We start from the raw sequence: 72089 nt of genomic DNA on the forward strand, positions 1-72089 counted from the left end.
AAAACGGCAGTTGAATCTTGGTGTTAAGTGAAGACAAGCCAACATATATATTCTACAAGTTGAGAACCGAGTAGTTAAAAGTTATAGTTGTTGAGTTAGACACATTGGAGACTTTAATGAGGTGCTTGTTATTAGCTTTTTTTACCATTTTTTTTTTTCTTTTGTGACCAAAGAACAGTTATTGTGCACACTGTATAATACTGTGCAACCAACAAGAGAAGAAACGGCGAAAAGCAAGGGCAAAACGACAATAAAGAAGAAGAAGTACAAGAGTTGAGAGGAGTGATGATGTTCACTACTATATGCATGCTTTAGTATCATTCTTATCTTCTTTTACCGTGATTGCTATCATTATGTTTGCTGTTAACAATATCTAAATCCAATGATTGTACTTAATGTTTGGTAACTAACTATGATCTTCGTCCCCACACATGTCCCATGATTAATTTCATATTTTACCCACAAATTTTTTTATTAATTCCCAATATTATAGCATAGGAGTGAATAATGACGGTTGAGTTCAGTTAAGTTTTAACCAAAAACCAATTAACTGAGTTTTTTAATTGTATTTATCAAATTAAACTGAATTTTATGAATAGCCGAACCGAATCAATAAATTCCGTTTGATTTATCAGCTTCGATCCCATTTTACTCGCTCCTACTATAAGTTTTAATTTAGTTTTCATACATATCTCTATCAATTCACACTGACTTGCGAACCATTACATCGACCCACATATTCAATAGCAAAAAAATTAAAATATAAAGATGGATTAGGTAGAGTAAGCACTTTGCAAAAGGAGTGAGAATCGCAGATTTATTGGGGCTTGGGAGTGTGTCAGTGTGTGCATAGGTTTAGTCAAAGTTGCAGTAGCAGCTAGCAAAGGAAAGAGGGGGAGACAGATGGTCAAAGTTTTGCCTTAAAGAATCTCCGAAATTCTTCCATAAACAGAGAAAGGGACACTCTAACAACATTAATTATAAAAGGGAAACGACAGGCTTCAGACACAAACCCAATTACTTATCCGATAATCAAGGTGACAAGTTCCTCGATTTTCTCTAGATCCCATACTTCTAAAGCTTTAATCCTTCTGTGGCTTGAGATTTTTTGGTGATTTTGGAGTTGCATAGTTTAGTAGTTACAAGTAGTTAGTTGCTTGTAAGACAGCTGGTTTCCACTCTCCACCACGCGCCACTTACTCCACTCATAGCGGCGGATTTAAGTTGTGTCCATGAACAACTATAAGATTTTAGGGTTTTTGACTCTCATACAGTCCCACTGTTAGCTAGGGTTTAGTGGGCAGTACCAAAAATCATCCCTTTTAGGCACCAAAACTAAAACATAAATTTCGGCCGTCTTTGCTCTCATAGTTGGACTCTTGCACGATATTGTGTACTTTTACTTTGCCACGCATGTTGGGTTTTTGTTTTTATTGTCAAATATACATTTATTTCTTTATTTTGTATTTATTATTCAAGTCTAATAATATATTAAATTTTATTTTTAATATATAAATATTTTTAACTTTTAGTATAATTTAATTTAATTTACACTTTAAGTTTTTTTATAATATTAAAAAATTATTATATAATTCATGTGAACATATTATATGAATACATGTATTAAAGGGTATTAAAATATTATGAAAACTTAAGTTTATATATCTATTAAATTACATAAAAAATTAAGATGTTAAATTAATTAAATAGTCAAGATTTAAGGATATAAATATATATTTATCCTTTTTTTTCTCATTCATCAATGATAAAAGTTTTTTTTTTCTATTTAATTAATTTATCATATTATTATATTTCGTACTAAGATAAATTGAGAAGGTATTGTTAAACTCACTAGGAAAAGAATTTATAATTGCTCATAAAACTAGTTCATATATAATCCAAGGTTTAGTAAATTATACAAAGATTTATATTTAATACCCTCTCAAAATTGGTAAGAAAAGTATGCTCGTGGCTTTAGCACCGAAAAAGAATATTATAAAGAATGAAAAAACTTTAAGTGAATCATATTCTTAAAGAAAAGAGCCATAATTATGAAATTTAATTTATAATTTTCTAAAATCGTATATGAAAATGATATGAATCGTTTTCAATCTATATCGTCGGTTCGCCGTCATAATATATACATACGTATTTCTTTAGCATATAAAAACAAATTCACATTCTTGAAACACGACTGCTTAGATGCAAATTCCTACGAGAGCCACGTGCCTCCACGCCTTCCTACGAGAAGTGGGCGGTGCCGGTGCCACGCCTTCGTTTTTCTTTTTTCTTTTTGGCCTTTGTTTTTTGCTTGTCCTCAATTTTCCAATCTTACACGTGAGAAGAGAAAGAGAAGGGAGGTGCGTTTTGGGCCTTTTAATACAAAAGAAAATCGAAGGAGTTGATATATTGATCCCCCATGTTACTTTCTTTGTACATTGATTCTTCATTCTATGGCTCTATTACGTCATCACTAATCGACATTCTTTTTAGCTACAAACAAATTACTTGTGTACGTGGAACCAGGTATTTTCCAATCTACTTCTAATTAAATCATTACCAAAAAAAATAGAAAACCCAGATGGGATCTTTGCTTTATTTAATTTATATATGATACTTAGGTTTGACTCTTATGGAACCATTCCTTTTGCCTCACCTATTCGGCTTTACTGTGATGATTTCCTTTTGATTGTATATCCAGCATGCATATTGCATAATCTTTCTTCTTCTCTTTTTTTCCTGTGTCTGTTTTCTAAGAACTTTCTTTTTAATTATGTGGGATGTATTCATTTATATCTTGCATTGGTTAACTTATGGATTCATAAGAACCAACGAAATGAACCTTAACTAAAAGATTAAACAAGACATTCATGTGAAGCTTATTTATTCCTTCCACTTTGAATGGTACTATTGTTAATTTCGGATCCTCATGGCATGTGAAGACATGGCCCTACTTGCATTTGCCCTTTACGGGTCAGAATTATGGACGGACGAGATTATTGTGTAAAAGAGAGGACGTTTTTCTCTTAAGACAACGTCCGACCATAAAGGACTTTTAAAAGAAAATATGAATTATAAACAACTAAAGCAATTGTATCTTATGAAAAAAAAAATACTAAAGGTATGGCCATATGAATAACTTTTTTGCGGGTCCTAGAAAGGAATAAAAGGAAAAGGAAATGGAGCCTAGCCTATGGAATCAATCATAGAAAAGCAAAGCAGAGAAACAGGGAGTTGGATATGATGGCTTTGAGCTAACTTTACGTGGGCATCCCTAGAAAGAAATGATAGAAATATAAGGTGGTAATAATGGGAGCAAGCTTTAAAATCTCTGGAAATAAACCCTACACAAAAGAAAATTAGGGCAATACTAGCTAAGATAATTGAGAGCAGTCTGCGTCATTTGGGAAGTAAAGACCCACTCCCACCTGGATTCCACCCGCTTACCCACCACTCTCGGCTTCGATCACGTAGCCCAAAATACCTCAATCATCTTTGTATACGAATGCAGCAATACCAAATTTTTAACATTGTTCATCTATTTAAAAGAAAAACTCAAAACAATTGATTCTCAAACTAAGCCGTGAATTAATGCGAATATGAATATAGATTTAGTGGCATTCATTACTCCGATAATTTAAGTATTACCCAGTTTAATAAGATAGAGTTGGAGTAGTGTACAAATTTTCCACCTCATGAAGAAGACCCTGGGGTGGTATTTGTGGAAGCCAAAGTGATTATAATTTGGAATTTAATTAATGGAAGTCATTGCTCAAATGCATGCTCTTCTTAGATTAATACTATAATCACAAACATGCATGCCACCAACTTGTGATTCCCTTTTTCCCCGTCGACACTAAAGAGACATGCCAGCAGCATATTATTGCCGCATGACCGAATGTGCACACGCAATTATATATATGTTGGTGTATGTATCATTCATTTTCTTCTTATCCATTTAATTCCTTTTATTTTAACAATAAAACCATACGTAATACGAAAGAAGGTTTAGCCATTTAGTTTAAGGCTAAATTTGCCAACGCATGGACCCTGGTGGTAAAATAGCTTATCTTTTTTATATCAAAGTGTTACTGTTCAAATTAGTGCAATGTAAACAGTAAATTCTTTCAAATAATTATTATTTCAAGGACTTCAAATCGTGACTTGTAATAGAAAAATTAGCCAGCGTGCCACTACATTAGTGTAGGATAACCTTTCTAGCTTACTTTTTATTTATTTATTTTCATCTTACTTTTTATTTCTTAGTAAACTGTTTTAGCTTATTTAAAATTTGAGAAAATAAAAAGCCTTTGAGATTATCTAATCTATTTACAAGTAAATTGTAGAAAAATATGAACCTGATAGAGCAAAATTACAGCTAATAATTTGAGAAAATAAAGATAAAGAAAGACAAAATACACAATAAAACACACAGATATACGTTGAAAACCTCTAAACAAATTAGGGTAAAAATCACGGGCAATGATAGAAGAATTTTACTATAAGAAAAAATAATAGGAGTTACAAACTCTTTATTTATAAAGGAGAAAACATTAAAATTCTCTCTTTATAATAGGAGAAAAATAATTGCTTAACTCTCTAATATTTTTCTCTTATTTTGGGATATTTTAATAAGAAGGTGAGGCCTCTATTATATAGGCTTGGAAAGTACCTCCACATTGTTAACTTAGGAGAAAATGCTCTTCAAATATCAACATAAATTATTAAAAAGAAATGCTAACACAAATATAGTCCAAGCTCGTCAAGGGGGTCAAAAAGAAAAAAGGAATAACTCATATTTGAATTCTGTTCTTTTATTTATTTTACAATAAAGTTGTTGTATTTCTTATTTCGTGACATTGAGTTATACTCTTATTTTTATAGAATTTAGTTTTTTTAATAGTAGTTAAAAGCCTATATCACATGTGACGTTAATACATATAGAAATACTTTCTAAGTTTCCTGTACTAAATTTGTGTTTTTTTATTTTGTGAGATCAAATCCTCATACTTATATTAGAATGACATCAACTCCTGTAAATTGCTGTTTAAGATTTAACTTGTAAGAATAACTAAAACTAACTTTGATAGTAAGCTATTATATTAATTGGAATGATACCTCTTGATTTTAGTTTATTTAACTTAAAATTAAAATCTGTTATACTAAATTAGTTATATTAATTAAGATATGGCATTTTAATTAATAAAAATAAGACATAAACTAATAGAAGAAGTGACCTAAGCTACTTATAAAGAAAATTCTAATTGACAAACTATAAGAGATTAATATTAATAAAAGCTTATTAATTATAGAACTATTCAATTAGGACATGAATCAAATCACATATCTATTAATTAAATATATACACAATAAATATATATTAATCCATTTACATATCAAGGAATCTAAATACCCATTATAAAATAAATTTCTAAGAAATTTCATTATTATTTAACTTTAACATTTTTATTTTTAGATAAAGTACAAGTTTTAGTCAAACTCCTAAGTTATTAAACTGATCTTTAAATTGTTTTCAAATAACTATAGTGTAAAATTCTTTAAAAACAATGATTAAGGGCATAATTATTTCAAGATTAAGATTAAAAAGTACAGATACTAAATAGCATATTTTGCATACTGAATTGCTTATACCTTTCTTCAGATAATGATTCGAGTTTCACAAAAATAAAAATATATAAATTCAATATTAGTATAAGAAAATATAAGGATTCAATTTAAAAAGAAAATAAAAGTACACGTACTCACAAAAAAGAATGCTATTCTTAGCTCATAAGAGAATCATATGGTTTATGTTGTCCAGTTATCAAAGATTGATAAGAATTAATGGTTTGGTATCAGTAATATTAGGTCATCAAAAGCCACGATACATTTTGTATCTTCACGTGAAAGAAATGCAGGAAATTAAGAAAATGACTGGAGCCAGCCAATCCAGGAATAAATCAACTCCACGTCTATCACATAGTTTCAAACCTTTCATCAATGTGAGTAGGATTCAATCCTGCGAGCAAAGCAAAATAAGGTTAAGGGAGATGTCGGCTTTCAACCTGCTACTCAACAAACCAATGGTTTGTTCGGTTCAGTTGATCAATGCAATTGATAATTGGCGCCTGATAGCTTATAATTAGTAGTTAATGGATGATAAATTAAACCGTTTGATTGAATTTTATTAGCGGTTGCCGTTTGTATGTTAAATAACTATTGAACGTATAATTTATCGTTAAATATATTTTATTTTATTATATTATATTTAATGATATAAATTAATAAAAATAATTTATAATAATTAAAAATATTTAAAAATAATTATTTAAAATAAAGAAATTTAAATAAATTCTAAAAATAAAATTTTTAATTTCAAATACTAAAATTTTAAATATTATAATTATTTAACTATTAAGAATATTTTTAAAATAATAATTATTTATTCTAAAATATAAAAATTTAATTATATAAGATCAATTTAAAATAAGTTATTGTTAATAAATTTTAATAAGAAAAAGCTATAAAATAGAGCTAATACAATGAGCAGCTGATTAGGACTAAATCAGCTATTGTTTCTTAAATCTTTACCAAACGCTTTAATATAGTTGTTCAATGAGAAACAATAATCAGCTACATCAAACCTCTGAATCAAACATCCTCCAAGTTTGCACAACCTCTTTGAATATAATATTAAAAAGTGGTTTGATTTTTTGACATAAAGTATTAATAATTTATATTCAAATTCACTAATATTTTTTTATTTAATAGTTATAATTTATTTAGTTATATTGTGTTTGGTTGAAATCTATTAAGGAATTCACTTTATTTGAGAAAAAATATATGAGAGATAAAATAGAAATAGGAAAGTTGAAACAAATATTTTGGTGTTATAAAATATATTAACTTATTAATATGAAATTTATTTAAAAATCCTACTTGTATATTTTGTTAAAATTAATTTTAGCTATAACCAATTCCACTGAAACTTGATCACATAGAGTTCTAAATCAACTTTAGCTTTATTCAAAGCGCATAAATATTAGATTTGCAAATAAGTTCTATAAAATTTTATGGATTTTAATCAAATACAATGTTACTATTAATTGGTTGTAACTCCACCACCATTCAAAATTTTACTAACTTAGTTTTCATTCAAAACTAATTATGTCAGTTTTTATAGAATTTGCACAATCCTTTTAAGTATGATAAAATTGGACCATTGGTGTTATGAAGAATATTTGCACAATCCTACTCGTTGTCATTCCTAATCGCCACCATTATCTACTGTTTTAGAATCCTACACAATTATAATAAAGATAAAAAATCTAAAATTACCATCGTCACAAACCTAAATAAACTAATCAAACTTATCAAAAAACCCCAATATTAGATTTTATTGAACTGAAATATCAAATTAATTAAGTATGGAGAAAATAAGAGGCTTTGCAAACTCCATGTCAAGAACACGGCTCCATTGCCGGTAGGAGAGAAAAATTCCTTCTCATATGATGTCAAACTAGACGATGAACCAGAAAAAATTCAAATCTCGGCTTGACCATCTTTTTCGCCAAAAACCTAGCTTTTTTCCTCCACTCCAATCAACCTTCGTCCAAAGAGAACATATAAAGAACTAATAATTGTAGAAGTTTAGACTTTGAGAGAATGACCCAAAGCAGTAACCAAATTGACAAGCGAAACACTAAACAAAGAACAAGACAAACCCATAACAAAAAATTTGCATATATATAGATACACACAGGCCACACTACACGAGAGAGAAATTAAGAATGTTTGGAATAATGGCTAAGTAGTTCTTTACTGATATTTCATTCATATTTATAGCAGATTTACAACAACTAGAGATAATATTAAGAGATTACAAACTGATTTAATGCTACAAAGTAGGACTATCTAAAATAAATATAAATTGACTACTTCCACTGAAACTCTATCATATAGTTGCATAAATGTAGGCTGGAATATCTGAATTGAAGTTGAAGTGGTCATACAGTAAATATATCAAGTTGTTTTAACTCTTCCCCTCAAACGAAGGGGAGACTCAACGACACCAAGTTTGTCTCATAAAAATTCAAAACGAGAATGTGACAACGCCTTTGTAAGACAATATACTATCTGATCATGTGAAGGTACATACCGAATTTTCAAGTCTTTTCTCAAAACCATATCTCTAACAAAATGAACATTGATCTCTATATGCTTTGTTCGAGCGTGAAACACAGGATTTGATACAAGTGCAGCTGCACTTAAATTGTCAACCCAGACAATGTGTCTAGAAGGAAGAGGAAATAAGAATTCTTTTAAAAGTGAAGTCAGTCAACACATTTCTGCTGCAAGGTTGGCTAAAGATCTGTATTCAGACTCGGTGCTTGATCTAGCTACAACATGTTGCTTTTTAGAAGACCAGAAAACCAGCGTATCACCAAAATAAACACAATAGCCTGCTACAGACCGACAATCATCGGGACAACTAGCCTAATCAACATATGAAAAACCACTTAAAAGAAGTATGTCACTATGTTTAATATGCAGACCAACAGTTGTAGTGCCACTTAGATATCGAAGAACTCTCTTCACCGCTTGCCAATGAACCATTATTGGATGTTGAAGAAATTGACTTATCTTGTTTACTGAGTAGGCTATATCTGGTCGAGTGTGTGTGAGATATTGGAGGGCTCCTATAATCTGTCTATAGGCTATAGGATTCTTCATGATTTCTCCATCTTGTTTAGACAACTTCTTTCCCATTGCTAGTGGTGTTGAGCATTCTTTGACATGTTCCATTCCAGCTTTCTTGAGTAATTCTTGAATATATCTTGATTGTGTAAGATACATCCCAGTTTCATCTCTAAAGACTTCAATTCTAAGAAAATAATGTAAAGAACCCATGTCTTTCAGTGAAAAGATTTTATTTAACTTGTGAATGAAAGTTAACACAAGTTTATTATCATTGTTTGTTATCAAGATGTCATCAACATAAATGAGAATAAATAAAAATTTAGTGTTAGACTTGAAAAAGAAGAGAGAAGTGTCACATTTGGAATTGCAGAATCCCCAACTCATTAAAGTATCTTTCAACCTATCAAACCAAGCACGGGGAGCTTGTTTAAGGCTGTAGATAGCCTTGTCAAGTTTACAAATAAAATTTGGCTTCTTTGGATCAACAAAGCCCTCAGATTGCACCATATAAATATCATCACCAAGAAAACCATTCAGAAATGCATTATTTATGTCTAGTTGTCGCACTTCCCATCCTTTAGAGACAGCTAGAGTGAGCATAAGTTTGATTATAGAAGGTTTGATAACAGGGCTGAATGTCTCAAAGAAATCAATGCCAGGTGTTTAGTGGAATTCCTTGGCCACTAACCTTGCTTTATAATGCTACATACTCCCATTTGGATTGTATTTGACCTTGAAAACCTATTTGCTTCCAACTAAGGACTGAGCTTCATATACTGGAACTAAATGTCATGTTTGGTTCAAGGTTAATGCTTGATACTCAGTTTGCATGGATTTCTTCCAATTGTTATTACTAAGAGCTACTGAAACAATTACAGGTTCCAAAAAATTCAAATTATCAATAGTCTCAACAATACTTGTATAAGGAATTTTTGGCTTGTAAATTCCGCTTTTTCCTCGCGTCACCATGGGATGGCTAACTGGTTGAGTTTCTGCTTGAATTGAGGATTGTTCTGGCTCATCATTTATGGAACTTTCAACAGTAATTTCTTGAGATAAATCTCTTGGTGAGATAGAAGTGGAGCCTTTGGAACTTGATGATACCACTGAGGAAGTTTGATGCTGGTTTGTATAAGTAGAATCTGTAGTCAGATTAGTTAAATTTGAAGGTAAGTTTCATGACAATGGTGCAGAAATAATGACAGGACTTGATGATATTTTGGTATTTAGAAAACTCAAAATGGAAGGGAAATTCTTTTTCATTGAAAATTACATGTCTAGAGATATATATTCTGCCTGTAGAACTGAGACATTTATATCCTTTAAAAGATTCGCTATAGCTAAGAAAAACACACTTTGTTAAATGAAATTGAAACTTATGAGTTTGATATGGTCTAAGATATGGAAAACAGCTACAACCAAAAATCTTTAGGAATGAATAATCTAAAATTTTGTCAAATAATTTTTGCATTGGTGAAATATTTTGAAGAACATGAGTTGGTAGTCTATTTATTAAAAAGGCAGCACTTTCAAAAGCTTCCCACCAGAATTTTAATGGCATTTTAGCTTGAGCTAAGACAGTTAACCCCATTTCAACAATATGTCTATGCTTCCTTTCAGCTCTACAATTTTGAACGGAGGTATGTGGGCAAGTGTGTTTAAAAATGATTCCAGATTGTTGAGCTATTTGAGAAAATGGTAGATACTTAGTTCCACAATCTGAGTAGAGCTGCTTTATTTTTCTGCCAAATTGATTTTCAACAAGATTTTTAAAATGACTAAAGGCTTGAACAACATCACTTTTGAATTTTAAAGGATAAATCAAAGTGAAACGACTAAAATCGTCAATAAAGTGTATGTAAAATCGATAACTACAAGATGAAAGTAATAGTGCAAGTCCCCAAAGATGGGTATGAATTAAATCTAAAATAGATTTTGCATGCGATTTAGAATTTCTAAAAGGCAAAGCATGTGATTTTCCAAGTTGACAAGCATCACAAAAATTCATTTCATTAATTTTTGAATTGATATTACATAATTTCAAAACTTGAAATAATACTTTTGCAGATGGATGGCCTAATTTCTTATACCACTCATCCTCTTTGGAAGAATTAAAAGAACTAACAGACTCTGAATTTGATAAATCTGTTGAAAGTGAAATGACTCTGACTTTGATTTTGTGATGTTAGGGTTAATTGGATTGGAAACAGCTTCAAACTTGTACAGACCATCTTCAAGCTTCTCTTATAGAATCACTAGTCCCGTTAGCTTGTCCTTCATAAAATAACTAAAATAATTAAACTCAACATTTACCTTATTGTCAGTCACCAATTGAGAGATACTTAGCAAATTCTTTGTGGTACTCGGAATATATAACATATTTTTAAGCAATAAATTCTTTCATTGAGTAAGAAATCTTGAATTACTTACATAGCTAATATCAAGTTTACTTCCATTGCCTATGACAAGACAATTCTTACTAGTATAACTTTGTTTCTGCTGTAAACAATCCAAATTATTGGTGACGTGATGGCTGGCTCCTAAATCTGCTTACCAAGAAGGATCATCAATGGTTTCAGGTGAAGCCATAAATGCATTGGGTGCCTAATTTCTATTTTGGTTGATCTGATATGATGTGTTGCCTGTGAAATTTTGATCAAATCTATTCCAACAAACTGCAGCGGTGTGGCCTACTTTGTTGCAAAGTTGGCATACAGGTCTGTTGCCATTATTTCGTCCTTCCTTTCCTCTAACTCTTCCTCTAGTGCCTCTGCTGTAGTTATTTGTGGGTCGTTTTTGTCCTCTTCCATAATTTCAATTGGTGAACTTGGGTTCAGATTTGTTTATTGCCATATGAGCTGCAGCTTGGCTCAGATTGATACCTCATGTTTGATACCTGTTGAGTTGTTCTAACCTACTCTTAAATGTCAACAAAGTACTCTGCAATTCAATCCATGATATTGAGTCTTTGTCGCTGAGTTGAACCACTATTAGTGTGTATTCTGCATCAAGACCATTTAAAATTTGAGTAATTAGATCAGGTAAAGATATTGGACTACCTACTAATGTCAGCTTGTCAGAAAATGACTTCATTGTAGTCAAGTATTCCTCCATCTTCATTCCTCCTTTCCTTGTTTTCTGCAATTCACCTCTATAGCAGATGACTCTGGATTTTGTGTGTGCACCTGAAAGCTCTTTTACTGCATCCATAACTCCTTGGAAGTTGATTTCTTCATTATTTGTGAAGCTATATCTGGATTCATGGTGCTATTTAGCCATCCTAATAGCAATTGATCATGTGAGACCCGTTCTTTATATTTTGAATTGGGTATTTTTACTGTACTATCCAGTGTGGTTCTTTGCATAAATTCAGGAGGACATGGTTTGGTACCAAGAATATAGCCATCCAATTTGTGGCATTTGATGACTGGCATGATCATTGTCTCCCACAAGAAATAATTTGTTCGATCAAGTTTGATCGCGTTGTATTGAGTGAGTGAAACTTTATTTTGCAGGTTGGATGAAGGGAATGGTTCACCAGAACTTGGAGTATTTGGAGGAGTGGCCATGTTTGGCTTGTTTTTAGCGTTGGCTAAGATTTGGCTCTGATACCAAGAGAGAAATTAAGAAAATTTGGAATAATGGCTCAGTAGTTCTTTATTGATATTTCATTCATATTTATATCATATTTACAACAACCAGAGATAATATTAAGAGATTACAAACTGATTTAATGCTACAAAGTAGGACTATCTAAACTGAATATAAATTGACTACTTTCACTGAAACTCTCTCATATAGTTGTATAAATGTAGGCTGGAATATCTGAACTAAAGTTGAAGTAGTCACACAGTAAATATCAAGTTGTTTTAACTACAAATAAAAAAAAAACAAAAAAAAAACATACACCATAGAGTAAGTTTCAGATGACAAAAGCAAAACTATCCCAATATGAAAACCTAGAGGATGGATACTACCAATGATAAAAGAATACTCTAGAGAAACTTGAGAATAGTTTTTGCTATAGTTTTTAGGTTAATAAGTGATAATTGTAAATAAAATATATATTCTTTATGTAAAAAAGTTCAAACAGTTAAAAAAATTTACGCAGGTGGCTCGAGTAACAACTAATTTAGTTGTAATGTTTTGCTATTAAGATATGAAGCACTTTTATAGCATGCATCCACACATGCACTCGGAGATTATTTGTAGAAAAAGTTAAAAATTCAATCAAATTAACCTACACAAGTTCAGGGGCGAAATCGACCATTTCTCCAGTCATATTGTATGAAAAATGACTGTCAATATGTAAAATATTTCGGCTAGGAAGCTCCCAGAAAAATCACTTTGTGCTTTTACACGACGGAGAAAATTCCAATTTTTCTTTTCTAATTCTCTCATGCTCTTGCGCCTTCTATAGCGAAAGTTCATACGAGGCACGCCGACTCATCACTATTCCCACGCTGCCTAGAGCGTGAAATACACGAAATGATCCCAATGGCTGTATGTAAACAAGTGCACGGTTACTAGCGCGAGGAGACATTTATTTAGGGCGTGTGAAATTTTCTATCTTTTTCCTGCGCTGTGCTGTCCCTCTGCGCAGGTAAGCACGTCATTTTCACGTGCTCTGCTTTCTCAATTCCTTGATTTTATTTTGTATAAAACGGAATATAAATGAAATGGCAAAAAAACGCCGTCTAATGCCGGCATATAGGAAGATGATGATAAAGGACACGCCGTGATTGTGTCTACATAAAACGATGGCCGTTAAAACAACCGCTATGGAATAAAAGGATTTGACCAAAAAATATATGGACGGTTAAGATGCCGAATCATGGACATCAAAATCAAGCCCCTGCATTTCCACCACGTCATCCACCAAAACACTCTTTAAGGCCACGCTCGTCGAGAGTAGCACCAGTTGGCATATTTAGAAAAATGAATTAATTAGATTTATAAGATTTTTATGATGTAATCGTGCTCGGTGCTTTAAAAATTTGAATATTTTTTTTCAATATTAAATTTATTAATATTTTAAGAAACTATTTTCAAATTCCTTAATTTTCAACTACATTATAAAATGGTTTAATCTAATTGAAGAGTCGATAAATGAGATCCGTTGAGAGTTGATAAAAGCTTTGGCAAATATTGGATATAATTGGATAATTAAAAATATTTAGTTCAGTTAATAGTTATTTTTTATTAAATAATTATATATAAATATTTAAAAAATAATAGTTAATAGCTGATTTTTTAGTCTGAGCTGCTGATTGTATTATCTCTATTTTTAAGGGTCTTTTTATCAATTAATAGCTAGTTTGATTTTATTTATTTATTTGGACTCTATTTTTCTAATCAAAATAGATAAAAATTGCTTCTAAATTGATTTTATAAGATTAAATTTTATACTTTATAATAAATTTATTATTTTAAAATTATTTTTAGTAATTAAATAATTATAATTATGATATTTAAAACTAAAATTTTTTATTAGTAGAATGAATATTTAGTTTTTATTTTAAACTTTATAAATATTTTTAATAATAAATATAATTAAATTATACTTTTTAAATTATTATAAATTATTTTTGTTAGTTTGTATATTAATTATAATATAATAAAAAATTATATTTAACAATAAATTATATTTTTAATAATCATTAATATACTACCAACAACCGTTAATAAAATTTTACTAAACAATTTAATTTATTAGCCACGACCTACCATTTAGATTAATCAATTGAACCAAACAAACTCTAAATATTTTTTTAGCTTAAATCAATTAAAAAAATTTTAAAGTTGGTCAATATTTTAAAATAAGAAAATTAAAGTAACGTCCTAGTAAAATTTGAAGAAATCTTAGTAAACTCAAACAGTTGGGTTTAATATTTTATTTAAAAATTGAGATAATAAAATATTAACTTTACAGTATCTAGATTTGATCAGGTCTAATTACAAATTAAATTTTAAATTTCATACTTTTTACAATTTTATTCAATTATTTTAAAATTTTAAAACAAATACGCATTATTTAAATTTATTTTTAAAAAGTATTTTTTAACGATAATTTTTGAAGTTTCACAATAAAAAATGATATTGAAAGTCTATTATACTTATTAAAAGAATAATAGTTATGAATGAACAAAAATAGTTTATCTTAGACTTAAAAATATAATAATTAAAAATCTCATATATGTGTATTACTTGACATGTTTTACATCTAAATACAATAATTTTTTTTATTAATTTACTAATTTTAATGTTAGTAAACAGAATTGACAATTTCTTTTATTAAATAACTATTTTATTATTAAAAATAAATTAAAAGTATAGATACTTATTTTACAATTTTGAAACATTTAGATAAAATTATTAAAAAGTATAAAATTCAGAATTTAATTAGTAATTAAGTGGTTTGACTAAAATTATAATGTCTTTGACTCATTACTTCAACTATTTAAGTTTAATCTCAATAAAATTCTAAAGTTTTGCTAATCAGAATTTGCAGCAGAGGTATTGTGAAAAAGCTATTACTAGTATATACCTAATTTATGGAGAAATCTACTGAAAATTCTTATCTAAATTGTAACTAAAAAAAAATGACATATATGCATGAGTTTTTACATTTTGATACTGAAATATTGATAGGTAATTTATTATTTAAAACTAATAAATATATACTAATTATTTATTTATTTGGTGTTTAAATAATACGTACACTAAATCTAGATAATTGTTTTTTCTAAATATGTTATTTGATATATAATTGTAGATTAGAGATATAAGTACATTTATCTCGTAAAAAAAAAGAATTAAAATGTATTTCTTCCATACCTTATTAATAGTTTTTTTTAATTAAATTTTTAGTTATTCATAGTTATTGTATATTTAATATATATATATCAAGTTTTTAAGTTTTTATTATATTGAAATATATCTAATAAATAAAATTATTGTTTAGTCAATTCTTTTATTATAACTGAATTTACTAAATATTTCTTTAACCCAAATAAATACTAACAAACAACAAATAGTACTCTTTTCTTAAAACATATCAATCGACTCATCTTTTTGCATGGATAAATTTATGTTTAATTTTTTGATTCATTAAATTTTTATATTGACATATCTATCTATTTATTTTGACATATATACTTATTTTTAACATATGAAATTTAAATTTATGTCTAATTTTATAGTTCTTTCTATTAATTAATTACATTTTGAATTAAATAGTGGCTCTAATTCTAAAAAATAACATATTAATTATATTATAATATTATATTCAATTATAAATTAATTTTTTAATTATAAAATAATTTTTTAAATAAGTAAAATCAATTATTTTAATGATATTAATTTATATAATAATAAAACTAATTAATTACTATTTTTAAAATAATTTTTATATTATTGCACTAATAAAATTTTAAAATCTTAAAAATTAAAAAAAATATTTAAAAATAGTTAGTTTGCTATTATTTTTTGAAATATCATAAATTCATGTTAAATATTAAAATTTTTATTAAATTATATCTGTCAACATAACCTTATAATCAAAATAATAATAACAGTCGTGCAACGCATGAGTAAGCGACTAATATCATATAACTCTATAGCATATACTAGTAATTAATAAAACCTAAGAAATAATCCCAGTTTAGTCCCTTTTAGGAATTTAATTAACCGAATCTTATAGAAATTCGTTTGAAAGTTCTATCAAGATTTTGGTAGAATTTTTTTTAATCTCTCGGTGCAATTTTGATAGGTCGTTTTTAATTTATATAAAAATTAAAAATTATCATTATTTCTGTTTTTTTAGTAATAAAGTTTTTAATACGATACACGATAATCTAAATATTGATAGACTTACCAATTTACTTATAAATTTTGAGATTCAAATTAGAATTCAGTAAAAAATATGCAATTTCAAAATAACACAAAGTAAAAGTTAATCATAAATATTAATATTTATGTTAATAAAGATGATTATAGACATTAAACTAACAACTATAGTTTTTAAAAGCAAAACAAATCAAGTATCCATGGATCATTATTAGAAAAACTTTAGTCTCTTATATTCTTTTCTTTTTGTTCTTTAACAAAATTTTAACTTTTCTATATTATATTAATTGCGCATAAAAAATAAATTAGTATATTTTTGAAAAGAATTTTATAATCTTTTACTGTAAAAAATATCGAATTTTTTTTCATATATGAGTTTTATTAATCTATAATATATGAGTATTGAATTATCCATCTATAATAGATTAAAAATAAAATGATCTATATCTTTAGACGAACCAAAAATAAAAAATGACATGTCAAATTGATAAAAAAAAATTTATTTCTTATATTATGCTAGCGGAATTGAGTGGGGTGTGCATCCTATTATGTCTATTTCTTATTATCTTATATTGTATTTTATTGAAATCTATAGCGTTTATGAAATTTATTTACAAATCTAAAATTTATATATTTTGAATAAAGTGATAGCTAATTTAGAATTTCACATATTTAAATTTATATGAAATTAGTTATAATTAAATTAAATTATATCAAAATAAATAAAATTTATAAATAAATTATATATTATTTTATCAATATATTCTATAATACTAAAATATCTTATTTAATTTTATTATTTATATTTAATTTTATTTCTTGTATAAAATAAAATATATTTTTTAACGAAACATAACATTAATTTGTTGATGATGTAATTGATTCTTATTTTCTTTGCTTGGGACTGCCCCCTCTTCTTACCAAGAAAAAAGAAAAGAAAAGAAAGTATAAATAAGTAGACATGCATTCCAAGAAAGTAAAACGGATTCATATAAATTTACATAAAACGTTTTGTTTATAATTTAGATAAAAAATTTAACATGCAAAATTTATAAAATTTTACAGAAAAAAATATATATTAAAACTGTTATTAAATAAATACATAAGTTTTAAAGTATTTTTTATATTATTAATTATGACAATTTAAAATTCAACTACAATTGTATATCTCTAACTTAAATTGGAATCAAATTATATATAATATAATATATATATATATATATATATATATATATTCAAATTACTATATCTCAATATTTATTATTTTTATTCACCAAGACTAATTAAAAGTAGTAAACAACTCAATTCTATTTGTGAAAGTGTAATGATTTATAGAATTAAATAATTAAATAATTTCTATTATTATTATTATTATTATTATTATTATTATTATTATTATTATTATTAATTGTCTATCCATGCGTTAAACAATGTTTATTATTATTTTGATAATAAATATAATTTAATTAATTATTTAATATTTAATATCGAATAATTTTAAAAATAATAGCAAATTATATTTTTAAATTCTCTTAAATTTTTAAAATCTTATTTATATTATTATATTAATAAAATATTTATTAATATTATCTTTAAATTAATTATATTGACTATTTTTAATATATTTACTTATTAACTATAATATTATATAAATTAATACTATCAATATAATTGTATTACTATTTTGTAAAATTAAAAATTAATTTATAGTGAATATAATATTTAAAAATATTATTTAATTAAAAAATTAATTAATTAATTAATATAATATTAAAATATAATTAATATGCTATCTCTTATAATAATCATTATCTAATTATAAAACTGTTTTATTAGTAATATATTATTTTTAGGATTAGAATGAGGATTTATTTAGGAATATAAGTTATTAATCAATAAATTAATAGAAAAATTATAAAATTATACATAAACTTGAATTTTAAGTGTCAAAAATATTAGATATGTCAAAATAAAAATTATACATGTATGAATAAATATTTTTAAATAAATTAACAATATAAAATAGTTATTCTAAAATTTTAAATTTAAATATAATAATTAAAAAATAGAAATTAAAATGTAATTAATAATTGGCTTTTTTTGTTATTATTATTATTTCGCTATCAAGACATATATGGAATTAAGGAATTAAGCACAGCGACCTAGTTTGAGGAACCGAAGATTCTGTTCAAATCGCCAGTTTAGATTTAGAAGTTGCTGGAATCCAATCGCCAGAGAATTCCAAAGGTGTGAAAGGATTTGATATACAAGGGTACCCCAGCTTGGTTTTCCAAGAAAAGAGTCCAAATATGTAGTTTATTGTATTAGTATTGTCTACAAATTATTATTATTATTATAAAATTATATATATATAATATATATATATATATATTAAATACTAAATAATTTTATTAATAATAATATATTAATAAAAAATTAGTAGTTGATATTTTTTCTATAATTTATTGTCTTTAATTTTTATAAAAATTTACATTTAAATTATATAAATTTCATCATAAGTATATATAAATATATTACGATGTAAAGTAATGTTATAAATTTTTATAGAATATAAATGTATATAAAAATATTATAGGATTAAAAATATATACAGGTGAATAAATAAATTAATAAAATTAAATTAAAAATATCATATATTTTTTACTTCTTGACTTCAATTTTAAGAAAAAATTGTAATGAATTAGGATTACATTAGATTAGTTACTAATTAATTATAATAAAATTAAATTAGTTACATATATAATTAGAATAGAATAAAATTAATAATTACTGGTTAATTATAAAAATATTTTTATTAGAATTAAGAGATTAATCACTAATAAATTCTATTAAGATTAAAATTTAAATTAATTATATTTTTAATTAGAATTAAATAAAAAAATTATTAATTAATTATAAAAATATTTTTATAAATTCAAAAATTTACCCTTTCATGCTTTTACATATATCATAAATATATTACAGATAAGAGTAAATTTGTTTTCATTTTATCAAATAAAATAAAGCACTTGTACTTCCTTACCTTAAATATTTTATTGTAAATTATTTTACATTAAATGCAATATAATTTTATGGTATTTTATAAGTTAGCAGATTGGAACATATTCACTTTAACTTGATTTAATTGTAAAATAATTTTAATATTAATTTCACTTATTAAATAAGAAAATTAATGTATTTTATCATTATTTCTAATTAATACATTAGTTAATAAGTTAATTTTTCTGCTCTAAATAATTGTATTAATTCTAAAACTAGTGAATTAATTATATTATTTATAGTTAATTTATAAATATAATTAACACATCAATTATAATATTGAGCAAAAGAATCTAAAAAACTAAAAATTCTATTAGAAAAATTTAAAATGTTGAAGAAAATGAAGATTAAATTAGTTTTATTTCTTATCTATATTCATATTTGGACAAACAGAAAAAATGAAAAGGAAAAAGTAATTTGCTTTTTCTCGTAAATCAATAATTATAAAGGTAAAGTAGTAAATTTACCTTCTATTGTTTCGCCATTTTAGAGAAAAATGGTTTTTATAAGCCCACGGATAATATTACCATTTTTGTTTCATTTGATTTTCATCCCCTCCCTATTTCGATTCGACCCATCTGCTGCAAAAAGATGTTGGCCTCTGCCATACTAATCCACCCCACACCTCAGGCTTTAGCTGAAAATAGACTTCTTTTCTCTGGCTTCCATTAGACAGACAGACACACTCACACACTACTTTTTATAGAATGGACTTATTTGTAAATATATAAAGATAGGAAGGGCAAAAGACTCGTCTTAAATTATTAAAAACAAAAATTGTTTCTTAAAAGAGAACTTATGCACAAAATAACTAAATATATATATCAATTATTCAGTGTTAAAATCTGTCTATATGCATCAATTTTTTTTTATTTGTTGCTGTATAAACATAGGAAAAATTAGGCATTCGGCAAAGCATTTAGCAAGAGGAAGAAGCTAAGTGGACAGAAAACATGGACAAATGTCTGTTTCCATTAATTGGCGGATTAGCGGAGAAGAGTACCCACGTCTTGGATTTAGATTTGGTAGCCACAACTTATTAAAATCCTAATAAATCGCCATTAACCCATATGATATATTATTATTATTATTAACCCACCACTAACTCACAACTCATACCTCCTCTCGAACCCCCCCCCAAAAAAAATAAAATAAAATAAAATAATCAAACTTTTGAAATACCTCTACTCTGCTGGGCAATGTCACATGCAAGACAAGTGCCTTCTAAAACCAGTCAAAAGGACCCCACTAACTTACCTTACCTGGCATCAACTCTGTTTGGCCCCCACTACAAATACCATTACACATTTGCGAACACTCTCTCCTTCCTCTCCCCCTATATTTTCCTTCTTTTTAAACTGGGCACAGCAAGGATCCCTTATTTAGAGCGCCCGCCCCTCTTTTTTCTTTTTTGGTTATTTGGTTACACTGGTTTTGCGTTACTACTAGAGAGGGCTCTTTTTGGTTAAGCGCAAGTTATTCTATTTTTGACTGGGACCCCGAGACTGCAAATCCAGCAAGAATCCAACTGGGTTGCTATCAAATCTTAACTGAGCAGCAAACCGTCCCCATTTGCTCAAATCATTACTTGTTCTCTTATTTCCAGTTCTTGCTGCTGCCGCTGCTATTGTTTTTTGTTAGGGTTATTTCTCAAAAGATGGCTGAGAGTTTAGACGACGGTGAGTTTTGGCTGCCCCCTCAGTTCCTAACCGACGACGATATGTTCATGGACGATAGCAACAAGAAGAAGAGCAGTAACTGCAGTAATATCAAGACTGTTAAAGATGGGTATGGCCTTGAAACGGACTGTTTCAAGAATTTCTTTCCGTTTGAGTTTGGTACTTTTGGGATTTCTTCGGATCTCAGTTCTCCGGTTGATGAGTCGGTTATTAGCTCTACCGAAGAGAGTGATGAAGAGGATTACATCGCTGGTTTAACCTGCAAAATGGCTCGTTCGACACTCGAAACATGTGGAAACGAAACCACCAAGGTATATATTCATATTGCTAAATGGTCCTCCGGTTGTAATTTTGTGCTGTTCTATTTTAGTTTCTTTATGGGTTTTCTTGTGATTTAACAGGAGGCTCTGTTATCTGGTTCACCGCAATCAACACTATGCGGAGTTGTTGGAAATGGGTATAGAAGTAGCCAAGGTTCAAGCCGTGGAGGAAGTCCAAATGGGTGCTCTAAGGTTTCCTCACAGCCGGCCACTTGGGATTTACTGCATGCGGCGGCAGGTGAAGTGGCAAAAATCAGCATGAATCAACAAGAAGAAGGGTGTTATTATGGCTTCAACCGTGGAATCTTGGGTCCACCTCGAAAACCCTCTCAAGTCTCTGTTCCTCTCAAAAGCTCAAACCACCAGGATTTTAATCTCTACAACGGCAACCTACAGCACTCACTTTCTTACCAGAAGTTACAGGCATCTCAAGTGTGCTCTCAAATTCTCTTCTTTTTGTTGTTTTTTTTTCTTTAGAGTTAATTTTGTCAATTTATTTATTATGTGTGTTTTGTTTTCCGTTGTCTTTTTACAGTTTCAGCAGCTGAGGCAGCAACAAATGATGAAGCAACAGAGAAATAATGTTTGGGCAGCAGGGCCGCAAACAAAGGGACTTTACCAACAACAGCAACAAAAACAACCAGTAGTCCACGACAGCAGAGGAAGGAATCATGGAAAACCATTGGGTTTGTGTCCATCTGCCTGGCCTCCTCTACAGCAGGCTCAGCAACAGGACCAAGGCAATTTTGGCATGCGGGCTGTGTTTCTTGGCAATACTGGTGCGAAAAGGGAGTGTGCTGGCACTGGCGTTTTCTTGCCTCGCCGTGTTGGAGCCCCAACTGAAACTCGCAAGAAGCCAGGTATTTGATTACCCTGTCTTTCCCTTTTTAATTTTGGGAAATTTTGAGGTTTAGTTGGCAGTACTGTTGGTTTAGTTGGGAATGAAATTAAAATTTCCATTAACATCTATGGATATGGTGGGTGGGAAATTTCCATTAATTGCTCTACTGCTGAGTCTTAACACATCGTTGTCATAGCATTAACATCTAACTTAAAATTGTTCGTTGCTAACTTTTGATTTGCGGATTTCTTAACAACAGCTTGCTCGACGGTGCTGTTACCAGCTAGAGTTGTTCAAGCCTTGAACTTGAACTTGGACGACATTTCTCCTCAGCCCCAATATCAGCCTCCTCGTTTTAATGGAAGTTTCATTGCGGATAGTAGTGAGTATTGTAAATTTTTATTTTGGGCCTACATGATTTTCTTCAATTAGTTTATTAAGAAAGGAAGATGTGCAATATTGGCTAATGGTTAAATTTTGTTTCTTCTTTTTTGTTGTTCTGCAGATAATGCATTGAGGTTTCGTAATAACAATAATGTTTCCTATCAGAAGCGCAATCTCAGGCCACAGCCAGAAATGAACAATGAAGTGAGGTTACCTCAGGAATGGACTTACTGAACGACCCATCATTTTCAATGGGGTTTAATTATAGTCTTATTGTTTTGTTCTTTTGGTTAGGAGTTTTAGGAAAGTGAAAGGAGATTTCAAAGTTGAAAGAAAATAAAAAATGAATGGATAATTGTTAGTTCTCTATGTAGGATAAAGCGCTAGTATTAGTATAAAACAAATAGTTTTCCGGAGGAAATTGGGAAAGAAGGATGGTTTCTGGGTAAGAATTAGGGCAAAAATAATTTTTCAAGTTTCAGGATAACAAGTATTATACGATGCAGCAGGAGCGGTAGCAGATTTTGTTCGTTTTTGTTTGGCTCAAGGGAAAAAGAAAAGCTGGGTGGAAAGGAGATTCTCTATTTCTCTGCTTTGGTGTTTCAGATTTTAAAATAAGTGTGATTTTGCTTTTTGGAAAGAGAGTCTGATGAGAGTAGTGTGATTAGTGAAAGGAGGAGTGAGATATGGTAACTCCCTTCTTCTTGTAATGCCATCACTGTAAATGGGTATTTTGCGTCATCTATCTGTAAAATGCTTCATTGCAGGCCTGTCCACCCACTCTCCAATGGCCATCAAGTAATAAAATAATGAAATGGGTATTTGATTTTTCAATTTCAGTCTCTCCCCTGTTCTTTTCTCTCATTAATTCTTTTGCCATGTACTTGGCGTCTGCTAATGTATACATTTGTGTGTTGTCTTGGGCCTTTGTAATTAATTGTCAAAGGCATGAGTCTTTTCTCGAGCGATGTGCTTGCCCTGCTTTCTATGTGTTCTACTATTGTTTATACTTTGCTTCTATCACAGTTGTCAATTCTGTCCTTCAGAAGAAAATACGCTAATAAAAGGTGACTTAATAAAAAATAGTGTTTAAAATTTAAGTTCCAAGTATGCTAATTAATAATGAAAAAGACAGGCATAGTCAATACTTGATATGGCTTAGGAACAAAGGATCCGATCTGGCCACTCCACTGCTGGTCTTTGAGCTGTCAATGCAGTAGGGGTGTTGGCGTGGCGCGTGCTCCTTTTTTATTTTGTAGTCGTCTATCCACAAAGTGTCCTTTCTTTTGAGATATTTCATTTACACATCTCTTTTTCATTAACCCTCTAAAAAACTTTTGCTCAGTAGAGGAAGAGACGTTGCTTTCCTAGCTTCACACACTGTACGGCCGGTAAGCAATCAGCACTATTTGCCGGCTAAGGTGTGTCTCATATATATATATATTTTTTTTCTTTCTCTTAAAAGATATTTTCTCCGTAATTTGGTAAGCACTACCTGTGGATACGGGTTCGACGCGAATTAATGGTGTGCTTGGGGAATGTCATTTCGAGCCACGTCGGTTGATGTGTCCTTTGGGACGGTGTTGGTGGCGGTGGCGGGGTGGGGGTGGGGGTGGGGTGGAGGTGTTTGTTTGCTGTTAATGATTTGACTTGATCATATCATAATGTTTAAAATTGTACTTGGACTTTTGGTTTGCGCCAGCTAGTTCTCTAAATTGTCTTGAGTAATGATTTTTCTTCTTTTTACTGTTAATATATAAGTAAATTATAGAAAATACATGTTCGTATAATACCAATGAACTTATATATTTATATATAGCTCAACCGTTATTGCTACACTTATATTTTTTAAAAGTTTAATGAAAAAATTCTTAAAATGGAAAAACAACTTTATTCCTAAATAAAAGATATATTAGATCCATATAGCTTTTCACGATAGGTAAAGGGCAAATTTTTTCAAAAACAATTCTTGTTAATAAAAAGAAATTTCTAGATTTGTCTTTATTATATTTTATTCACTTATATTATGTATTTAATATTAAATAAATATTACGATTATATTATGTATTTTTTATTTTCATAGTTTGATAATATCTTTTAATTTTTTATATTGTATTTTTTATTCTTATTTTCAATATAATTTATAGGTTTAACATACATTTATACCTTTGAATTTATTCAACACTTTAATTTTAATTTAATATCCATTTAAAGTTTACTTTTTAATAGTTCTTAACACGTAAATATATTGAATAAAGACACTGTAGAAAGGTGTTATAATAATCATAAAAATATATATTTAGATATTTATTAAATTTTATTAAGAGTTAAGTTTAAATTAAATAAATGACTAAAGTTTAAAGATAAATAGGCATTTAACTTTTTTATACTTAAAATGATAGTTTGAATACGATATATTTTTTAATTATGCCGAATGAGTATTGGTGAAGTTGATTGAACCCGATACTGTGGCAACGGAGAAGGTGATTAATTTGGATGTTGACCTTTCAGAAATCAACTCATAAAAGAATTAAGTGAATAATTTTAATTTTTAATGGATTTTAGAATTATCGAAATGAGTTTATGGAGAGGACAAGAAACAGAACCATTGACTCACCAATTCAGCTACATATAATCAATATTTAATCTCCAATTGCAAAGGGGAACATAAAAAAATCGAGAAGTAAATAATGCCCTTTGCTACAAATATGAGTGAGGCAAAAATAGACTTCATTTCTTTTCTTTTTCTCCCTAAAATGAAGAAAAGAAAAAAACATGAAAAAGAAAAGTACCGTTAAAGGCGACAAAGAAAAGAATAATAACATGAGAAATTAGTCAAAAATTGGAAATGCCTGAAGATGAAGAGGATGAGCAACTCCAAGATATTTGTTATCAAAAGAAAAAAGAAATAAATATCGGAAAGCACTTCCCGACAAATCGCTATGCCAAAGGACCTAAATCGCTGTTTGTGGAAAGGATCCTAAAAATTCAACGGTTGCTCAACCAATCAACCAAAATCAACCTAATAATTGCCCTCCATGATGTATGCGAGTGAGTGAGATATATTATGCAAACAGTCATACCAACTGTAGTTGGAGAAGCCAATGAGCCCTTAGCCCAGTCATTAAAAGTGGGGCACTCTTGATTTAAAGATCACAGGTTTAAATTTATCTTTTACTTCATGTTATTTGTTTGCACATTATTTCTTGAAACATAAAGAAGAAAGCTCCTAACTTATTAAATTTATTTTTTTCTGTACACCTATTATTTTAATGAGATTTTTAATCCAACTAACCTAAATTTAATGAAAATAGAATTTCTACAATAATTGCATCTGATATCATTTCATAATATAAATTCTTAACACGACTATTATTATTATTTTAATTATAAAATTAAATTGATAAATATAATTTAATAATTTTTTAATATTTAATATTTATTTATAATATTTAAAAATGGAAAACTAACTATTTTAAAAAATTTATTTTTTAAAAATTTAAAATATTATTAGTAAAAATCTAAAAATTATTTTAAAATATTAATTAATTAATTTTAATATTATATAACATAATAATATAATTGATATTATTATTTTTAGGATTAAAAACTTATTATATAATGAAAAATTAATTTATTATTAAAAATAATATTAAAATATAATTTAAGATATTATCCTTTAAAATTAAAATTATTGTCTAACTAAAAATTAATTTATTAATTAATATAATATTAAAATATAATTAATATACTATTTTTTAGAATATGATTAGTATTATTATCTGAATGAAAAACTATTTATTACTAAATTATTTAAATATTATAAACAATGCTATTTTTTAAGATTAGAATAAGTATTTAATTAGAAATATTATTTATTAGTTAATAAATTAATAGAAAAACTATAAAATTACACATCTTATGTATCAAAATAGTATATATATCAAAATAAAAATTTCACATATCAAAAATTAAATACGAGTATAAAATATTTTAAATTTCAGAAATTAATATATATATATATATATAATAATTTCTAAAATTTAAGAGTTTTTTAGCATTTATGTTTAATTTTTACACATAAAATTTTTATTTTGATATATGTACTTACTTTTGACACATGTGATTAAGCTTATGCATAATTTTATAATTTTTTTAATTTATTGATAAATTACATTTCTAATTAAACAATAACTTAATTCTGAAAAGTAACACATTAATTATAATCTAATATTATATTAACTAATAAATAGTTTTCTAATCAAATAATGATACTAATTTTATTTTATTTTTATATTATATTAATTAATAAATTAATTTTTCAATTAGATAATATTTTAATCTATAAAATAACATCTTAAATTATATTTTTAGTATTATATTTAATAATAAATTAAATTTTTGATTATATAATAAATTTTTAATCCTAAAAATAATAATATAAAGTATATTTATATATTAATTTATATAATTTAAAAATTAATTAATTAATAATTTTTAAAATAGTTTTTATATTATTGCATTAATAAATATTTAAAATATTGAAAAGATTAAGGACATTTAAAACTAGTTAGTTTGTTATTCTTTTTTAAAATTTTGTAAGTTAATATTAAAATTTTAAAAATTTTATTAAACTAATTAACTTAATTTTATAATCAAAATAATAACAACAGTCATCCAACGCACGGATAAACAACTAGTAATAATGTAATTGCTATGCACATAGCTATTAACTTTCGAAATAAATAAAATGAAATCCTTAATAGCTAATCCTTGGTATCATCTACAAATTCCGAACAAAGTCACTTATCATATTAGTCTAATTCGGTTATTTAGAAATTATCAGTACTGTATCAAATTTGGTTCTTTTAAAATTGAAAGTATTAATACTATACTAAATCAATTTTTACGGTTAAATACAATTCAGTTCGGTGCTATTTTCGATTCTAAAAGTTAAAGAAATACACAACTTCAAATCTTATTTTTAATCAAAATATTCAGAGAAAATACAATTACCAAAAAAAAAAAAGAAATTAGCATAAAAATTGGAATTAGAATTGTAATCACATTCTCGAACAATCTATTTTGCAATTCAGTCACTTACAAATATAAACTATTAAAATAAATGCTACCGCTATCATAAAAATATTTTACAAATAGTAATATTAAAATAAAAAAATTAATATAATACATACACCATCACAAAAAAATAGCAAAGGAATCCTTCATAGACCACATTTATACTTTGTTTGCAAAAAACAATAGTTAGAGAATGAAAGGGTGGGGAAAAAAGGTGAGAAAAAAAAATAGAAAAGAAAGAGTTTTCATTACTCTTATTTGGAAATGTATGAAAGTGGAGAAAAGAAATGGAGATAAAAAAAAAAAAAAAATTATTACTTAAAATATTGTAGAAGAAAGAAGAAGTAATTTTTTTTTTTTAAATTCGAATTATTATTTTACTCTTTATATTAAACTATGATTAAGCTGAAAAGAAAAATATGTAACCAATTTATACATATAAAAATAAATAATAAAAGCGATTTTAGATTTATAAAATAATATAAATTAAACGCACAATAAGATTTTGACTATTTGAGCATATATAAAAATAATTTTATATGAATAACTAAGAAAATAAGCAGCATTACAATTTTGATAAAAATAATTCAGATTAAAGTACTAATCATGGCTAAAGTATACTTTAAACAATAAAAAATTCACTTTTCTTTTATGTTTAATTTAAAAAACTACACAATTATATCTTTATATATATATATATATATATATATATAATTAACTTAATCACTAAAATCTATCAAAATAAAAACTAAATTAACAAACTAAAAATAACAATAGTTGTAGCCTAACGATAAAAATATGTAAAAACAACAAAATAATCAAGCAGTACAATTAGCTTTTCCTATAAATAATAAATAATATTGGCCTTAAAAAATAAAAATAGAAAAAGAAAAGAAAAATAGATAAAAGAATATCATTGTTTGGGTAATTTGGTGACTTGCTAATAAAAATATGCAATTCTCCCCTCTTTCCTCTAAAAAAAATTGAATGATTGAAAAAATGGGGCCCGGGGGGGGGGGGGAATTTGGTGACTTGCTAATAAAAATATGCAATCCATGCTCTGCGGTTATGCAATAACTTGAAGAATCAGCACTAAGCTTTCACATGAGCTGATTCTGCATCTCCTCCTTTCCAAGAAAACAAGCCCATTTAGATATTTTAGCCCAAAGATTTGGGAGTAACCAGAATCTCTGCAGCCCATCTCTACCCATAGCTCAATAGAGACTGGATTTTTTCCAAAACTACAACGATAATAGTAATAAGTGACAAGTTTGAGAAATAAATGGAAAAAAGAAAAATTGAGAATAGATTTCTTTTTCTTTCTCTTTTTGTTGTTTTAAATCTTTGTTTAGTGGATTTTTTAGAATTTTTTTTGTCTAATTTAGTTTTTGTCTCATCTATATACCAAACCGATAAATGATTCACATATTTTATTAGTTTTAAATGATAGAATACCAAAATATAAAATATTCATACATATGTGTCACTCTCTTTTATTAGTTGCGTGAACACCAAATTTAGGTAGGAAAATTAATAAGGATTATTTTGATTTAATTAAATTTTCAATTAGGTAAAAAGAATATTGATATGTTTATTTAAGATAATTAGAAATATGATATTTTCTTTAAATAAAATAATATAAATATATATAAAAAATATTCTTATGGTATTGTTGGTTTGTTATTTAAGCTCTTATTCCAGTGTGTATTGCAGTTAATGCAGAAATTTTTTTAATGCGGGTTAAGGATTAAAATAAAAAATTTCTCAAACTTAAAGGTCCCTACAATTGCAGACATTAAATTTTATTTCTTTTAGGAATTCAAATATTATATTAAGGAAGATAAATATAATAAAGCGTTTGTATGCGTAGAAATTTTACAATCAAGCGTAGTCAATAAACTCCTTTATGGACGAGTTGGTTTGATATCTTATTGTTCTTTTATATATATATATATATATATAATAGATTACAAATCAAAATTTAAAATATTTCTCGAAAATGAGCTACAAAGGACACAAAATAAACCAAGTACAAAAGATGCATATCGTTATACATAACCGACAACAAAATTACTACATATGAAGAAAATAAAAAGATATAAATATTTAGTTATTCAAATTAAACTTTGGGAACCGGAGCCTTGCCGCTAACATCCGGCCGATTGGCGAGGGCAAGAGGCCGAGCCTTGACGATAAGGAAGCCGAGAGCGTGGCCAGCCACCGCAGCGATAAAGATCCCAAGATTAAAAGACATAACTGAAAGCATGACCATGTAAGCAAAACCCATTTTAACAGCATAAACACTTGCTTGAATAAAGGCACCCATCATGGGGTTGGAGCCGAAAACATTAGCTGTTGCAGGGACTGACAAAACCTCAATACCAACAGCAAGGAAAAACACAAAGAAGAGAGCCAGAAGATACATGCCAAGACTCTCTTTTGGCCATCCAGAAAATAAGACTATAGCATGTTTTCCCCAGTAGAAGCTCATGTGCATCATCATGTCCATTGATGGCGAGCTCATGTTCATGTTATCATCGCCGTACATTGATGATCCATGACCGGTGGGCATGTCTTGATCATGAGACATTTCTTGAGAGAGAGACTGATGAGGAAAACTTCATGACACTATTTGTTGGTTGTATCAAATTTAAATAAAGGGTGCCGGTCACAAGCTACAAGGACAAACAAGACCGAGGCAAGTTGATGGTTATATGTCATCTTTTTCTTGGATTTTCTTGCTGCTAATTTGTCTGGACTGCAGTGTTTAATGTTTATCTTGGTTGGTGAACGTGCAATTTTTCTTTATTCACGAAAAAGGAAAGAATTTAAACAAGGATTCAACTCTAATTAATATTCGTGTCTGTATTTGAGGGCTGACATGAACATGGTAAAGCAATGCTCACTCCTACTTCATAGTTATTTGATTATCTGTATTTTATATTTCTGAATCGTACAGAAAATAGATGAATTCTAAGTATTTTTCATGGAAAAGAACATACAAATTGCTCGTTTCAAATTCATAACTTCAACTTAAACATGGCTAATTATATAAAGAAAAATAAACCCCGTAGTGAATTGATTCTTCAATTTAGCAAATTACTGAATAAACCAAATACTAGTTACTGAAGAAAACCAACTATAATCTAAAACCTGTTTTTGGACTTCAAATTAAACCTTATGTTATAAGAACAGAACACTGGTAGTAGTGGCTGGTTCATCAAATCTTGCATTTTGCACAATTGGTTTCCCCTCTTCCATTGAATAAAAGGAATAAAGCCAATAAAAAAAATAAAAATAAAAATTTGAAAAAGAAGAAGAATCCATTTTAACACAGGTGTCTTGAGAATGGCTTTTGTTTTTTCTTTTAAAAATTTTTTTCTTAACATTTTTTTTTTAACCTTTTCAAAATCAAGTTTCCCAGATTTTATTTTTAACTCAAATCATAATTTATTAGAAAATAAATCTAAAAACAGATTAAAATCCCCTTCCTAGTTTTCAGCTAAGAAAACAAGAATTGGACTGATAAAGAGTTTATTAATTATTTTTTTAATAATATTATCAACTGCAGACACTCTTCTACAAAAAATAATTTTTCTCAGTACCTTCCAAAAAGTAAGTAAGCATTTCGACAGATGTTGGAAAAAAGGGATAAAATATTCATAATTTTATTGGTAACGGGCACATCCATTCGACGCAATAGATAATTAACATGGTTATTTAATATTAAATAATAATACCATGGGTTTTATTTAATATTTTAATTTAAAATATTAAAATTAAAAAAAGTAGAAAATTTAATGTGATTTAACCTTTTGATACAATCGGTTTTATAATTTTTTTGTGACATTTTAATATTCTGAAAATTAAATTGTTAGTAATTTATATCTAAATTTACTAACACCATTAATTTAATAATTATAGCTCATTCATTTAATATTAACTAGTCGTTTACTCGTATATTGCATGACTGTTATTATCATATAATTATAAATTTAAATTTATAAAAAATATTAAAAAAAATTTTAGTATTTAATTTTATTCATTATATGTTAAAAATAACAAAAAATTAATTTTTTTAATTCTTTTCTTAACATTTTTAATATTTAAGATTTTATAAATGTACTGATATAGAAACTATTCTAAAAATATTTATTAATTAATTCTAATATTATATAAATTAATACTATTTATATAATTTATGTCACCATTTTTAAAATTAGAATTTATAATATAATTAAAAAATTAATTTATTAGTAAATATAATATTTAAAATTATAAATTATTATCTAATTAGAAAATTAATTTATTAAGTGATATAATATTAAAATATAATGCAATATTTAGAATAATTATTATCTAATTAAGAAAATTAAATTATTATTAATATGTTATTTTTAAGATTATAATGAGTGTTTAATTAGGAATGTAATTTATTAATCAATAAAATAAAAAAATCACAAAGTTATACATAAATTTAAATTTTATAGTAAAAATTAAGTACATATATCAAAATAAAAATTCTATATGTGCCATATGTGAAAAAAAATTAAATTTCAGAAATATATATATATATATATATATATAGAGAGAGAGAGAGAGGGAGAGGGAGATTACTTGTGATTTCATAATCATTCTACTCCTTACCAAATTAGTTTTTATTTAAAACCAATTATATTATTTTTATACAATTGAGAGAGAAAAATAAAAAAAAAAATAGTCTCATAATTTAATTTTTTTTTAAAAATATAATCAGCTCTGAAGAGTTCTAATGATTTGACAAGACTAGAAAATTTTATATTCGCTGTCTACCGGATAAGACCGATTTTATAATGTCGAATTACTTTAAAATTTAATAGTCAAAATTATTAAAGGTCAATATTATTAACGATGTTAACGAATTTAGATACAAATTGCTAAATTTTTTTTTTCAGAGTAATAAAATATCTCAAAAAGTGATGAAACCGTGCGTATAAAGTTGAAATAATTTCACATTAAAATTTACTTTTCACATGTTATTTTATTTTAATTCATTTTTTTTAACATTAATTAATTATCACGTGAAAAAACAGATGCATTATGTTAAAAAAATGTCAAGTGAAGTCAAAATAATTTCAATTTCACACCAAAATAGGTAAATATTTTAAACTCCTAACCCTTTACAAGAACCAAAAAAAGAATTAAAAAACAAAAATAATTTCCCTTTTATTTGGGCTTTCATTTTCCATAACATATATGTAAGAACCAAATCATCGTATCTGTATTATGCACAAGTTTCATTATTGAAACAAACAAAAACAGAAAATGTGTCGACAGATTCCAGAAAAAATCAATCATCCTCCTCCTTAGAATTCTCTTAAACCAAAAACTTCAGCACTTTAGATTAATCGGAGGGAGATCAGGCTTCTTCTCCGACTTGTTAAAAACCTTGCTCCCGAAAAGTGAAAACCCGACCGCATGTCCACCAACAGCAGCTAGAAAAATACCACCATTGAACGACATAACAGCAAGCATCACCATATAAGAAAGCCCAGTACGCACAGCATGCATTCCAGTTCGGAAGAATCCTGCTGCCACCTTATTTGTTCCAGGCTTGATGATGCTGCAGTAGTTAAACCACTCTACAACCACCGCAAGAACAAAAACAAAGATCAAGGCTAATGCATACATGCCAGAGCTGGAACCAGGCCAACCTTTGAAAAGAACCTCAGTTGTATGACCCCAGAAGAATGTCATGTGTGTCAAAGCTTTGCGGTGGACGTGAATGCTGCTGGTGCTGGTGCTGCTGCCAGTGGTGCAGGCAGATGTAAGTGAAGATACGCTGCCGCCGTGGTGCGGCATCATTGTGTCACCTGATGCCATTGTTGTTTTAGTGAGTATGTATTGGTGTGTTTTTCTGTTTTGGGGTAGCAGGGAGGGATTATATATATAAAAGGAGAGGGATAAGAGTGAAATGGGTGTTTTCGGATTTGATTAATTGATCAGAAATATGCAATGATTCGGGAGGAAGCAATCTCTGATGATATTGTAATGCTACTGAGAATTTGGTAGGTCCATATCCAGGCGGGAATATATATTGATGTCACCTAAAGATTTAGCACCGTTTTTTCCCCTCCTTTTTCCTTTTCGTACAGCAGCAGTTCTGTTGTTTTTTCATTTATGAAAGCCTTCTGCTTAATTTTATTCTTGAATTTTGCTTCCGTGGTAAGCATGCAGCGATTCAAATTCTTTTTTTTTTTTCTTTTTTTGGACAGAGGGTCAATGTGCACCTTAAACTTATATCAAAGGGTCAAAGATATCAAACTTTAACTATTCTAGCAAATAGATCCAGGGGTGTTAACAATATTAACATTTCGAGTGGGACTCAAATTCGGCTAGTTTTTAATTGGTTTGACCTCGTATAAAAAGTATAATAATTTAATTTTAATTTTAATTTTAAATTCATTAAATATTCGAGCTAATTTGAAAATATTTTGATATATTCATAAATTTTTGGATTCAATAAAAGATAATATATATTATATATAATAATAATGACTAAGATATATATTTTCATAATAAATTTCATTTATTTTATAAAGTTAAAGAAACATTTTTCTATTTTTATTGCAAAATGTATGGTAATAGTATTTATAAAAATTTTATTGAAAAGAAACTGTTTTTATTTTATTTTAATAGATTAAAGTATTTATATCTAGTTAGAAATCTTTATTTTAAACTTATTACTCTTTGTATTTTTTCATAATTAGTTTAATATTATTTTTTTAAAATTATTTTGATTCATAGAAAAACTAAATAATCTTTTTTTTTAAATTTTAATAGTTCAAATAGTTCAATTTTTTTGAATTTGCATAAATAAGTCGAATTCGAAACAATTTTAATCACTAATATAATTTTATCAAGTTGAACTTGAATAATAATATGTTCGGATTAACTTGAGTCGACTCATTCTAACTTTTAGAAAAATCTATAACTTTTATTTTAGAATCATTTAAATTTAATTTTAAAATAAAATAAATTTACGAATTTAACATTATAAAATATATAAAAAATAATAATAATAATAATTATCTAGACTTAATATATGTTATCACCTATATATTAAATAAATAAATAATCGACTAATGTTCATTAATTTTTAAATAATAAAATATATTTTAATCATCTAATATTAAAATATAAAATATCCATACATTCACCGTACACTTTACCATTGTCTAGGTTACCATTGTCCCTGCATCATCATTGGCGATGACCAGCTATGCCCTGCTTGAGAAAGTGGAAAAAGTTAAAAATTGCAATACAAAGAAGCAAATAAAAGGTGTTTAAGTAGTAATTTTCCCCTGAACTTGTAAACCATGTCTAATTAACCCCAAATTAAAAATTATAGTCAAATTACCCGACATAACTGACGATTTGGACAATTCACCCCTTATTCAAACTTAAACAATGCATGTGGAAGTCACACACTCAATAAGAAATAAAAGATTTTTTACAAAATAAAAATATTAAGTTCAAAAATAAAACTAATTAATTTCTTTTTGTCTTTCTCAAAATCTTAAAACTCCAAATTTCATTCTCTCACTAGCTTCTTTCCACCTGATTTCATTTTTCCTAAGAATACATCACTATCATCACTAGGCTCACAACTAGCATCACTTGTCAACTAAAAAATTACACCATCGCATTTTATAGAGACACTAATGAGAAGGACTCACCACCATCGAAAACTGGATTTCTTGCGGAGAAGACTTCACAAGTGGATTTAGGTGGTGGCTACTTGTTTGCTTATTAGATTTGGAGAACATAGGTAATCGGTTTAATGGGTTTGAGGATTTTTAATATTTAAATTTAAAATTGTGTTCTGTTTGTACTTTAAATGATTGATGACTGTTGGTTTTGTTCTTCTGCCACCTAATTGGTGAAATCTTCTTAACTGTCTAGAAGTGTTAAGGATCATAGACCGCCAAAGAAGAAATCTCCCCTTTCATGTTCTTATAAACACCTTTAAAATCAAGATTTGTCTTCCTTACAAAACCTAGATCTATCCAAATCTATAATACCCATCATCATAACAACCATCATTTTCCGCCCTTTATCCTCTCAACATCCTCTTATCATTATCAAGTAAAATCCCTCTTATTCAAATTAAACAAGACATATATTTTTATACTACATATTCTTGAGACAAGCTAATAATTCTAACTCGTGCAAATGCAATTGAGAGGCGCTGCAATTAGAGAATCACAATGGAAATAAAGATTATAATAAAATCGAAATGAAATTCTAAAAGAAATAGAAACAATTCTAGTGCTCATCAAATAACAATCACCTTTTTCTTTTTCTTTTTTTTTTTTTTAATTTAGCATTTCTTTAACATTCTCTTCCAATGAAAATTATGGTGAAATCTTACATTTTACTTGAGACTTGTCTTTTTCTGTAATGAAATTTTGAACAATTAGAATATCGAAGCTGTGAATTTTTTTTATTAGTATGAAATAAAGAGTGATTGTTTGTTTAATTTCTTTTTTCTCAGAGTAACGGTAAAAGCATAAATGAGAGCAAAAAGGTGGAAGAAAATGAACGAGTTCTTTTATGGTTTTAAAGGCCGGTTTGCCCCTGAACTTGTCAGTAAAGTGCAGTCCACCCCAAAGTTAACTTTTGTGGCGTATTGATCTTGCTAATTTGGCCGATTAAATCCAAAATTTAGCAAAAATCATCATGTTCATTTTTACAAGAGATGGACATATAATATTTATTTTTTACTATATAGTTGCTGAACACACATCTAATATATAATTCGATTAATTTTTTTTTTTTTATTGTATTTAATTTTAGTTTTTTTACATATATTTTTAAGGTAATAGCAAATGATTTAAGTTGAGAAAATATAAATTTTTATTAAACAAAATCTCTGATTTTTTTTTTATTTTTTTTTTTCGTACTAAAGCATCCCAGTAGCTAGATTCAAATTTCTAAACTAAGCCATCTCAAAAAATTGGAATTAACCGAGACGAAAACTTTTAATATTACAATCCGAATTTTAAGAAACCCTAAGATTTAATTTCAGAGATTTATTGATTTCCAAATGTTTCGTCAACCCTTAGTAAATAGAGGGTTGGTTTCAGCTCAATTAATTGGGGAAAGGCCGCAAAGAAAACGTGTATTTGTTTTTCAATATTCTCTTTTTAGAAATTAATAGTGGGAGTAATATATGAATCCTATACCTGGAGTAGTAATAATAACTTCCATATTTTATCAAAGTCACGATTATTTCTTGACATAACGTCCAAACAGATCTAACTCTATTTTATATAATAAGGGAAACAAAGTTTTCCCGGCTGATCAGAAAATCTGTAAGGTCCTAGAGGAATTGTTGATCTCTCTCTTAGGTATAGTAATAGTAATCACTCCATTTTCCATATGAGCCTTCATCTTATCTGCTATTGCTTTCTCCGGCAACCTTACACGCTGAACAAACTTGCCACTGCTGTGCTCCACACGGTACCAGTTGCCATTTTTCTCTTCTTTCTCAACTTTCTTTTCCCCGCTAATGCAGAGTACGTCTCCACCTTCCTCTAGTTCCACCTTCACTTCTTCTCTCTTCAGCCCTGGAACTTCAGCTTTCACTATATGTGCTTCTGGAGTCTCCTTCCGTTCAATCTTTGATGAGCTAACACGCGCATGTCTAGTTACTCCGAGTGGGAAAGCTGTTGGGTGCCCTGCAACAACATGGTGGGGATGATGATGATGATGAGCAAGGGCTCCTCCAAATTGATAAAAATCAAAGAACGGGTCCCAATCACTGTAGCTAAATGGATCATTGAAAGGGCTATACACTTTGCTAGAAATGAAGGACATTTCGCTCTATGATTTGAATTCGTAATCGAGTGGTTATATTTATGCAATGGGGAAGTGAATTTATAGTGCAAGTGGAGCTGGATGATAGCGGCAAAAGCATTTGCAATGCGTTACAGATTATTCCAGAGAGGAATCATCTTTTGAAGAAAGATTGAAATGGTATTGGTCAGAAAGGAATTCTCTGAACTGTAAGTGTCGGGAGTTATTGGAGGAGGTATAAGGATAAAGAATTTACCTTAATTATTTATTCTGGTTCTTCTTGTGGATAGCTTGATCTTTTGCGCATGAATTGCTAGTGCTTATCAGAATCATTTGATTGGCAATGTGTTAAGAAATTTGAACACCAGAGTAGGATTATAACTATTGGGCTCCCAATTTCCCTGCTTGTGTGGATCCTATTTTTCGTATCTGTAAACTTCAGCTCTTCTGCTGAACCCATTTTGTAATGATCAGCCCATAACTATAATATGACCAGCTTGCTTTAAGATTGGCCCAAATTTCAAAACAATAAACAGCTAAGTACATAGGCTTGAAGCAATTCCTTGTTCCAAGGACCAGGATAGGCAGTCAGGAAAAAGCCCATCTTTATTTTAAAAGGCATTGCCACGCGGGGAAACAAGTAGAAGATGGTGGAAGATTACAGATGAATCAAATCATATCCGGACCTCAATTATCATTGGAGAGAAGAGCCTCGAAACTTGTCAATCACTATATAAATAGCAAACCTCCAATTCAAAAACTCAGCAGTTGGAAAAGAATTTTGCTTTCTAGTCATCTCGGTCACACATTCTCAACAGAAACACCAATTGTTCAAGCTTTCTTTCAGCAACAATGTCTTTGATCCGATCATTGTTTGGCAACCCAATGTCAACTGACATCTGGGCACCATCTGGGCCATCGAGCAATGAGATTTCATCATTGGCTAATGCACAAGTTGATTGGAAGGAGACACCAGAAGCTCATATTTTCAAGGCAGATCTTCCAGGACTGAAGAAAGAAGAAGTGAAAGTTGAGATTGAAGAAGGAAGGGTTCTTCAAATGAGTGGAGAAAGAAGTGTTGAGAAGGAAGAGAAGAACGACAAGTGGCACTTAGTAGAGAGAGGTAGAGGCAAGTTCATGAGGAGATTCCGGTTACCAGAGAATGCTAAGGTTGATGCAGTGAAGGCATCAATGGAGAATGGTGTACTTACTGTTACTATTCCAAAGGCTGAGGAGAAGAAACCTGAAGTCAAGTCCATTCAGATCAATTGATTTGAGCCTAAATAAATGTGGACAAGTTTTATCTAGTGTTCTGGTATATGTTTCCTTTCATATGTTGTGCTTGATTTGTGTTCCCTGAGAATGATGTCGTACAGTCTTATGTATATGTCGTGCTTTGAGTAACAAATTTGCTTGGACGTAATTTCTATCACTATTTCTATTTCTGTTTCTGTTTGTAGTTTCTAGCTTGCACAAGATTCCAAAAGACTCTTTTTTATCTGTTCACTTGATGCAATAGAGGTTGACAAAGAAAACAAATACGAAGTAGATTATTATCTGAAAGTGGAATAGAAAGAACAAAAGATGTCTGAGAAACTCGGAGCAATATCCAGATAGTGACTGTACTGATCAAATTATAATAATAAGAATCCTTGGCTGCAATATCCAACAACGTTGTTCTGTTTCAAAAAAAAAAAAAAAAAAAAAAAAACGACAAAACAAGAAAACAGCGTCGGGTTGTAGCAATGTAGATTTATAATTCACAATTACAAAATGGAGCAGAACCTCAATTTGGGATTCTGCTCAAGGGTCATCAATTGGCCCTTCTACAACAATAATACATATATATATTGTTAACTTGCTCCATATAATCAGAAGAAAATTGCTTTTCTCCTGTGCTTATATAATATTGTTATATTATAGTATTAAATTATTTATAATTAATAAAATCATTTATTAATTAATTTATTCATTTATTATATAATTAAGGATATATATTTGGAATACATAAGTTTCTTCTTATCTTACCTTTTTGTCCCGATTTATTAATTCTATTATCTGTTTCAAATCATAGTTCATTTGTTAATTATTACTTTAACAACTAATCGTCAACTGCACTTCTCATTGATTACAATTAAAATCTCTCTTTTTACATTGTAATTTTTTGTAGGACTCTTCTATTTGGATCAAATTGATAAGATCAAATAGAGGTATTTAATAAAAAAAAAAAGAATTGATCCGGATCAAATAGGAATATTTAAATAAAATAAATTTGTTATAAGTTTTAATTAATTAAACTAGATTAATAATTGTAAATTGATAGAAATACTTTTAATGTGTTTGGAAACAAATAAAGAGAAAATTTCTCGTTTTTGTCTACAATAATTTCTTTCCATTTTTAATCATTTAATACTTTGCCTTCCCTATATAAGAATTAATAATTCTTTTTACAAATTGATTTAGCTTCATACATTCATCAATCATCAAGATTTTGATATATTACCATATGAATAGTTCACATCCAGTAAAATTAAATCCTAAAATCTTAATGGCTCAATAATGCACAAGTTAACAAAAGAGTTAGCCATTTTATAAATCCGATAGATTAATGTCTCAACATATATATATATGTGTTGACTAATTGTATAGCTGTACATGTCGAAGGATTAATACAATAGTCTCTCTACTTCCTGTTCCTCCAACAATAAAATATTACTTAATTAATTAGCAAGAATATTCTAAAAATCTTATCATACATTGACATGAAAAGAAAAATTGCTTAATTAATTAGATTAAGTTAAAAACACTCTAAAATTCTTATCTTACGTTCACATGAACAATTATTATTCTTCGATTAGATTAAAATGAGTCGAGCCAGGATACTTCAAAATTCTTATTTCACGATTACATAAAAATCAAATGCTCCTTACTTAATTAAATTAAATTGATTTAAACAAGAACATTTTGAAATTGTTATTCCACCATCACGTAAAAGAAATATTCCTTAATTAAATTAAATTAAATTAAGTAAGGACACTTCTAGACCTTTATCCCATGATCACATAAAAAATAAATATCCCTTAATTATATCAAAATTGAGTCGAGAAAAGATACTTTAAAACTCTTATCTCACGGTCACAATTATTATTACTTAATTAATTAGATTAAATTAAGTTAAATAAGGACACTCTGAAACTTTTATTTCATGCTCACATGAAAAATGAATATTTTTTATTTAATTAGATTAGATTAGTTGAGTGAGGATACTCTCTCAAACCCTTATCTCAAGATCATGTAAAAAATTAACTTTCCTAATTAGATTAAATTGAGACAAGCAAGGACATTTTGAAATTTTTATAACACTTGACATAAAAATACTTAATTAAATTAAGTTGAGACTAGTAAGGCTATTCTAAAAATAATTTTCATAAAATTTTTATATAAAAAATAATTGTAACTAATTAGTCCTAGTGGAGCCCTATTGGCTTAGGAATTTTAGTTTTTTTGATTCCATAACTCTAATAACATGTTTAAAATAATCTTTTTTTACTTAATTGGTTTAAATTGAATTCAGTAAGAACACTCTAAAATTTTATCACAGTTTACATGAAAATAATTTCTATATTTAAATTAAATTAAATTGAGTTGAGAAAGCATTCCAAAATCTTTATCACACATTTACATGAAAATTACATACTTAATTAGATTAAATTGAGTCGAGCAAAACCACTCTAAAGTCCTAATCACATATTTACATCAAAATAATTATTTCATGCTTACTTAAATTAAGTTAAGTCGAGCAAGGTAACTCTAAAATTTTTATCACACTTTTACACGTAAAGTAATTATTCAATATTTAATTAGATTAAATTGAGTTGAGCAAAACAACTTGAAAACCCTAATTCCATATTTGCAAGAATTTTTTTTTTCATACTTAATTAGATTAAATTGAATCGAGTAAGGCGATTCCAAAATCCTAATCATATTTTTATATTTAAAATAGTTATTTCATATTTAATTAATATAATCACAATTAAAAATTCATAATTCTCATTAAATGAATATTAAAATAAGACTACATTATTATCCAATTTGATTTGGAGCAATTTGAATTGCTAAATACTTTATTATTATTTATTATTAATATTTTAAATCAATTAATGATATATTTATTAGTATTATATATTTTATTTGTCTAATATTTAAATACTAGGTTTTGTGAGGTAGGAGAAGGGAGAGAGTACTTTTTTTTTCTTTTTTACCCAATTAAAACGACATAGTCTTGCAGGTTAAGCATGTGGAGATATGAGCGTAATGTCTTAGATGTGTGTTGCGAGAAGATATTAATGTCCTAAGAAACTGACGTCGTTTTGCTTGTTGAGATTCCAGCGAGGATATGGCAAGCTGGGCAAAACGCATGGAATTTGGGCCGGAGAAGTTGCGAAATTTTCCTCAAATCCAAATCCAATTTACTGTTTATTTCACTGTTCATCCGTTTTTCTGTTTTATTATTAATACTATTGATAAAATATTTAATTATATATTACTCTCTTATTTATTATAATATTTAATTATATGTTACTCTTTAAACTCTAAAAGATATCAATTTATATATTTGCACTAAAATAAACTCTAAAAATGACAAGCGCAACTTGAGAGGCGGAGGTCTTTAAGTTCAAACCTCCACCTCTTGACTAGGTGAGATTTCATTTCTATGTCGAGTGTAAAGTGATAGTTACGATAATTCACCAACCATTGAGCCTTTTATAAATAAATAAATAAAAATTCTAAAAAGTAATAAACTATATGGTAATACAACAAACTTCAATTAAACCATCACCATCGCTGCTGCAGGAAACTCAAAACTTCAAATTTAGGATGAAATAAAAAATGGAGTTGCACCTCAATTGTGGTTCATGATTTATAAATAATGGGAAAAGAATTAGTGCATTCTTTGGTTTTTTTTATTAATTTATTTTAATTTTATTTTTCTCATTATAAAAATAAGATAAATTTATTTCATCTCCTGATAACTATTAACAAAAAACTATCTCTTTTTAAAAAAAATAAATAAATACATCATATAAAAAAATACTTAAAAGAGTATTTTGAAAATATAATCATATAGTAAAAGAAACTAAAAACAAATAATAATATAAAAGCACGCATAAAGATATTTGTGAATCAAATTGATTGGTTTAGAAGCTGTATGCTAATTTAAATCATAATAATTAGCATGTATTTATTTAAAATTGACTGTTAAAAGAAAAATTTAAAAATCAATTATAAGAATTTGAGAAAAGAAAGTGGTAAAACAAAATAGAAAAACTATTGTCAAAATTTTAGGATTATAAAAGAAAGTATATATATAATATTAAAATGATATAATTTCATATAAATCATGTTCTATATGTGAATTTTAACTTTTAACTTTATATCTAATTTGATCAAGTTTTTTTTAAGTTAAAACTTAGTTCAATCTATTTTTACTCATTTTAAACATCTCGAAACTATCTCCAATTTTAGACATTTTAAAACTATCTCAAATTCAAGATAATTTAAATTAATTTTTTTTTTTTGGTTTCTTTTTTAGATTTTTGGATTGGTTCATATATGGTTTCATTGAACAGCCGTGAGTACATATTTCTTGATCACTAAAAGGGTGAAGCTATTAAAGTTGAGACCTAGTTCAAGTGGTAAGAACGTTTGCTCTTGGAAGGGTGAAGGTGTTGAATTCAAGTCCTAAATGCCCTTTGTAAACAGTTGCAATGCATATTAAACCTTCTACGAATTAAAAAAGAAAAAAGGTGAAGCTATTAAACACATCCAAAGGGGAAAACAGTTGCAATGCTTTCGGTAGAATAGAAGGGTGAGTATAAGAAAAGAAGCTAGAGAGATCCTCTATTGTTCTTTTGCCTCTGTTTTAACAAAGTTGGGATTGAGAGATCGCCCACAATGCCTTGCACTAAAGGTGTGCAAAAGATTAATGCATGCCCAAGAATGGAATACGACAATCTTGAAAGAGGTGGAGGAGAGGTCCATTCAAAGACAAATCATAAGCAACAAATTGGCAAAAGATTCCCATAAATAATAAGTGTCCCAGAAAAACCCCACATTTCCATGTCCTCATTTTTCAAAGTAGGTAATTTCGCTTGACATTTCTTAGCCACCTTTCTTTCTTACTTTCTTCAAAACGTTAATATCATAATAATTTAGCATATCATACTTCATTCCCGAACTATACAATTCTTAAAAACCATATATTAGTATTTATTTATTAAATTTAATTAATATAAAAATAAAAAATTAAATTATTATCTACCTAAAAGTGATTAAAAATAAATAATAATGAAATTCCTTTAATAAATTAACATATTTGATATATAAAATTATTAGAAAAATATCATAAATAATATTTTAAATATTTAGTTATTAATTAAATATATCAATATGAGGCGTTCAGGTAAAATAATTCAACCGCCGTTGTCATGTGAAAATGTAGTAATGATATATAGTTATTCTTGAAGCATTGTTTATTAATAGATCAATCTTTCTGAGGGCAATGGATCTCGAATAGCCTTCTACTTCAGCCATTTATTGATCATAAAGAATGGTTTCAGAGCAAACTCCATTGGTACCTGTGTCAGGTTGTATTTAATGGATCGAGACTTCTATAGACAAAAGTATTAATATATGTTTTCTCGACACACAAAAAAGAAAAATTGATAAACTTTATTAATTGAATACTACAATATAAATCATGAAATGTAAACACAGCGGCTCCACTCCTTGAAATTTTTGTTAACGGGCGCCAAATTCGAGAAAGTTGTATCCTGTTAACGTGCATAATCCTGGCATGCCATTAATTATAGTCTTTATCCCATTGACTTCACATACCTAAACTCATTGTTTCCTAATGGAGTCATATTCATGCCTAAACTCAAAACAATTTAAAAAAATTGATCAATAATTATAATATTTATATATTTATTAATTTTAAATAATAAAATATGTATTTAATTATTTAATATAAAAATATTAAATATTTATAAATATATACTATTTTTTATTTGTTATGATATATATACTAAATTTAGATAATTTTTTTTAATTAATTTAGCTTAATTCAATTAGTTATTTTATAGAGAAAATCCTATAGCATATAACTTATCTTACATTTTTTTAAATTTTAATTTTATAACTTTATAAAAACTTCTTTATTTATATAATTTTTATTTTAAAAATAAAAAATATTAAAAATATTATTTAATTTGTATTATTATTTTAATATAACTATTAAAAATATTATTTTATACACTTTTTCAAACTATTCAAATGAGATTAATTTATTATTTTTCTTTTGTATTTATAAATTAAAATATACTATATTTTTATAGTAGCTAATGTATTCTAATAACAATAAAAAATACATTTTAAAAAATATACTATAATAAACTAAAATATAACTGTAAATAAATAAAGAAAAAAATTTAAAAAAAATCATTTAAAAATATCAAAAAAATAATAATTTTATGTTTATAGCAATTTCAATTTTTTATGATAGTAAAAAATATGAATAAGGATAAGGAATAAATATAATTCTACAATAATTTTATTAAAAAGATGATACTGCAAGATACTAAAATAATATCAAAAGCATAGTATACCACAATTTTAGAAAATTATTTAAATAAAAAAATTTAGATTTTAATTGTAAAAATAAATAAAGAAGGTTTAAGCTGTAAAAATAAAATTTTACAACCTGTGTGGCTCTATATATATAAAGATCTTATTTTTTAACCTAGTCTAGTTGAGTTTAAAGCTTTATAATAATTTTTGATATAATTCAATTATGATTAAAAAAATTAAAATTAAATTAAATTGACAAAAATTATAATATTTATTATTTAAATATGATGTGTAATTTAATATTTTAAAAGCATATCATTTTTTTAGTTAATTTGCAATAAAATAAATCGTTATTATTATTGTGTATGTAAAATATAAGTATATTTTTGAAATATAATATATTAAATATTATAATAATATAATTTAATCTAAAGAAAAAAGAAAGTATTAAATTAATGTAATTCAATAGATCTTTTAATCTCAATTCGGTTCGAGTTAAAAATATAAAATTATTTGATAATCTTTGATTTATTTCATTTGATTTTAAAACCAAACCTCAATGATATTTTCGGATATTTAAAAATTATTATTGTTTCATCATTTTATTTTATAATTTTATATTAAAAAATCTTTTTATCAAATCTTTTTTTAACAATTTTCAACTAGAATTAATTTTATACTATTTATTTTCTGATTGTTAAAGTAATATAAAAATTGTTCTTTATAGTTTATTTATTATATTATAATATTTTTAACTAATTTAAATATAAAAATAATTAATTAATATTTTTAATTATTAATATGTTTAGCATAATGAGATCCTAATAAAATTTAAATATCTTAAAAGTAATTATATTGATCAAAATATTAAAAATTCATATTATTAATTGAATTTTAAATTATTAAAATAAAATAGATGATATTCTTATTATTAATTTTATGACACTAGAGTCATAATTTTATTAAGGAATTTATAAATTAAATTATATATTTTTATCAATATAATTTTTTATCTACATTGACTTTTAAAATGTAAAAGATATTAGTACAATAAATAAAATACAATAAGCAATTTACATATTACATAAAAAATCATGGAGTAAATAGTATAAAACTAAATCTATTTAATAAAATTTTGACAAAAAATTTTAAATATAAAATTATAAAATAAAAAATAATAATATAATTTTTTAGACATTATTTTCTTCGTTCCATTATAAACTGTCCTTTTCAAATAAAAAATTTACAATTATTTGTCATTTTCTATTAATTTTATTTTTATATTGAAATATGTGTAATAAATTTTAAAATAAATACAAAAAAATAGACTAATATAAATTATGATTAGTAAATTAAAATAAATATAATAAGAAAATAAGAAAAATGTAGTTAATAGTTTATAAAATAATAAGAACACACCAACTCTTAAAAAAATAAAAATAGAAAATAAAGAAAGAAAGAGAAAGAAATGTGAAAGTGTCATTGTATACTTAGTAATAGAGAAGAGATTCTTTGACAACTGGAAGTAAAAAGACAAAAGGAGAAACAACGCAAAATTCGCGGTTTTTATTAATCCTTATCCTTCTCCCGCGAAAATTAATTAAAAAGAAAACACTGTAATCATAACAAAAAGCATAATCGGAGTCTTAAATAAAATCTTAGACTAGTCAGTGTGTGATTAAATCATTCAGCAGCACAGCCAAACAGCACCAACCGCGAGAGGAGGGAGTGACGTAACCACACAGGGACCCACATGCTTGCAGCATGGGGATTCGCTACGACCCAAAATATGAAAAATCACAAATGTGGGACCCTTTCTCAGCCACCTATACTATGCTATGCTATTACTATACCATACCATCACCTCTCCTTTTCTTTTAACCGTCTGATCGAAAGCGAAACGCTACTCTCCCCTTCTTTATTACTAAACTCCACACTGTTTCCGTTTTTTCAGCTAATCGTTTGATCGTTTCTTTTTAGGTTTCGAGATGCGTTTACCAAGAAATATTTAGTTAGATGATTAGCTAATGCCGGTTCCTTTTACATGTAAGAAATGTTAATGAATGTTGTTGTTGTTCATCATTGGTTTTTGTAGTGGTAATTCTTTACTTTGCTTCTAGTCTAAGTTGGTCTCAAGATTTCACTACTCTCCGTTTCTACGTTTCGGATCTTTCTCGAGATCGTCGTTTCTCTTGTGTTCTATGCCAGCTTCTTCAACCTGCATTTCCTCCGGTACGTTCTTTTCTTGGTTTTTTTCTTTTTTTTTTTCTTTTTTATTTTGCTGTGTTTAGATGCTGAGAAAGCAGAGGAAAATGTAAGAATAAGAAAATGATGAAGCTTTTCTTTTCTTTTTTTAAATAAACTCCTTCCGAAAATGAAAACAGATGACTTTGCGGTGTCACTAGAGTTGATTGAGAATTGTTGTATTTTTCCTATGAAAGAACGGAAGAAAGCGTAAGGTTTTGATTCTAGCGGCCAAACCGAAGCTGATGCTTGTGAAATGCTGGTTTAGATTTTAATTTTTTAAGATCTGCGCCTTTCTACATGTTATTTGTGATGGAATTTACGTAGAACGATTAGAATTATAAAATTTTATGAGGCAATCGAAGCAAGAAACATATGAATTTTGAATCAAATTTTGATGCATCATGAATTGAATTTTCCATTTTATTGTTTTGAGTTCTTATTAATGCCAGAACTCTAATTAACAATTGCGATTATCCTTTTTAAAAGAATCAAAATTATCGTTTTAACTCCAAATAACCTCTAGTTTTCTGATGAAAATTTATTGAACCTTTGATAAGGAATTGAATGGCATTAATACTTCTCTGTATTATTGAACTAATGTCAGTAGGAAGAATTAAAAATTATTTATTTTGGTGGAGCTCAGTCAGTTTCTGTTTTCTTCTCGTCCTTTATTGTTTTCTTGTGCCCTTGGCATCAAGTAGTAAAGACTGTTAAAAGGAAGCACAAGCATCTTCCTTTCACAGTTGCTAGTTATTTTCCTAACTGCTGTTGAGAACACATACACAAGCATATTCATTTCAGGGACTTGTACAAATGTGAATTGTATGAAATAATGTAGTTCTGCAAAAGTTGCTTATAGTTATCTTGCATTGTCCCTTATCAGGTAAAACTATGTTCATGAAGTGCAAATAGTTGAAATGATGTCTGGTGTACGACAAAGTAACGCATACCCAAAACCTTCTGGCAGAATGGGAGTTGGTGTAGACATGAAAAAGAGCTCCAAACAGCAGCAATACTCTAAGGCAGTGAAGGAGACGGTTCTTCCAACCCAAGCAATGCAGAGTCTAAAGCACCAAGACATGCTAAAAGCCAAAGGTTACATCAGTAAGCCCTATAGTGGTGTTCCCTGTGAATTAAAACAAAATCCAAATAATGGGACCTTGATACAACCAAAACCTTCAGGAAATTGTCAGCAGCTGGCTGTCATGGTAAAGGCATCAAAAGATGATGAGCTTGTCAAATATATGTCAAGTTTGCCTCATTATTTACAGCGCATGGAAAAAACAGAAAACATACAAGATAAGGCTTTAAATGTCGGGGTTTTGGATTGGGGACGTTTAGAGAATTGGAAATGCAGCCAAAAGGGCATCGTGTTGAGAGATGGCAATGATGCATCCTTGCCTAGCAGTAATTTGTCAACTAAAATGACTGCTAGGCCGCCTACAGTTTACAGTCCAACACATAATCAAACTCTCACTTCTGAAAGCAAACTGCGTCCTCCTCCTTGCAGAAATAATTCTTCTCATAATGATGGCATTTCTCGAAATACCAAATCATCTTTTCCGGAAGCGGGGCTCGTTCAGGATCTGGAAAATGCTTCCAGGAGCCATTTTCATGGACAGAAGAGGGCATTGTGGAACCACAAGTATTTTGATAGAAGTAGTTCACAAACAGTTTTCAGAAAGGGTGAACAGAGAGAGTTGGATCATAAGAACACTGCAAAAGTTGAAAATCAGTCATCCAACTCCAGCAATAACCGGATACTAATAGGGCCCAGCGAAAGTGTGAGTTCTTGTGATAGAGAAGCCAAGCAGAGAATTGAGGGAATGCAACGATCAGATATAAACAGAAAGGCCTCGAAAAAGAAGAGTACTCCAAGCATGGGAGCTTCGTCTTCAAAGCTGAAAAGTTGTGATATCTCACTCAGTACAAAGGACAAGAAGAATGTTAATAACAGAATGAAGAAGAGAATGGAGTTGCAAGAACCAGAAATTGATATTCCTCATCAAGCTGATCAAAGCAAAAACATTGTTCTTCTCTTACCTGTAAAAGTTGCTCAAAGTAGCCCTCTAAAGCACCCAAGAAGGTTAATAGACGAGAATGTGACCGGAGCATCTCAGAATAGCTTGTCAGAGGGGTTATCTGACAGGGAGGTTTTCTCCTCGGAACTCCATCATGAAATTCCTCACTCATGTCCACTGCCTTCTAGAGCTGAGATTAATACAGAACAACAAGAGATGGCACCTAATGCATTCAATAATCATGATGTGGAGCTGTCATCCAATGCAAGCAGCAGTGCTAATTCTTCAAATGAAAATCTACTTGAAACTTTAAGGACACTGGACCAAGAAACAGCAGAACTGGATTCTAGGAAAGGCAGACATCCATCACCAAATCGCCGATTTAGCTTCAGCTTAGGTCGGATGACCAGAAGTTTCAGCTTCAAGGAGACTTCAGGCATTCCGCAATTGACCTCCACATATGTTTCAGTGAAGTCTGGTCCTGTGATATCCAAAGCTTCTGCTGATTTGGGTAATTCAAACAGAGAGAAAGCAAGTGGTCATAACAGAGCTAGATCCAGCCCTTTGAGAAGGATCCTAGATCCACTACTGAAGTCCAAGGGCTCAAATCTGCAAAATTCTTCTGGAACTGATCAGTCATCTAGCGGAAGCCCGAATGCCCACAGCTATAAGACAATTGATGCTACTGAATCACTTCAAAATGAAAAACATGAGTTATCCAGTATACAAGCTCACCTGATGGTTACAAGGAGTAATGGATTTCCATTGTTCAGATTTGTGATCAACAATAAAAATATTATTGTTGCCGCCCCTTTGAAAAATTTAACACCAATGGCAAAGAATGATCAGGGCTGCAACTATGTACTGTATGCCATTGATGAAATGAAGAGAAAAGGTGGAAGCTGGATTACTCAAGTTGGTAAAGAGAAAAGCTGTAGCTTTGTCTATAATGTGGTTGGCCAGATGAAGGTAAATGGCTCTTCATTCTTGGATTTGTCTGGAAAGAACTCCAGTAACGAGTATGTAGTTAAAGAGTCAGTTTTATTTGGTACTGAGCGAAGACAGACAGGTCAGGGATCAGCAGGGTTGATGCCAAACACAGAGCTTGCAGCTGTTGTTATCAAGAAGCCTAGTGGAAACTTAGGCTATGATGGCTCGGGGAGTGATAAAGAAAAAAACTTGATGGAGAAGGACTTCTCATGGTGCCCGTCAGACAATGAACACTCTGATAGTTGTACAGTCATACTTCCTGGCGGTGTTCATAGTTTGCCTAGCACAGGAGTTCCTTCATCGCTAATTCATCGGTGGAGATCTGGTGGATCATGCGACTGTGGAGGCTGGGATGTTGGCTGTAAACTACGTATTTTATCCAATGAAAACCTAAACCAGAAGCTTCAAAGAGCCTCTGGTGCTTGCCCGATGTCACATGACTTTGAGCTCTTCGTTCAGGTACTGCCCATGTTTTACCTTAGAATTTTTCTTTACATTCTGTTGGTAATTTTATTTATTTAATCATCTAACGAATGTCTTCCTACTTTGTACCTACATATAGGGAGAACAGCAGCAAGATAAGCCCATGTTCAGTATGGCACCAATCGAGAAGGGGAAGTACTCCGTTGAATTCAGACCATCAATTTCCCCATTACAGGCATTATTCATTTCTGTCTCAGTTATAAGCTGCCAGAAATTATCTGGTCTCGATGAAGTGAGTACTGTGTACGATGAAAAAATTTTCCACGGGTATGAAAATGTAGGAGGAATGAAGAAGATACGCACAGCCGTTGTGGGGGAAGCACCTGTGAAATATACTCCATGTCCACCTGTTTCCCCAGTTGGAAGGGTCTAGCTTCATGCTGCTCTTTTGAATAGCCAAAGAATGCAGTAATAGTATGTGTTCACAATCCATTACTGTCGTGATGTTAATTTGCCCTCCAAAAGATGAAGTCTTAAACGGGATTCCTGATATAGAGGAGGTCATAATTTTGTATCAACGGTAACATCACCTTTGTATAAAGAAAATAACTTCACCAGATAATACACCTCTGTAATGAAAAGAAAATAGGCTGTTTGAAGGTTTAAATCTCTATGAGACAGCTTTTCCCTGAAGAAAGCTATGTGAAATGTTGAAGATGATCTTATTCCAACTCAAAACCCTCGCAATTGGTCCCAGTGACATGGTAACTCCATAAGGTTCCATTAATGTAGATAATTATATGAGTTCATTCCAAACAAACTCAAAATGTAATTGAAATGAAACTTTCAGGGAATTATTGATCTAATTACTACATAAGTTCATTTTCAACAAGTGGAATTGAAAAATATAAGAGTGCCTGAAACCATTAAGCAACAAAATAGAATACAGTCACTATATAGAAGATGCCAGTCTCACTATGTTACTTCTTGTTGCGAATGGTAGGCAAAAGTAGCAATGCCATATATCCACACGTGGTTTAATAACAGATAAAATCATCAAATTTCACTAAATTTCTTAATTTCATTATAAATTTTTTAAATTTTTATCAATTAAAAACTCAAACTTTCAAATGTATTTTAAATTTTATCATGCAATTACTAGGTGAATTAATCTTAATCTTTTATTCATTAAATGACACGATCCTAGTTTCAAAATAAAACCAATAAATTCATGAAATACAACAATAAGTTTTACTTGTCTCAGTATTACTAGATGGTTACAAATGGCCATTAACTTGCTCTTTCTCTCTTATTTTGTGTTATTCATTTAGTCATTAATAAGGATGTTTTCCAGTTTTAAATTCCATGCTGATTCATTTGATACCTTATTTCAACTTAATGTCGTTGAGAATTAGAGATTTAACTGTCATATAATTGGTCAACATAATTAAAATCTCATCCCAGTGGGTTATATGATAGAATTTAAAACAAATGTAAGCATTTATGTATCAAATTAATAAAGTCTAAAATTTATGATAGAATTGAAAATCTAGCAAAAGTTTGATGATTTTTCTTGTCATTAGTCCAAACTACCGAACTGTCTTGTTGCTTGGTAGTATTCCTTCGATGAAAGTTTAGACTACGCACTCTCTGCAAATCAAGCATGCAGTAACAAGATTTTTACTCACTTCACCCTGACCAGATCACTTCAAAAGCACAGGACTCTAAACAAGACACAAAATCCATGTCCATGTAGATAGTAATGAATTGGAACTACAATTCATTCAAAAGAAATCTAAACTAAAATGCAATTAAAATGGAAAAACAGGAGTAATACATATCATTATTAGTTTCTCATAAATCAACAGGTGAAGCATGATGAATACAGATGAACCATTGACCGTCAATCCTCTCAAAAACATTTGTTACAAACTGAGCTCCCCAACTGCTACCTTTTGTCCTAACAAATTCCACACATGTAACGTAACCTACATCCCCCTTAAAATGAACTCTGGCATTTTTCAACTCAATCTCCAATGGGAAATCATAGTTCATCCATACAAGCTCCCAGCTCTCCATAACATCATCATAACCGATAACTCCACTTGCACCTGGGTGCACACAACAAACATTATCGCCTTTTGCCCAAAGGGCCTGCATTGAAGCTAAATCACCATTCCTGAATGCATTATAAAACCGGGCATTTGCTGCCAGTACCGAAGCCTTACTATCCTCCTGGAGCAGTCGAAGGCTATCCCTGATTTTAGCAGCTTGGGCATAGTTCTCTTCTTCAATGGCAATCTGCAAGTCCCGTGTTAAGGCTTGCTCATCCAATATGATGCTTTCGCCACTCAGCATTTCCTCAGAGTCTTCACTTTTTACTTGACATGCTCTTATTGACAACAAGCGGGAAGCTTTTGCAAAGGGCACTGCTTTAAGGTAAATACATAATCAGACGAGCTAAAAACTAAATAATTGTTTTGAACAATAGCAATGCAGAAACCAAAAGATAAACCCATTCTAAACAGATACAATTGAATTATAGATTCACACCACAGAACTTACAAGTTCTTCCTACAATGTGCAACTTGAGAGCACAATAATGCGCTGCAGTAGATAGCGGAAACAATTTGTTGTCCTTAAGGGAAGGATAAGAGAGGTGGGGAAACCTCTTGCAGCTATTAATGCAAGAACAGGGTAGCCGCCTATCAATAAAATTTACCTACAACAACACTGCAAGCTAAAGCAAAGTCTGCATAAAATATAAATTCAAGAAAACAAAGTACTATTACTACACATCAGGTGATCAAGGAACTCATCCTCATTTGCATTACAACATTTCACATTTCTCACTCCTTCGATTGCATTCAGACATCAATCCGATTCATCAATGAAGCTCAATTTACAATATATAATACTATAACATGAATTCTTGTATTGAACTGTTTTTTCTCTTTTCTTTTTATTGAAATTCTGATATAAGATCTTGTTTAGTTTATACAGGAACATACAAAAAGAAAACGAATTTGGCTGCCATTTGAATGTGAGTGCATAAATAAACACTCAACCCAGAACAGAAACACAAAAGAAGAATCCCACTGAAATTTCACATAAGAAGTGCTGAATTAATGGAGAGCATAAACAAAAGATAATGAGAATTCATAACTCACTTTGTAACAAAAGGTAGATCCATGAAGCGCCATGATTGAAGAGGCTATTTTGACAGAGCCTAATGAGAAGGATAAGACTTAGGGTTAGGGTTTTTGGGCTGTCAAAGTACAATTCGATGATGCTTCTGAAACAAACAAAAAAAGGAGGCTTGTAGCTATCTGCAGTGAGATCAAGAGAAGATTTGTCTGAACTCGTTAACAGGTGATGAAGTTGCTGTCTGTTCAAGGAGAAGAGGCAAGGCCATGACAGCCCAATCCATTAGCTGTGTGGGCAAATAAGAGCCCAATCAGTTGATGGGTTAACTTTGTATGGGCTCACATTTCTTCCACCACTTATCTACCAAGCAATTAAAAATCTACTTGTATTATTCTTTTATTTGAGGAAATTATTATTATTATTATTATTATTATTATTATTAGGTTTGAGAAGTAAGCATTACATTTTATAATTTTGTGGATAACGAAAAATATTCCTACCTGACATATCTCAATTGCTTTTAGGACGAAACTCAACTAAGAATTAGGTCAATTTTAAGAAAATAAATAACAATTAGTGTCTATTATTTTGTGAATTAAGAGAATTCAATTTGTGTCCTTACGGCTTAACCACTTGACTTACTGGTTATTAAAATTCTAACCTACAAAACTTTGATAAGAACAAAATTATACAGTAATAAATTATCTCATAATAAAATAGATATTTTATAACCATTTTAAACGACATAGTTTTTATTATTTTTGACCCACTGAGCTTGGGGCTTTGGCAGTTGTGACTTCTGATACATGTCAGCTCAGTGAGAATAATCCATGAGATCAAAATTTGGGAAATAATAAATCTTTAGATGAGGAAGATATTTTATTTTTAATTATTATTTCTTTATGCTGTTGATGTAAGTGGGAGTAAAAATCAAAGGAGAGAAGAGGCTGGAGGGCCCATTATGCAGGCACTAACAAAGCCAGAAGGTGGGAAAAAGATATTCAATTTATTTATTTATTGATAGATGACTAAGAAAGCACATATCCTATGATATCATGTCCATAATTTAACTGAAAAAACACTTTCCCCTCTGTGAAATATTATAAGTTTTGTATGCATATTATATGTGCAAAGCTATATCTTACTCATTTATTTAAGAAGAAATCCACATCAATTATTTTTCTTTTTTTTTTTTTTATTAAAAAAAAAGGAAGACGAAAAATAGATATGTACGAGACAAAATAAGCATTGAATGATTGGCTTGATATTGATTTAGAAAAAGGGAAATACAAAAATTCATTTTCAAAACTGTCAACCGTTTGCTTGGGTGGGACCAACTGCCCTGTAGTTTCCTTAGTGGGAGTGGCTTAATTATATCAAAAATCAAAACTTGAGCTACAAAACATAACAGGAAGAAGCTTCAAACGCCTGTATACAAAGAGACAGAGAGCCCACATGTTTCTGTAGCTTAACGCCTTACGGTTGTTGCAGTTGGACTTGGACCAGTTCCGATGTCGAGTCAAATTTTTTGTAACAAATATTTTGAGGTCAAAATGGGTTCCTTAAATGAAATAATAATAATAATATAATTCATGTGAATGTTACCAATTCATTCATTAACCTCACATCCATCTATGGTTTTGCATGTGCTTAACCACCCTGATTTAACGGCCACATGTCCCTTTAAATTATTATTATTTTTCTTGATTGGCTCAGATTTTAAATAATAACAATAGATGTAAAATAGAAAGTGCACATGGTATTGGAGAGTTAAACGTACGAAGCAAATGTATGGTCGGTAGAACATGTTTGTCTTGGTCAGCTTTCCCATTTGACCCAAATTCCTTGCAAAAATAGTTTTGGGACCGCATGCAGATCCTCAAAACTATCATACCATAATCTTTATTTCTATCTATTAAACTTACTATATTAAATAAATTATTTAATTTTATTGGACATCATTTGTCTATTAATTTGGTGTATTAATGCAATATACACCAAGATTATGTGTATACATATTTTATCAGTTATAAAAAAAAGGGTAAATGGAGATTTAAAGTAAAAGGAATAATTGCATGACATATAAATATATTTGAATAGAGGTATTTTAGTTCATCTTTTGTTAAAGATTTAGCTTGTGTAGCAATTTATTTATTTATGTTGCCACAACTCTATATTAAAAACTTTAATTTGATTTGAATAGATTTTGAGTTTTGGCATTGGATATGTTGTTAGTTTGTATTACATCTATGATTTTGGTATATTATATATATTCTCAGTATTGTGAATATCACATGATGATCATTATGAACAAAAGGCCTTTATCTATTCATTAGCTTTATCCATGATTTAATTACTATAAGCAATCCATTTGCCAATTTAATTGGCACTGGCACCCAATTAATAAGAATAAATGGCATGTTCGCTAGTGATAATATTCTCTGTTTTCATTTTCTAGTTATTCTGTCCTTTTCTTAATGTCCCACTTTTTCATTATCCAAATGAAAAAAAACAAAAACAAAATCACAAAACATGGTTTGCTTGAAATGTTTTGCAAAATTCTTTTCTGATTTTCCTACAACAAGAACTTTTCAACTGAACTCTAAATTATATTTTTCTAATTTCCTGCAAGAAAATCTTGTTAGGAAATAGGATAAATTTTCTCCCACAATTAAACAGACCCAAGATTCTGAAATATTAATTTTTTCAAAACTTGCAAGAAAATCTAACAGGTGGTAACATTCTGGTAGGGACATATGCACGAAGACTGAGGTCGTGGGGACCTTGAAAATCCTGTGCAGGAATGGAAGATTTAGTTGAGATGAAAATGAGAATTGACAAGTCATGGCATATATATTGATAGCCCCACCAAATTGTTTTTCTATGCGTTGTGATACCAACTTGTGGTGCTCACTGAAACTGAATATTATAGAACAGCAAAAACAGAAAAGAAAAGGCAGAGAAGGTGAAGTTATGCTGATGCTTAAGCAGTTGCAAAGCTTGAAAGGTACTTATCATGTTGTATTAGAAAGCAAAAGAAATAAAGAATATTAAAGAAGAATGGATACAACAAACAAATTAGGCCACCAAACAAAGTTAGTTTCCTGAGCTGTGCTTTGGGGAGGGGGGGCCTAACACATGAGCCATTAGCCAACTCTTCTTCCTTCCAGAATATTGGGATTTTAAATGCTAAGTGATGCCAGTGCTACCTACCCATTTCTTCATCTTTTCTGTTGTTTTGTGTTTTAAACTTCTTTTTTTAAAGGGCTTTTGCCAATTTCAAGATCAGGGATGACATTGTAGATGAGATTTAACATGGATGCCACAAAAGAAATTCTTTACTTTTACTTACTTAAGAGATAGGGATGAATTTCCTCAACAAAAAAAAAAATCATAAAAAAAGAAAGAGATAGGATGGAAAAGAATCCTTAGTAAGAGAAAGTCAATTCTCCTAAGGTTTCCAAACTATGCGAGTGTTAGAGAAGCTTAGTTTTCAATATTTACATTGTTTAATTTAAATCAATTATTAGTAACTAATAGAACACTTAACTGATGCCTTTTCTTTTTATCTTGGTAACTCTATCTTTAAAAAAACTGACTCAATTGTTTCTATAAAAAAATTAAAATGGATAATAAGATTACACATCAACATAAACTTTAATCTGCTTTTGTAATATAACACTTCTTCTCTTCTTTTTTTCCATTTCATATTGCAATTAAAACTTTTTATACGTATATACAAAAAAAATGTTATTATTATTAATTTATACTTTTTAACTTACTTATAACAATCATAATTAAAATAATAATACTAAACATATATTAATATCCATCAAATATATATTAAAATAATTAAACATATAACAATCATAATTAAAATAATAATATTAAACACATATTATCATTAAAAGTATTATTAGCAAAAATTAATTATAGTTTTACCAAAAATAAATATCAATCAAATACTAGCTACCAGACTCTTAGAAATAATTGCCAACTATTAGCTTTAGTAAATATTTTAGCCAAACAAACCTTAAAACTGAAATAAAATAGTTTAAAATAAATAAAAAAAGATTCTAAACATGAAATCTCAAACTAAAAATGACTATCATGTTTAATGAATGTGATTGTTAGGACTTATTTTCAAAAGTTAGCTAAAAAAAAAGATGTTCAATCAATATACATATGTCACGTCACAACAGTCCGATAACTTAACGAGATAAGAGATAAATATAGTTTATAACAATATCTTCTAAGGATGAACCAAAAAAAAAAATTACATCTTGCAAATGATGAAAGGATTTGGGCAGAGAGGGATAGTATCACTTTAATTCAATAGTAATGAGAAAAACACTAGGTTTTTTATCTAATGGAAAAGCTTTATGGAACTAGGGTGGAGATCTCGAGTACGAACTTCGGCTTTCCCCTTTAATGATAAAAAGAAAAATTACAATGAGAAATTGTAATCAAGGTGTACTTAAGTAATTAGGGCATACTATCTGTTACAGTGATATTTGTATATGGTAAAGTTGAGGCACTTATAAGGAATATCTTGAGCCTTGCCAATGACTAAAGTGCTTTTGATTACTTTCTGTCCAATTTTGATGTTTTATTTCTAATTTATACTAATAATTAAGAAAATTTAGTTTTCTTTTTTTTTTTATTTAATATCATTATTTTTAACTACTATTTACTAAAATATTTTTAATAAACTTTTTAATACCTTACACAATAATTCAAATATTGGTAGACTTATCAACTCATTTATACTTTTTGAGATTTAATTAAGAATTTGCATTAAAACTCAACAAAATTTATATAATAATATGCTATTTCAAAATCAAGAAAGTAAAAAAATTAATTATAAATGTTGCTATTTATATTAATTAATGAAGGACATTTTAAATATTAAATCATTTAACCAATAATTAAAATAAAGAATAATATATATTTTTAAACGCATAAAAAAGAAAAATAACCTATCAAAACTAGAGTATATTTTTTCTACATGTATGTGGAGATAGTAAGGACATATTTTAATTTCCTCTATAAATAGTTAGGATTATGTGTAAAGATAGAAAGAGGATAAGGTTAGGAACTCATTTGACTTTAGCTTCTTTCTCTTTTGTCTCTCTAAGTCGTATTCTCTCAATATATGTTTTTCAAGCCTATTCCTATAATTCCTGATTCCTTGATTTATTTTTCTTTTTTTTTTTTTAAAAAAAAGTTGATATTATGAAGGCTTTCTATTGATTGTTGTGTAAAATCATAGTTTGGATAAAGTGGCGAATTGATATTATGCCCAATTGACAATGTTCTTAAGTTTGAGTAATGTTTGATTGTGACATTTATATCAACAAATCTGTAAATCACATTGCGACAAAAATTGAAATTATTGAAGTATGGAATTTTTATGTTTGTTGTTGTCATTATTCTAGCTTAATATTTTTTTTTAAAAAAGTTTTTGTTAATTGATTCAGTATAATAGGATAGACGCAATTTGAATACGAGCACTAATAACAACTGTGAGGTGAGGGAGTCGCGGAATTGAAGTATGTTGAACTTGAAGAAAGAAAAGGTGCAGAGTTGCTTTTTGCTTTATTCAATTGTATGTGTGCAAGTAGCAATCCCAATTATATAAAAGGGAATGTGGACAGGGATCATTTTGAATTTCCCTTACAGATTCGGCTCTCTATCTTTTATATTGGAATAGGCACATCATACTAAAATGCATATATAGCCATTGTTTTTATTTAACAATTAAGTAATGTTTTTATTTTTAAATTAGATTATTTACTATTTGATATTAATAATTTAATATGAACTATGAAGAATAAATACTAAAATAAAATAAAAACTCGTAGGAATGGGAGTCCCCAAGAAACCAGGGACATGGAAAAGTTAAGGAAACAGAAAAAGGATCGGGGAAATGGCCCCTTGCCCTCTCAGCATACGCGCAATACTTTAAGAGGCTGCTGATAAATAAAAGGCGAGAGAAACTGTGATAATAATAATAATAAATAATATTTTTTAGTAAGATAAGAAAAAAAATTTATTTGCTACACACTGGAAATTAAGTCAATAGAATTCGGAATATATCATATTAAATTAAATTATTATTATTGTTGAGTTATAAATAAAGAGAATTTTATCAAAATTGCAATAATAGATTCCCATGTTTTCAATATTTAATTTTAACATCATTGAGTGATAAAATAATCACCCCAAATTTATAATTTATTAAAAGTTAAAATAAAATTTTAAATTTTATTAGAGAAATATTGGTCATTTATATATTTAACAATTTGTTAGCTATTTCAATATTTAAAAGTTATATTATAAATTATTAAAAACCTAAAATTCGTACTAAGGCACTTTAATTAAATAAATACCTTAATTACTTATTAGTATAATATGACAAAATGCAAGGACATTAAAATAATTAAATTTTTTTATTTATGAAAAGACCCATTGGATATTATAGGCAACATAACAAAAAATAATATTTTTATTTATTATAAAAACGAAAATTCACCAAGTGCAAAGAGTTGTTACCACATGAGCTTAAGTTTGATAGTAGAATAATCAAATTTATTGGACATATTTAATTATACATTTCATATTTTTCATGTGCTTAACGAAACCATAATATTTTCTTTTTCAATGTTAAAATAATGCTAGTTTTTTTAACCACAATGCACTCTTCGTTTATTAATATCTGTCTTAATAAATATATATTCAACTTTGGTACTGTATATATTTGATATTATTACTTACCTTAGAGAATAACTTGTACCATAAATTAAATATTATAGGAAAATTGATCTAAATATGGGATTTAAGTTATTTAGTTGGTTCCTTTATTCCAAAAAAAAAAAAAAAAAAAGAAGTTATTTAGTTAGTTGACACGTCTTGAATCACGTTCCTAAAAGCCGCCTTTGCCGTTCGATTGATTTCCTACACTCCATTTACTTAACCTTTCAACAACTTTTTAGGCTGCCCCGTCGGCAATACGGACCATTGACCTTTGACCAATTCAAGTCCAATTTCGCGCCCAAAATGGAAATAAAATAACTAATTTTATTTTGTAACTCTCTCTGTTTTTTCTTTTTTGATAATGACTATTTGGGCTACGTACTAAATAATGAAACGAAATTTTTTCTTAAATCAATGAACCTAAGCTTATGTCTTTAATTTTGTTAATGGTAAACTAGGACCCTCACTAAAGTAGAATACACAAATCGTTTTTATTTTATTTTATTTCTTTAAGTAATGTATTATGCTTTTGTAAAATTTAATTTCATATATTATTTTGCCTTTTTGTTAAACGTTAATCACAAAATATAGTTTTATAATTGAAATATATTCTTATTTTTTATTAACAAATAAAATAGTCAATTGTATTAAGTGACAAAAAAAAAATTATAATAAAAACTTATTGTGATTTTTATAATTTCTTGTAAATAAGCTATAATATGAATTTCAATAAAATAAATAATTTTATTTTTTTAAAAAAACAAACATAATAAATTTGTTATAGTAAAATAGCATAATTTTTTGGATCGTGGAATTGATGATGATTGTTCGACAAAGATCGGCGCTTGCTTTGGATTGTGGAATTGCTGTTTTAATTGTTGAGTCTTGTGATGCTTTGAGTGTAATTAATGGTGAAGAAGTAGCTGTTGATATTGGTTTGGTGGTGTCAGATATTCGACTCTTGGCAAATATAGTTCAGGTTCACTACTTTCGGAGGCAAGCTAACATCAGCGCTCTCTCACTCGCATGTCGCTCCAATAATGTGGCTAGTGGATGATGCTATGGCCTTTTTTTTTTTTTTCTTTTCAGATTCTTTGTGATTTTTAAGGATTGTGTGTTTGTACCAAACTTGTGCTCTGTTAGACTCTTTTTTCTATTTGAGATTTTTGTTTTCTTTGAGTTTTATTTAAACAGGTTTTTTAATGAGGCAACTGTCTTAATTTTGTTTTTGTAATTCTCTATTCTTTAATGAATATATCTTTCTCTCAGAAAAACTAAAAATGTTACATCTCACATCAACAAAAATAAGCTTAAAAAGCTGTAGGGTATCCTAAATTAAATAAACATACAAGTACTGATATTAAAAAAATAAAATTAAAAAATTCATACTTCAAAAGTCTAATATCAATAAAGTAATTTACCTCCTAAAAAACATGTAAAATCTTATTTTATTTGCCAAAAACATTCAAAATATATAATGTACGTCTATTACTAGATTAAATTATGTTATGCGTGAGCCTTAATCGAAGATATTCTTCTTAACCAATTAGGGCTTAATATAATTGATGTTTATGTTTCACATAAATAGTGTACTTTTGTTTTTTGGTGCTAACTTGGTTTGGTGGCTTTTGGAGATGGAGATGTAATATAATATTTTAATAATAATTATCAGCGCATGGAAAACAAGAATTAACTATTTGAAAGTTGAATGTTAATATTGAAATTAGTTAATATTGGGTCGGACATTCTATAGATGCAATAAAAATAATTGATAATTCAGTCAGAAAATGACTATCAACAAGATCTTTAAAGGTTGATATGTTTTTCAGATTACCTGCAACTATAGTTAAAAAGTAACTATTATATTAGGATAATTTATTATAATTCCTTATATAGAAACTGAAGGTCTCCTTGTCTTATAAAGAATAGGACTTCGTAGATGTAGGACATCATAATCATATTAGGAATAGTTTGCTTGGTTGTTAACAGAGTTTTAGATTGGGTCGGATTCTTCAACTAGAGTTCGATCATAACGTTGTCTCTAAGACTCCTAGTTATAGTTAGATGTGGACTTAGTCAATCCCATCTTTCTCGAATATGATAGGTCGACATATTATGCTCAGTTATTATTAGTCCCCCCCTTGTCTGAGAGTATTTATGCTCGGTATTAGTAACTTTGGACATGTGGAGAGGGAATTAGTCCATTAAGTAGAGGATTGTTATATCCTGGATACAGGTACATCTACCATTATGTTCATGGATCTATTAACATGGGCGGTCTTATGTCATTTGAAAAATATACTTTGAGTTAAGAACAAGATTTTTTTACTAAAGCGCGATTTTTTTACTTCAACAAAATACACAATTGTTTTCTCCATTGTCAAAAAATCAATTATTTTGAATAAATTTCATCTCAAAAGACCAATGATTTATATAAATATGTTACTAATAAATATATTATTTGTTTTATCTTATATAAAAGTATGCTTTTAAAAGACATATGTATGATTTATATAAAAAGAATGTGTGAGATTTACTATTAAAATCAAATTGTAATTTTTTACTTTTTTATTTTATTCTTTATTTTATATTTGATTAACATGTATAATTTCTTTTTAAAGTTTTTATTTTGTAAGCATGAATCAGTGTTATATATTTACTAAATCTCGAGTGATATTTTGATGAACCTGTTGATAATAACCTATGATTAATGAATTTGTGCTATATATTTGATGAACATCAATTGATACTTTGATAAACATGTTGCTAGTATACGATGAACCTCTTGATTATAAACTATGAATAATGAATATATAAGCTATGAACTTGTATTGTATATTTGATAAATCTCAAGTAATATATTGATGAACATGTTGTTTATAGATAATGAATCTGTTAATTATAATTTATAAATAATGTTTTGTTTCTATGCATATCTATGGGTAGAATCTATTTTTTATTTACTTATAATTATAATATTGCATAATTTATGAGTAGAAAATCTATAGCAAAGAAAAATATTCAAAAAGAAGAATCTACAAAGGCGAAAAAAAGACCTGATCACGAATTTGATAAAAATAGTATAAAAATTGAGATATTTCTTTGAGTAATGCGAGGAAGAAGAAAGGCAATAGTAATAAACTCTTAGTTCATACATAATAAACCTTCAATTTAGACTTAATGAATCTCAGTATTTTATATAATGAATCTATTTTCTTCAACAATGAAACTGCTATCAAAATTATAAAAATAATAATAAATCTGTAGTTCAGACATAATGAAACTCATGTACTACAAAATGAACTTATTTTTTTAATAATAAAACTGTTATCAAAATTATAAAAATAACGATGAATATTCTACATAACGAACCTATTCTTTTTCAACAATGAAACGATTATCAAAATTATAAAAATAAAGATAAATCTATATTTCAAATATAATGGAACTTAGGTGCTACATAATGAAATTATTTTTTTACACAATAACAATGTTATCAAAATTATGAAAATAATGATGAACATGTCGTTCAAATATAACGAACCTATTCTTTTTCAACAATGAAACTATTATTAAATTTATAGAAATAATGATAACTTTGTAGTTTAGACATAATAGAACTCACGTACTACATAATAAACCTATTTTTTTAACAATAAAACCGTTATCAAAATTATGAAAATAATGATAAACATATTATTCAAACATAATGGACCTGAATATTCTACAAAATGAACTTATTATTTTTCAACAATGAAACTGTTATTAAAATTATGAATATAATGATCAACATGTAGTTCATACATAATGAATATTTTATTTTCAACAAAAAAAATTAAGAACATAAAAAAGAAAAGAATGAAAAATTTCGACTTGTCAGATATATTCTTAAAATTTGCATATCATTAACTTACTCGACACTAATAAAATAAATACAAATACGATTTGTTTATTAATTTTGTTAATATATCTTGATTCTAACATAATATAAAATTTAAATAGATTACAACAAATTTACGTGTCAATTTAATATACGATACGTTTCAAGCCTTATCGTAAATAGATGATACAAATCTGCTAAAATTCATCTCTAACACAGTAATATTACGTGTTAAGCGAATTAAATTCACGTATAACCTATTTTAATACTCCTATGTTTGAGGAAGGTGTAATGTGTAGGCTTTTTCTATATAATACCCAGGATAAAAAAATAATGTTTCTGATTTTACACTTTTAATAAAAGCAGGTTAAGATATGATAAAAATTATTATGTGAATAGGTAAATATTATTCGATCATACATACTATTTGAAAATCTATATATAAATTTTTCAGATATAATTTTTTTTTGATATGTGTATTTATATTTTGATGTACAAAATTTTTATTTAGATATATATATTTATTTTAATACATAAAATTTAAATTTATGTGTAATTTATAATTTTTTCTATTAATTTATTGACCAATGAGTTATATTTTTATTTAAAGAATGATTCTAATTATAAAAAATAATATATTAATTATATTTTAATATTATTAACTAATGAATTAGTTTACTAATGAGATAACAATTCTTATTTTATTCTAAAAATAGTATATTAACTATATTTTAATATAATATTAACTGATATATTAATTTTCTAATTAGATAATGATTATAATTTTAGAAAGTAATATTTTAAATTATATTTACTAAAAATTAATTTTTATTTTTTTATTTTTTAATTATAAAAACAATATCAATTATAGTGATAGTATTAATTTTTATAAAGTTAAAATTAATCAATAAATATTTTTAAAATAATTTTTATATTATTATATTGAGAAAATTTTAAAATATTAAAAATTTAAAAGAGAATTTAAAAATATTTAATATTTTCGCTATTTTTAAAATATTATGTTTGAATATTTAATTTTAAAATTTTATTAATTTATTTATTTTTAATTTTATAATCAAATAATAATGATGACCATACAACACATGAATAAATAACTAGCAGAATATAATTCTCAATTGAAATTAAGATATAGTATGGAGGGGGGAAAATACAAAAACATTTCTATAAAGTTTAAACTTTTAAAAAAATTGAATAGATATTTATAAAAGAATTAGATAATTGTTGTACTATGTGATATAATATAAGTACTCTAAATTTTTATAGATTTAAGGTCATATATATATATATATATATATATATATATATATAATATTTAGACCTCCAATAATAATCCATTAGACTAAAGTTAATAAAAATTCGATCATGTTTCTTTAATAGAACTTACTTGAAGTTCAACGCTCAATAATTGATTAAAAATATATAAAAATTAGATAAAAATTAATTAATTAAATATATAATAGATAATGAAAAATAATAAAAATTTTAGTGAAACGGTGACATAAAAAAATATTCAAATAGAGTAAAATATATTTATAATATGTAAAGAAATAATTTTTATATAATAATAAAAAAATTACTGTTTTAATTTGAATTAGTTATAAATAAAATTAAATTCTCTATTATGAAAAGATTATAAATTTGTTTGAGTCTTATTTTTTTTATATAGTAATATTTGTATAATATAATTTAAAAAATATATAAAATATTTTATTTTATCTTAATATATTATTTTACTTTATTTATTTTATTTGTACAGTATAATAAAATATCTATATATTTTATCTCTAATTTTTATTATTTTATAAATAAAATTAAATATTAGATTTAAAAAAATTAATATTTAAAATCAAATCAAATTATAATTTTATTATAGTAATAAATCTTATTTAATTCAATATATTGGCAAAAAGTAATAACAGATTAGTTGGCTATCCAGACTATGTCTACGTTATCTGTGTGGTATCCGCTATTCCCCTGCGCCAGCAAATCAATATTGTAATCATTATTATTCGTTTACTTTAAAAAGAATGCCTTTTCCTTTCCGGTTCGAGACCAAAAGCAGGAGACATAATTTCCAACACATTGAGCCGTTAAACACAAACAGAAGGGCCACTTCCACCTAAGAACAGTCATAATAGCATGGCATCGACGTTTCTTTCCGTTTTAAGAACAAGAAGAAGAAAAATAAGAAAAAGGAAAAGAACTTATGTACCACTAATCATTTCATGTCATATGCCTATTAATATTTCTAATTTTAGTGTATATATCATAAATAATAGAAATATATATATACATATATATATTAAATAATTAAAATATATTTTTTATTTAAAATTAATAAATATATTTATTAATTTAATATATAAATAAAAATATACACGAAATCTAACATGAATTTTTATTATGCAATCAAATGTAAACTTGTTTATGGTGGTGCTTGGGTCATGAAATAAACCGAAAGGGGTCCCAACAGAAAGTTCTGCTTCGCCAAACACCTCAAATAAAATCTTGGGCAGACCGCCAGCTCAAGAGTGGACCAAACTTTGTAATTTTCTAATTCAATTTCACTTGGAGAATGACATCCCTCATTCCAATATTCTTTTTCTTTAATTATTGATTTTGGTTGTAGATTATGTTAGAGAGCCTTCTGGTCAATAAAGTTCTAGATAAATGCTTATATTCAATGTCAACAAGAAGATTTTTCATGAATAAGATAAAACAATCCCACTACCAAAGAAAAAAAGAAAAAATTTGAATGAAGTAAGATGGCACAAAGTTGTCTAATTTGTAATATTATGTTACCATTGAGAAAAGCAATTCATACCTTGAAAAGAACCAATCTCGTGAATTTGCAATCCTAGAATGCAAAAGCACATTTTTGACTCACCTGCTTTTGTTGATGGTTCCCAAGACTCAGGCTTTTGACACCATTTCTTGTTTCATTGGTGCATTGGCTCCTTGTTGGATCCAGAAAATCTTTAATTATGATTTGTGTATATATATTTTTTAATTGCATGGACTCTCCTTCAAAAAGTTCTACCTTTTTATTTTCAAATTTCTTTTGGTGTCAATATGCCATGATGGCTAAAAGATATGTATAAAAGATCTTTTAAATCTTTAATTAATTCAAATACATGTAACTAAAACCTGAAAATATACAGTAACGAATAAAAACTATCTAATATTTTTGAATTCTCGATTCTCTTTTTTTTTTTTTTTTTAAACGGAGTGAAATGAGTTATCATATATTTTTTAAAATTCTATAATAGAATTTTTGTGTTTATTTTGATCAATTCAAATTTAGATTTAAATTTAAAAATAATTTTTAAGTGTTATATAAAATCGGACTTCAAATGGATAACATATTTAATAGAATAACTAATAATAATCGTGAAATAATTTAACTGATATTTTACTTATAAAAATATAAAAAATCAAATTAATGCTTTTTAAAAAAAGAATAAGCACTTCGAACATACGATATCGTATTCCAACAGACACTAAATGTCGTAAATATAAAAGGGAGGGGAGGGGGTTACGTGAATGAGATATAATTGGAAGGAAAATGCAGTTGTTTGGTGGACTGACATGCAGATAATAGAAAATTTAAAGTAAAAGAATTAAAAAATATAGGGTGATTTTGTTGAATATGGGAAGGAAGTGGAATTGATTATGAGAGACAGATTTAAAAAAATAAAAAAGATTAATTTTGGTTTTTATGTTTTCAAAATTTGAATACCCAGGCGAGGGACTCCGTTCTCTGCTCGTGACTGCCTCTTTCTTCTTCCAAATTCTTTTTGTTTTTCTCTCCCTTTAATCAACACCAACAAAATCCACATGCTAATGGCACCAAATTGTTCAATTTATAAATCTAATGCATCTGAATGTAGAATTAAACAATTTTATAAATTAAAGACTTTGTTAGATTACTTTTGTAGTATTTTATTATTATAAATATATTTTTTTAATTTTATAAATAATTAATTAAATACTATTTAAATAATTTATTATTTTATATATTTTTTATTAATTTAAATTTTACACTATTTATATAAATCAATATTACATAGCTACATGTCGTATTTGTTATGTACTATTTAATGAATTTTTTAAAAATAAAAATAATTTATTTAATTAAATAATAACTAAATAGTATATAAACTAATTAGTTTAATTTTTAATTATATTATAAATTATTAAAATATTAAAATAATATTAATTTTTTTTAATAAATTTATATAGTAGAATAAAACTCATTAGTTAAATATATATTCTAATATCTCCTGATAAACAAAAATAATATGCATTATGAATTCAATAAGCTCATGATATTTGTTTAAGTAATGTCCTAAAAACATATTTGACTAACTTAAATTTTTAAAATTTTAAATTAATTTAAAAGCAAGTAAAACTGAATCAACTGCTTTAGTTTGATTCAATTTGATTATTTTAAAATTTCAATTCAATTTAATTTAATAAAGATTAAACAGAATTATGTTTTGGTTCAATTTGATTTTTTACACGCTTCAATTCGATTATTTTAAAATTTAAATTCAATTTAATTTAATAAAAAGTAAACAGAATTATATTTCAATTTAATTTGAATTTTAGTTAAGAATTTCAGTTTTAATCAAACTTATCGAAATGTTTATAAACACTAAAAGGATTTTTTATATATTTATTCATATGAAAAAACTTTTTAATGTATTTTTTAAAATTTTATTATTTTAATTTAATATTGATGTGGAATAAAACTTTTCATATCATTTATATAAATATTTTTATATTTTAAATTATAAAAAATTCAAATCAAATGATTGAATCGAATTAAGCCAAATTTTTTTAGTTCCATTATCTGTAATGTTAATTATTTAGTTTTGGTCAAAATTGAAATGAACTGAATTATCCGTTGTTCACTTTTAATTAATTTTACATAATTAATTTAATAGAATAAATAATAAAATAAAAATAATAATTAAAATAGAATAAATATAACAAGTATTAAAATAAAAATTATTGCAATAAGTATGCTTATAAACGAAATTTATTATGTAAAAACAAATTTTCAGGTGAAACAAATAGCTTTAGGAAGTAACCAAAAGATGCAACTTGCAGGCGAAGGCCTGACGATTCAACGGATCTTTAATCTTTGCAGAAGTTTATTCGGCATTCTTCCATTTGTTCGGCACTTAACAACAAACAGTTTCATAGATTCCTTCTTCTTTTTTTCTTTTTTCTTTTTTTCCATTAATCGGATTTTTATTGAGTATCAACTCAAAATCTAATAAAAGTAACGTTGTGTTGATATGAAATTTTATACATTTTATTTATAATTCATGTTTTTGTATCCTTAGTACGAAGAAGAATAAGAATTAGTTTCAAATAAATGTATGAATCAGAATTTATCTAAATGTCATTTAAAATTGAATAAGAGTAAAATAAAATTCTATAAAATTTCAAAATAAAGTTTAACATTTTTCTATTATGAATTTAGTATCAAACTAGAATTTTTCTTTTCCATTTTTATGTTTTTTCTTTTTTATATTTTGGATTACAAACCAACTTTAAATAAATTTTACATTTATTACATATTACAGTAAAATAAATTTAAATAAAACAAAACTATTTAAAGAGTTTAAATCAAATAGAATATAAAAATATTTTCAATCTTATTATATTATTTTTTTTATAATTGGGACCAAATAAATATGTTTACAAGGAAATTGTAATTAAGAGAAGTTTTGAATTTTTTTGGACTTAATATTTAATTTTATTGATAAAATAAAATAAAATAAATTAATACATTGTTTTATTATGTAAATAAAATTAATAAAATAAAATAAAATAATTGTATAGTAAAATAACAATATAGTATAACGTATATTTTTTAAAAATATATATATAAATTTTAATTTATAGAAAAATATTTTTTTAAAATAAAATTTAAAAACTCATCTTATTATAATAGAAAGTTATAACTAGTCCAAATTGACATCAGAAATTTTTATTATTGTGTAAAAGTTATTTCTGTAGAGTAAAATTATTGACTAATTTTATTATATTTTAGTATTTTTCGAAAAAAAAACTATTTTAATAAATATTATAAATATTCACAACGTTAATTAATAATTACTGTAATGGCGTAGTAATTAATTTGAATTTGTTAAGGAAAAATGAATAAAAAAAAAAAGGAAAAGAAAAGAAGCCCACGTTTTGGAGTGAGTTGAATGAATATTGGTGTGTATTTCTCTCTCGCACTTTCCTAGTAATGTACAGCGAGAGAGCGAGAGGCAGCAGCTTCCGTCTGGCAGACCTTTCTTTATATAATTTTGTTAAGGCCTTCGAAAATTGAATTAGAAAAGGCTGTTCTCTCTTTTCTTCTCTTTCTCTCAACCGTCTCTCCGTGTACACCTCGCGTTTCTTAGCATTTAGCATACAAACACCATCCTCAAAGCCATCATCAATCATACAATCAAACCCCTCTTTTTCTCTTCTGCTCCTTTGCAATTCATATAATAATATCCCAAATCACGCCTTGTTCTCTTCCTCATTCTAGACCTTTCTCCTCGATCCTCATCTTCGGGCTTTTTCTATAACTAGATCCCTTTTTCTTGATTACCCTTTTGATCCTTGAATCCGATTCGAAGTGGGTTTTTATTTCTTTTTTTTTTTGTTCGTCGGGTTTTAAATTCTGTAATAAAAATAGTACTGAATTTTGAGTGATTTTCTTTGATGAGAGTGTTTTTGTGAGAGGAAGAATAATGATGTTGACCTTAACAAAATATGGGTTTTGAAGAACTATGGAAGTTCTGGTTACCCGACAACAACAATTACAAGTACAACTACGACAATAATAACGATAATAATATGACGATTTACATTGGTCGCGAGGCTTCTAAGGTTGTCTATGTTTTCTGACTTTTGTTTTAAGTTCTTCTGCTTTAGAGTTGTAAACTAATTGGGTTTTTGCTCTGTCGTTTTTGTGATTTTAGGTTCTATTATTTAGACTCTGCACTAACTGTATTTCTTTTCTGATGTGAAGCTATGGAAGAGAATTTGCGCAGAGACAACTACAGAGATCAATCTTCTTGCTGAAAATTGGAAATACATTCTTGCTGGTTTAATCTTTCAGGTTTCCCTTTACTACTTCTCATCATTTCTTTCTAGTTATTGATTTTTGTTTCTGTATTCCATTTGTTTTCTTTCTTTAAAAAAGAAAACAGG

At 27.6% G+C, this 72089-nt stretch overlaps 8 protein-coding genes across 11 annotated transcripts in view; 4 read left to right on the forward strand and 4 right to left on the reverse strand.

The window, feature by feature from the left end:
• Nucleotides 1-20934: 20934 nt before the first annotated feature.
• On the forward strand, nt 20935-23666 carry LOC8269627. The gene is made up of 5 exons (XM_048369790.1): nt 20935-21598; nt 21689-22039; nt 22143-22467; nt 22708-22830; nt 22954-23666. Exons 1-5 carry the CDS (start codon nt 21266-21268, stop codon nt 23064-23066), a joined length of 1245 nt encoding a protein of 414 aa, XP_048225747.1. The 5' UTR covers nt 20935-21265; the 3' UTR covers nt 23067-23666.
• Nucleotides 23667-29878: 6212 nt separating this feature from the next.
• On the reverse strand, nt 29879-30580 carry LOC125371291 (copper transporter 6-like). The gene has a single exon (XM_048379886.1). The coding sequence runs from the start codon at nt 30499-30501 to the stop codon at nt 30031-30033; it is 471 nt and encodes a 156-aa protein (XP_048235843.1). The 5' UTR covers nt 30502-30580; the 3' UTR covers nt 29879-30030.
• A 2521-nt stretch (nt 30581-33101) lies between these two features.
• Nucleotides 33102-34400, reverse strand: LOC8273224 (copper transporter 4). The gene has a single exon (XM_025159954.2). It carries the CDS (start codon nt 33771-33773, stop codon nt 33282-33284), a length of 492 nt encoding a protein of 163 aa, XP_025015722.1. The 5' UTR covers nt 33774-34400; the 3' UTR covers nt 33102-33281.
• A 2744-nt stretch (nt 34401-37144) lies between these two features.
• On the reverse strand, nt 37145-37822 carry LOC8273223 (18.1 kDa class I heat shock protein). The gene has a single exon (XM_002534135.4). The coding sequence runs from the start codon at nt 37770-37772 to the stop codon at nt 37257-37259; it is 516 nt and encodes a 171-aa protein (XP_002534181.1). The 5' UTR covers nt 37773-37822; the 3' UTR covers nt 37145-37256.
• Nucleotides 37823-38488: 666 nt separating this feature from the next.
• On the forward strand, nt 38489-39196 carry LOC8273222 (class I heat shock protein). Its single transcript, XM_002534134.4, has one exon. The coding sequence runs from the start codon at nt 38604-38606 to the stop codon at nt 39021-39023; it is 420 nt and encodes a 139-aa protein (XP_002534180.1). The 5' UTR covers nt 38489-38603; the 3' UTR covers nt 39024-39196.
• Nucleotides 39197-46761: 7565 nt separating this feature from the next.
• Nucleotides 46762-51754, forward strand: LOC8273226. The gene is made up of 3 exons (XM_015728379.3): nt 46762-47612; nt 48511-51097; nt 51201-51754. Exons 2-3 carry the CDS (start codon nt 48545-48547, stop codon nt 51492-51494), a joined length of 2847 nt encoding a protein of 948 aa, XP_015583865.3. The 5' UTR covers nt 46762-47612; nt 48511-48544; the 3' UTR covers nt 51495-51754.
• Nucleotides 51755-52878: 1124 nt separating this feature from the next.
• On the reverse strand, nt 52879-54484 carry LOC8273227. 4 transcript variants are annotated; one of them, XM_048370256.1, is made up of 3 exons: nt 54232-54484; nt 53627-53739; nt 52879-53493 (listed from the first exon to the last, which is right to left on the reverse strand). In XM_048370256.1, the coding sequence occupies exons 1-3, from the start codon at nt 54252-54254 to the stop codon at nt 52916-52918; spliced, it is 714 nt and encodes a 237-aa protein (XP_048226213.1). In that variant the 5' UTR covers nt 54255-54484; the 3' UTR covers nt 52879-52915. The 4 variants fall into 4 exon arrangements, with proteins under 4 accessions (XP_048226213.1, XP_015583863.1, XP_002534177.2 ...); XM_015728377.3 differs by having other exon boundaries at nt 53627-53783; nt 54232-54446; XM_002534131.4 differs by having other exon boundaries at nt 52879-53490; nt 53627-53783; nt 54232-54422.
• Nucleotides 54485-71124: 16640 nt separating this feature from the next.
• LOC8273470 (phosphatidylinositol:ceramide inositolphosphotransferase 1) overlaps nt 71125-72089 on the forward strand; it is a 4667-nt gene continuing 3702 nt past the window's right edge. Inside the window, exons 1-2 of the mRNA XM_015724593.3 lie at nt 71125-71765; nt 71908-71997. Coding sequence (XP_015580079.1) covers nt 71649-71765; nt 71908-71997 — 207 coding nt within the window. The 5' untranslated portion in view covers nt 71125-71648. The remainder of the gene's footprint in view (nt 71766-71907; nt 71998-72089) is intronic.

Source organism: Ricinus communis, chromosome 10 (assembly GCF_019578655.1).
Source record: "Ricinus communis isolate WT05 ecotype wild-type chromosome 10, ASM1957865v1, whole genome shotgun sequence".
Taxonomy (NCBI): Eukaryota; Viridiplantae; Streptophyta; class Magnoliopsida; order Malpighiales; family Euphorbiaceae; genus Ricinus; species Ricinus communis.

Excerpts from the sequence above, each read along its gene's own strand:
- LOC8269627 (XM_048369790.1), top strand. The coding sequence starts at position 21,266 with ATGGCTGAGAGTTTAGACGACGGTGAGTTTTGGCTGCCCCCTCAGTTC. Across the intron at positions 21,599-21,688 it reads GTGGAAACGAAACCACCAAG|GAGGCTCTGTTATCTGGTTC; the intron begins GTATATATTCAT and ends GTGATTTAACAG. Across the intron at positions 22,831-22,953 it reads AAGTTTCATTGCGGATAGTA|ATAATGCATTGAGGTTTCGT; the intron begins GTGAGTATTGTA and ends GTTGTTCTGCAG.
- LOC125371291 (XM_048379886.1), bottom strand. The coding sequence starts at position 30,501 with ATGTCTCATGATCAAGACATGCCCACCGGTCATGGATCATCAATGTAC.
- LOC8273224 (XM_025159954.2), bottom strand. The coding sequence starts at position 33,773 with ATGGCATCAGGTGACACAATGATGCCGCACCACGGCGGCAGCGTATCT.
- LOC8273223 (XM_002534135.4), bottom strand. The coding sequence starts at position 37,772 with ATGTCCTTCATTTCTAGCAAAGTGTATAGCCCTTTCAATGATCCATTT.
- LOC8273222 (XM_002534134.4), top strand. The coding sequence starts at position 38,604 with ATGTCTTTGATCCGATCATTGTTTGGCAACCCAATGTCAACTGACATC.
- LOC8273226 (XM_015728379.3), top strand. The coding sequence starts at position 48,545 with ATGATGTCTGGTGTACGACAAAGTAACGCATACCCAAAACCTTCTGGC. Across the intron at positions 51,098-51,200 it reads ACTTTGAGCTCTTCGTTCAG|GGAGAACAGCAGCAAGATAA; the intron begins GTACTGCCCATG and ends ACCTACATATAG.
- LOC8273227 (XM_015728377.3), bottom strand. The coding sequence starts at position 54,264 with ATGGCGCTTCATGGATCTACCTTTTGTTACAAA. Across the intron at positions 53,784-54,231 it reads GATCTACCTTTTGTTACAAA|GTAAATTTTATTGATAGGCG; the intron begins GTGAGTTATGAA and ends GTGTTGTTGTAG. Across the intron at positions 53,494-53,626 it reads GCACATTGTAGGAAGAACTT|CAGTGCCCTTTGCAAAAGCT; the intron begins GTAAGTTCTGTG and ends TTTACCTTAAAG.